Below are 72,089 nucleotides of genomic sequence, written 5' to 3' on the forward strand. Positions count from 1 at the left end.
TAAAGATAGCTTTTAAATAAATTTTAATAAAATAAAAATAATTATTAAGTAAGAAATACTAACTTATTTAACTAATATTTAAGTTTTTATTAACTTTAAGAACTTTTACTACTAATTTATCTATAATTTTTTAAAAATTATTAGACTATTAGTTAACTTAATTAAGAAAAATATTAATTTTAATTAGATATTTACTTATTAAGAAATATTTAAATAATTAAAAGCTATTTTTATAAATATTCTAATATTAAAATCTTTTAACTAGTTAAAAAATATAATTCTAGAAATTAATATCTTTAATTATATATTTACTAGAATATTATTATAATATAATAATAAAAATATATTATATTTTATTATATTTTTCTTTAAAAAATATTTTATAATAAAATATAATTATAAGATTTATAATAAAGAATTATTAATTATTATTTATTATTTTAAAAAATAATACCCTAAATTAAAAAGGACTCTATTACTTATAAAGATTATTATAGATTACTAGAATCTAGAGTATTTTATATTAATTAAACTATTAAATTATTAATAAGCTTACTAGTCTAAATTTCTATTAAAATTTAACTTCTAAATATATTACTATTCTAGGAAGTTAGGTATTAAACCTAATATATTAATTAGAAAGTTAGAGGACCTATTTAAGAAAAGGGATAAATAATTTCTTTACTAGAGTTAGATTATTCTAAAATCTAAAAACTTACTACCTAAGATTACTACTAATTTAAGACTAAATACTAATAATTAATACTAAATATACTTTATTAAATAACCTACTATTAATAAATTAATCTCTCTACTACTAATATTATAATTACTATTTAATAGAGCTTATTTATAAAATAAGAAGTTCTAGTCTATTTTAAATATTTTAAAGAATAATCTATTAAAATACTCTAATATTATACTAGCTAATTATAAATATACTAGTTTATACCTAAAATATTAAGACTAACTTTATATATTTAACTATAATAAGATAAAAGCTAAAATATTAAGACTTTATTATAAAAATCTTACTATTAGATATTCTAGAAAAACTAAGATATATAAATTAATATTATATAAATATTTCTAGCCTAGAATCTATAAATATATTAATTAATAAGTCTAGAATTATTACCTTTATTATTAAATTATTTCTTTTTAAGAAGTAAAGTAAGAAATATTAAGATCTTTACTAATTTCTAAACATGCTTAATAAGATATAAGTATAAACTTTATTATATACTTATTATTAAGTAATAACTATAATATTATTCTAGTTATAATTAATTATTTAATAAAAATAAAGTACTTTCTCTCCTATACTAGAATAATTAATACTAAAGGGGTAATTAATCTATATCTTAAGTATATTTAGAAACTCTATAATATCTCTAAAATAATTATATTAGATTATAAAATCTAGTTTATTACTATTTTTTAAAAATACTTAATATCTTACTTAAAGATTTATAATCTATTATTTATTATTTATTATTCTAAAATTAATAGCTAAATTAAATATATTAATATTATTTTAAAATAATATTTATAAATATATATATTATACCTATAAGATAATTAATTTAAATAACTATTAATAATTAAATTTACTACTAACTCTATTTACTTTAAGTTTATAAGAATATTACTATTTATAGCTAATTATAGATTCTACCTAATATTAAGATTTAAATTAAGCTATCTTACTATCTACCCTATTAAAAAAAATATTAAGAAATTTACTAATACTATATATAAGATTTATAAATTTATTTATATTAAGATTTTATTTACTTAAGCTTATTATAAAATATAAGCTAATTATTAAAGATAACCTATATATTACTATATTATAGAATAAGAAATCTAGCTAGATACTTATAATATCTAAATACTCTACTTATAGAAGAAATTAGATTAAAAGAATTTTAAGTTATATTATATTAAGAGAATTATTAATTTATATATTTATAAATTTAAATTATTTAAAAGTATAAAAATCTATTTTATATTTAATATATTTTTATTCTATCTTATTACTAATAATCCTTTATTTAATTAATACCCTAATTTATTACTACTTATTAAAATAAAAGAATTAGAAAAATAAGAAGTTAAAGAAGTTTTTAATTTTTAATAAATTTATTAAAACTATAATAAATTTAAGCTATAATATATTATTAAATAGATTAGATATAATAAACTAATTAAAGAGCCTGCTAAATATCTAGAAAATACTTACTAACTAATAAATAATTATTACTTTTATTATTCTAAGAAACCCTAGCTAATTTCTCCCTAGTCTTAATAGAACTTAATTCTAAGAAGGGGGGTACTATTATAGTATAAAGCTATAATATTTATTTAGTTAGATTCTACCTTAATTATCTACCTTTATTCCTATATTTAAGCTATATTATCCTTAATCTTATTATAATTCTTCAAGCTATGTCCTATCTATTACCTGATACCTACTATTCTGCTATTCTGTCTGGTTAGCTCCTAGTTAATGAATATCTGAATCCAACTCTGTCCCCTGACAAGTAAATATAGAAATATAGCTAGTTAGTTTTTAATTAGAGTATAAATAGCTACCTACTAGATAGTTAGTACTACTATAATAGTAATATAGGTATTAGATTTAATAATTAAGATAGTAGGTAATAAATAGATCTATTAAATCTTTAGTAAGAGTAATAATAATAATAGGATTAATAGGGCCTATAGGAATTTAGGTAGTAGGAATTAGTTTTAAGATAGATTAAAGAGGCTAGAAACTTTTTATAAATAAGAATAGAATAGTATTTATATAATAATAATAATAATTTTCTAGATTTTATAAATAATTAATAAAATTATAATATTATAATAAGGTCTTAAAATATATTAATATTTCTTAAAATTCTTAACTAATAATCTATTCTAGAATTATAAATAAGATATCTTTATTTATATTCTTTTTTAATATAAGATATTAAAATTTAGTAAAAAAAATACTAAATTTATAATAAATTTATTAAAGGTAGAATAAATTAATATAAATATTAACTTTTAAATTTAAGTTTTTAAAAATTTTCTTTAAGATTTCTAAAATCTTAATATAATTATTTAATTTATAAATTCTATCTTAAATATATAATAAGATTTAAGTATATAAGATTTCTTTAAAGTAACTAATTATATAAATTATTTTATTATTTAGAATTAAAAAATAATTAAGATTTATAATTATTTTCTAGTAAATTTAAAAAGTAAAGTATCTTAAGTTACTTTATTAATTATTAAACTTATTAGGATTAGAAAGTTATTTAAAGATTTAGGTAGTAAAAATAAATATAGTAAAAATAATAATAATAATAAAAAAAGTAGTAATATTAGTATTTTTTTTAAAAAAAAATAATAATTAAGAAAGTATATTATTCTAAATAAGTATTTTAAATAATTTTTATTAAATTTCTTTAACTTATATCTTCTAGTACTTAATTATATTATTTTTTTATTAAATATAATTAAAAAGATTAATAATAATAAAGTATAAAATAAATAATTTATAAAGTTCTTTTATAATAATAGTAGAGAACTAGTATATCTTAATAATATATTATCTTAATTTATTAAGAGTATTATATAGGAGGGTTTCTATATTTTTAGGTAATATAAATAGTAAGATAGGTATAATAGTAATAATTAATTTCTAATAAAGAGGAGCTATATAATATTAGGAGATAAAGTTAGATTTAGATATTTATTAATTAAAAATTAACTAGATAGAATAATAGAATAGTAAGTATTAAGTAATAAATAGGATATAGCTTAAAGAGCTATAATAGGATTAGGAATAATATAGCTTAAATATAGGAATAAGGGTAGATAGTCAAGGCAGAATCTAACTAGATAGGTACTACAGCTTCGCGCTGTGACACTATATATTACTATACTATAGGGCAAGAAGTCTAGCTAGATACTTATAATATTTAAATACTTTACCTATAAAAGAAGTTAGACTAGAAAAATTTTAAGCTATATTATATTAAAAAGATTATTAACTTATATATTTATAAACTTAAATTATTTAAAAATATAAAAATCTATTTTATATTTAATATATTTTTATTCTACCTTATTATTAATAACCCTCTACTTAATTAATATCTTAATTTATTATTATCTATTAAAATTAAAGAATTAAAAGAATAAAAAGTTAAAAAAGTTTTTAATTTCTAATAAATTTATTAAAGCTATAGTAAATCTAAATTATAATATATTATTAAATAAATTAAATATAATAAATTAATTAAAAAGCTTATTAAATATCTAGAGAATATTTATTAACTAATAAATAATTACTATCTCTATTATCTTAAGAAGCCTTAACTACTTCCTTCCTAGTCTTAATAGAGTTTAATCCTAAGGAGGGGGATATTATTATAGTATAAAGCTATAGTATCTATCTAGTTAAATTCTATCTTAATTATCTATTCTTATTTCTATATTTAAGCTATATTATTCTTAATCCTATTATAGCTCTTCAAGCTATATCCTATCTATTACTAGATACTTATTATTCTGTTATTCTGTCTGGTTAGCTCCTAGTCAATAAATAACTGAATCCAACTCTGCACCCTGATATAATCTTTTAATTAAATTATCTAGTTTTACCCTATACTTATCTAAGTAATAATTAATTATAAAGTTAAAGTAAAATATAAATTTAGATTATTAGATTTATCTTTAATTTAATATTTTAATTATTATAAAATACTTTAAATTTTTATAATTAATTATAATCTTAATTAAATACTAGTATCCTTCTAATTTTAAAATTTATTCTTCTAAATAATAAATAATTACTAGTAACTTTTTATTATATATCTTATAATTATACTTAATTAAAATTATTTTCTTTAAATAAAATCTTACTAGATATAGAATCCTATTATTATTATATTATAATAGTACCCTAGTAAATATAAAATTTAAAGTATTAATTTTTAAAATAACTAGTTAATTTTAATTAAAGAATCTTAATATTAATTTCTTAATAAATTCTACTTTTAATATTTTAAAAGTAATCTAGTAAATTAAAATTTATAAAAATAGGGTTTCTTTTTTCTTTAAAATAATAATAGATATAAAGATTTATAAGAATCCTTTAATAAAATATTAATAAAATCTAGTAAATTTTATAAAACTTTTAATATTAATAATTATTTTAAGTAATTTCTAATCTATTATAATCTTAATTTTCTTAAAATTTATATAAATACCTTCTCTTCTAATAATAATATTTAAAAACTTAATTTCTAGCTAGTAGAATTTATATTTAGATATCTTTATATATAAGTTATTATTTTTGTTATAAGGGCGGGCAGGCAGTAGGTATAGCTAATAGCAGGGTGTATATCCAGGCTATCTACATATAGATCTAATAAGTAGGGATTAGGTTAGGATAAGAATATAATTTAAAAAGCTATAATAGGATTAGGAGTAATATAGCTTAAATATAGGAATAAAAATAAATAATTAAGATAGAATCTTAATTAAATAAGTATATAATTATACTATAATAGTATCTCCTTTCTTAAGATTAATATAAATATAAGTAATTAAGATTATTTACTCTTAATTTTTATCTTATAAGTATTACTTAAAGATTCTATTTTTATATTTCTACTTAAAAAAGATCTTAAGACCTTTAATAAGTATTTTAATAAGAAATCTTTTTTTATCTATATTATAAATATTTTTTATATATAACTTATATTTCTCTAATTTCTAATATAATAATTTAAAATATAATATATATTTATATATAGAATTAACTTATTTTTATATAATATTAATAGTAATTATATAAGTTAAAATAAAATTATTTTAATATTACTTTAGAAAGTAACTAGACTAGTATTTTTTAAACTTTTATTTATTTATTTTTTTTATAAAATTATATAATATTTTATAAAATATAAAGAAATCTTATTTAATAAATTTATTAATATATTTTATAAATTCTTTTTTATATTAATTATTAAGAGCTTGCTATTACTTATATTAGTAATTTTTTAAATATAAAATTTTATAATAATACTTTAATAATATTAATTACTTAATATTAAATTATTTTATAATTTTAATATAATCAATTAAAGTACCTAATTCTAAGGAATTAATTATTTTTAATACTACTTTAATTAGAGTTATATTAAATAAAATATATGAAGTTAAAAATTGCTATCTAGAAAGTTAGTAAGGGGCAAAATGTGCATAAGATGGGGCTGTGTATCAGGTGATCACTGACTGTACGTGATTGTGAACAGAATTAGCCATGCAACAAACTAAGGAGCGGCCTGCTGAGTGGGGTTTAATCTACAAGGTTAAACTGATACAAGAAATCTTGTATCTCGAAAGTGTTAATGGGAAGTGAAACCATTAGAGTTCCTTGGAGTTTTAACCCAGACGAGTTCTGAAGGTTGTCGACTTAGGCATCGCAAACATCAGTGGATTATGAACTAAAGTGGCTTCAGCCTGTATTTATCACAAGCTACTGTATGCTGCGAGCAATGAAATGCTCGAGTTTGGCCAGACACTCATGGCCTTTTGAAAGAAAGGAGCATCGTGGGGTGTCCTCAGCATGTTGATACAGCGCAGAAAGCTTTAGAAACTCCTTGCTACAGCTGGGACATCTATATAGCCACCCTCCATCCTCAGAAATTATGTATTTCCGACTCTGATAACATTTGCGGGCTATGTTATCAATCTCCTCCTCAGTAGCCCTTGACGGGCAATTTCCAGACTCCAGATGGATAAGCATTCCAGAGAGGGATTTAAAGGTCTGGTAACAGCCATAGCATTCCATACTTCGGGTTTGGTGTTTCTGCTGGTGCTGAAAAGATTGTACCATTAGCACCAAGTAAGTTAAGCTCTTTAACACTAGTGCTTACCATTCGTAGATTATTGTCATTACCAAAGTAGCCATCGCATCTGACGCAAAGGTAATGCTTCACGACATCATGATCTCGAAGTTCTCCAGCAGAATTATGATACATATTGCAATCGGGGCAAAAGTGATGAGCGTCCACTGAATGATCTTCAAGCTCTTCAGGAGTCTTAAAATCTCTTGATTGAGGACAAGCTGAACAGAAATTATGCCTGCGCGACTCTCGAAGATGGGCATTTTTGGCGGGGTCTGAAATAAACACTCGGCGGCACCTTTCACACCAAGCATGTTCTGAAGTCTGTCTGTTGTTGTTGTTGTTGTATTGCTTAACGCCACGTGGTATCCTCGGGCGTGAGCCCGAGGCTCCTGACCTCCCTAGGGGTATAAGGGCGTGCTAAGCTAGTAGGTATATCTATCTACCTATTTACCTATCTATCTAGGTAAATATAGTATATATTTATACTATTCCAGAAGGTAATTCTAGTATAAATAGGGGCCTCCTCCTTTATATAAGGGGGGGGAAGCTATTATCCCTATATTATCCTAATATATAGCTGCTATTATAGGGATATCTTTATTAGGGACTACTAGAGCTATCCTAGGTTTCTTTAGGCACTAGGCCCTTCTTTATATATAAGAGTATGGGGTAAGACTAGTTAGTTAGGAAAGAAGAACTTAATATAGTAGGAATAAAAGAAAGGATTAAGAAGTATAAATATTAATTTATTATTTATTAAAAAGGGAGAAAAAAGATTATAAGGCTCTAGATCTTATATTTTATTTTATTCTAGATTAATTTCTAGCTTAAGATATCTTAGCTCTAAATTAGTCTAGTATAAATATATATTCTTATAGAATCTTATAGTAACTAGAAATATAATAAAATTTTTAGATATTAATTACTTTAGATACTTAATTATCTTATACTTGATTATTAAGGGCTATAGTAATTATTAAGGTTACTAGGTAAAGAGCTACTTATTATAATAGTAAAGGACTAGATATTTAGGGCTCTTATTCCTATTATAAAAGTATATAAACTAGGTATTCTTATATTAGAAGTATTTATAGTACTAGCTAAAGTTCTTATATAAGAACTTAATTACTAGCTAGTAGTAAAGATCTAGATACTAGAGATATAATTCTAGAGATAGGACTATTTTATATATTTTTATCTTATTTATTAATTATTACTAATACTAGCTTAATAGCTTTAAAAATATCTTTACCTACTAATTAATCTATATTTTTTAGTAAAGTTAGTAACTTATTATTTTAATTTTATTAGTAGTAAGTATAGCCTTTAAGAAGCCCTATTTTAGGCCCCTAGTCTTAAGGAAGGCCCCTTAATTAGCTAGTTAATCTACTCTTTTATTATCTTTAATCTTTTTATAGCCTAGGGCCTAGTAGAGTTCTATCCTATATTTTCTAATTAAATAATATAGTACTTAAAAGATCTAATAAGAGGAGATTATAGCTTCCCCTTTATTATACTATATTATAAAGGTACTATCTATATATAGCTAGTAATAGCTAGTATTAAATAGCTTTTTAATAATTATCTTTAGACTCTAAAAAGTTTCTATAGATTTTATATTAAATATATATAATTATAAGTTAATAACTATTTTATTATAAGTAATCTTTCTATATTTATTATATATTATATATTTATAACTTATATAATATTAGCTCTAGTAACTTTTTTTAAATCTATTACTAAAAATAATTATATCTCTTACTAGTAATATTCCTTATTATATTTTAAAGATTTTTACTACTTTTTTCTTTCCTTTTCCTTCTATAGGATTTATTATATATCCTAGGGTATAATATAACTAATTTAAGATTAGTTAGAAAATAGTTAGGAGGAAGGCCCTTATTATCTAGAGCTTGATTTTTAATTTTTAAAATAAGCCTGCCCTATAATCTCTTTATATATATAGAGGCTTAATCCTCCTAATTAGAAAATTATTCTTATTTATTAATTAGAGATAAAGTATAAAGTATAGGTATACTTTTTTTAGGATTACTATTATAAATAATAAGCTAGTATTTTTAAAAAGAGTTATTATTAGTATAGTTTTATAAATTAGAAGAATTTTCTTAATAATTAGGGTTAAAGTCTTCTCTAATATATTTATATACTAGCTTAAATAAGTACTAATCTTTATATTTTAAGTATATTATCTTAATTTTATATAATCCTTATATTATACTTCTATATTATAAAGTATACTAGATAGAATATAAGTAATAATTACCTTTTATAATAAGGCTACTAGTAAGTTATAAACTATTCTTACTAGGTCTTATATATATTATACTACTACTCTTACCTTAATAGCCCTCTTTACTATATATTTCCTCTAAAAAAGCTACTTATTAAAGTAGACTCCTAGCTATCTAAATATTAATTACTTTTACTCTAGTACCTTTATAATAGATTATATTATTAGATAATTATTAATCTTTAGGATAGGTATCTTCTTATATTATTTCCTTATAATATAGATTATTTCTAGCTTTTCTAGTATAAAAGCTACTTTATTCTAATTATTCTAGGCTAGTATTCTTTAGATATCTACTTCTAGGTACTTATAATTATTCTCTAGTATTTAGATAATATAGCTTAAGTAGAGATTATTAATATATCTAAAGTAAAGAATTATATTTTATAGGAGTAGTTTTACTATATAGAATAAGAAAAAAACTAGAGATAGAAATAAGTTTTATAATATCTTATAAAGTACTAGATCTACTTTTATTAATATTATTTCTAGTCTAATCCTAGTAAGCCTATTAATTAGGAAGCTATTAATAAGAATAATTAGGGCTTAAGATTATTTCTACTTTACTATTTACTTTAGTAACCTATACTATAAAAGAGTATTAAAGGCCCTTAATATATCTATTATAATTATAGTTACTTTCTTATTCTAAATAAAGACTATTTCTATATTATATATATAGGCTATAACTAGATCTATAGTAAAGTACTAGAGAAGTATACTATATTATTATAGATTTAGAATCTTATATATAAGTATTATATATATAATTTTTTAAACTATTATCTTTTCTAGATCTTTATTAATTATTAATAATAGAATAATTAATTTCTAGAATTTAAAGAATATCTTATCTTACTTACTTATTTTAAGAAGTATAACTACCTTTATAATCTTTTATAATATAAGGAAGTAGCTTAATTATAAATATTTATTATATAATCTATATATTATTTTATTTATAAATTTCTAGTAGGCTTTTAAAATCTATATTATAATTATATCTATTCTAGAAAAAATATTACTTACTTTAATTATATTTTTTTTAATCTTCTTTTTTAATATTTTTTCTCCCTAGGAAAGGTACTTATCTCTAGTCTAGTAAGTTTTTATTATAGGATTAAACTCTAGGTTATTTATTAAGTTAAATTATTTAAGAATAGCTTACTAGAGGACTTTAATTTTCTCCTAGATATTTTTAATTATATAACTATTTATCTAAAGGGGTAGTATTTTTATTCTAGATTCTAACTTATATTAGACTATAATCTAGTAGAGCTTCTTATTATTATTAACCTTATTAATAATACCTACCTAATATTAATATTTAGCTTTCTAGACTATATTCTGGAAGTATTTTCTGTTTTTTAGACTTAATTTTACTAGCTACTTATTATAGGAGTCTATATACTTTACTATCTACTAGGGGGTGGTGTCAGGGGACAGAGTCGGATTCAGATATTCATTGACTAGGAGCTAACCAGACAGAACAGCAGAATAGTAGGTGTCAGGTAATAGACAGGATATAGCTTGAAAAGCTATAATAAGATTAAGGATAATATAGCTTAAATATAGGAATAAGAGTAGATAGTTAAGATAGAATCTAACTAAATAAGTATTATAGTTTTATACTATAATAGTACTCCCCTCCTTAAAGTTAAACTCTATTAAGACTAGGAAGGAATTAACTAGGGTTTCTTAGAATAATAGAGATAATAATTATTTACTAGTTAATAAATATTCTCTAGATATTTAATAAATTTTTTAATTAATTTATTATATTTAATTTATTTAATAATATATTATAATTTAAGTTTACTATAGCCTTAATAAACTTATTAAGAATTAAGAATTTCTTTAACTTCTTATTTTTTTAATTCTTCTACTTTAATAAATAGTAGTAGATTAGAATATTAATTAAGTAAAAGATTATTAATAATAAAATAAAATAAAAATATATTAAATATAGAATAAATTTTTATATTTTTAAGTAATTTAAGTTTATAAGTATATAAGCTAATAATTTTTTTAATATAATATAATCTAAAATTTTTTTAATCTAATTTTTTTTATAGATAAAGTATTTAAATATTATAAGTATCTAGCTAGACTTCTTATCCTATAATATAATAATATATAGATTACCTTTAATAATTAGCTTATATTTTATAATAGGCTTAAGTAAATAAAATCTTAATATAAATAAATTTATAAATCTTATATATAATATTAATAAATTTTTTAATATTTTTTTTAATAAAGTAAATAATAAAATAGCTTAATTTAAACTCTAATATTAAATAAAATCTATAATTAACTATAAATAATAATACTCTTATAAATTTAGAGTAAATAAAGTTAGTAATAAATTTAGTTATTAATAATTATTTAGACTAATTATCTTATAGATATAATATATATACTTATAAGTATTATTTTAAAATAGTATTAATATATTTAGTTTAGCTATTAGTCTTAGAATAATAAGTAATAAATAATAAGTTATAAATCTTTAGGTAAGATATTAAATATTTTTAGAAAATAATAATAAACTAGACTCTATAATTTAATATAATTATTTTAAGGATATTATAGAGCTTCTAAATATACTTAAAATATAGATTAGCTATTTCTTTAGTATTAATTATCTTAATATAAGGAAGAAAGTACTTTATCTTTATTAAATAATTAACTATAATTAAAATAATATTATAGCTATTATTTAATAATAAGTATATAATAAAATCTATACTTATATCTTATTAAGTATATTTAGAAATTAGTAAAGATTTTAATATTCTTTATTTTATTTTTTAGAAAGAAATAATTTAATAGTAAAGATAATAATTCTAGACTTATTAATTAATATACTTATAAATCCTAGGCTAGAAATATTTATATAATATTAGTTTATATATCTTAATTCTTTTAAAATATCTAGTAATAGGATTTTTATAATAAAGTCTTAATATTTTAGCTTTTATCTTATTATAATTAGGCATGTAAAGTTAATCTTAATATCTTAAATATAAATTAATATATCTATAATTAGCTAGTATAATATTAGGGTATCTTAATAAATTATTCTTTAGAATATTTAGAATAAATTAAAGCTTCTTATCTTATAAATAAGTTCTATTAAATAATAGTTATAATATTAATAATAAGAAGATTAGTTTATTAGTAATAGGTTATTTAGTAAAGTATACTTAATATTAGTTATTAATATTTAATCTTAAATTAATAGTAATCTTAGGTAGTAGATTTTTAGATTTTAGAATAGTCTAGCTCTAATAAAGAAATTATTTATTCCTTTTCTTAAGTAGGTCCTCTAACCTCCTAGTTAATATATTAGGCTTAGTACCTAATTTTCTAGAATAATAATATATTTAAAAGTTAAATCTTAATAGAAATTTAGACTAATAGGCTTATTAATAATTTAGTAATTTAATTAATATAAAATACTTTAGATTCTAGTAATCTATAATAATCTTTATAAATAATAAAATTTCTTTTAATTTAAAATATTATTTTTTAAAGTAATAAATAATAATTAATAATTCTTTATTATAAATCTTATAATTATATTCTATTATAGAATATTTTTTAAAAAGAAATATAATAAAATATAATATATCTTTATTATTATATTATAATAATACTCTAGTAAATATATAATTAAAGATATTAATTTCTAGAATTATATTTTTTAACTAGTTAAAAAATTTTAATATTAGAATATTTATAAAAATAATTTTTAATTATTTAAATATTTCTTAATAAATAAGTATCTAGTTAAAGTTAATATTTTTCTTAATTAGATTAACTAATAGTCTAATAATTTTTAAAAAATTATAAATAAATTAGTAATAAAAGTTCCTAAAACTAATAAAGGCTTAAATATTAGTTAGATAGGTTAGTATTTCTTATTTAATAATTATTTTTACTTTATTAAAATCTATTTAAAAGCTATCTTTATTTATAATTAGTTCTAGAAACTTTATCTTATATATAAAGAATTTATATTTACTAAATTTAGTATAAAGTCTTACTATTTATAAGTATTCTAATACTTATTAGATATAATAAGTATATTTAGTATAAATTTAACTATAAATTAGAATATTATTTAAATATATAATATAGAAAATATCTAGTGTCATGGGGAGCAGGCGGGCAGTAGGTATAGCTAATGGCAGGGTGTATATTCAGGCTATCTATATACAGGTATAATAGGTAGGGGTTAGGTTAGGATGAGGACATAGCTTAAAGAGCTATAATAAGATTAGGGGTAATATAGCTTAAATATAGGAGTAAAAGTAGATAATTAGGGTAAAATCTAACTAGATAAGTATATAACTATACTATAATAATATCCCCTCTCTTAGGCTAAGCTCTAGTAAAGTATTTCTAGGGTCTAGGCTTTCTAGAGTAGTAGTAATAATAAATAGTAATATACTTAGTAGTATTCTCTAGGTAGCTAGTAAGAACTTTAGTAATAGTAGAGTATCTAATCTACTTAATAGTATACTTTAAATATAGGTAGCTACTTTAACTATAATAATTCTAGTAAGAGTTAATTACTTCCTTAACCTTCTATTTTTTAATACTATTAACTTTAATATATAGGGATTTAGTTTCCTCTTATCTAGATAATAGATCTTTAATAGTTAGGTATAATAATTTAATATAAAATACTAGATATATTTTTATACTTTTAAGTAGGTCTAGTTTATAGGTATAAGAGCTAATAACCCTTCTAATAAGAAAAGGACTTAGATTTTTCTAGTCTAATTTCTTTTAAGGGTATAGGATTATAATATTCTTAATATTTAATTAGATTAATTAGCCCTTAATATAGTATCTAGTAAGGTAGTATTTCTAATTAGTATAATATTTATAGTAGGCTTAAGTAATAACTATAATAATATAATAATATTCCTATATTTATTTTATAGTCAAGATAAATTAGTAAGTATTATAAGTTTATAGATAGTAATTAGGTAGAATAGGCTTAAATCTTATATAGGGGTTAAAATTATATAAAGTAAAGAATAAGGAGTATCTAGTAATTTTAAAATTAATATTATTAGTAGTAAATTCTACTATAGATAATTATTTAATCTAATTATCTTATAAATAATTAATATAAACTTATAGATATTATTCTAAAATAGTATTTATATATTTAGTTTGCCTGTTAATTTTAGGGTAGTAAGTAATAAATAGGAGTAATCTTATTTTTAGAGTATAGTTTAGGTATATTTAAAATACTAATATAAACTAGAATTCTTAATTAAATATAATAGACTTAGAGAATCTATAAAATCTCTAAATATAGTTTTAGAATAAATAGGCAGCTCTCTTAGTATTATAGGTACTATTATAGGGAATATAGTATTAAAATTTTATTAACTAGTTAATTATTATTATAATAATATTAAAGCCTAAGCTTTAGAGTAAATATATAATAAAATTAATAAATATATTTTTCTAGAGATCTTTAAGTATAAGTAAAAAATAAAATACTTCTTAATATTTATTTTAGTAAGATATAAATTATTTATAAGTATAATAATTATAAATCTATTATTTTATAAACTATAATATTCTAGGCTAGTAATATAATTATAATAATAATTTATAAGTCTTTAATCTATCTTAATAACTAGTAATTATACTCTTATAATATTTATATATTAATTCTACTTTTAATTCTTTTATATTAGGGATATATAGTTAATTATAGTAAAATAAGAATCTAGAATAGTAGATATACTTAGATAATATAATTAGTAAATAATAATTATAACTCTTTTCTAGACTTTCTAAAATATTATTAAGAACTAGATCTTATTTATAACCCCTATCTAGGCACTCTCTTAATTATTTAGAGAGCTAGATAATCTCTTCTTCTTTAGACTTAGGTAGCTAGAAGTATACTAACTTTCTTCTAGTAGTAGCTTAAAACTAGATTAATTATAGTATTTACTAGCTTTATAACTTTTTTAAGTATTTAAGTAGAAAGCTTACTAAATTTTCTCTTTTTAATATTATTTAACTCTAGTATAATAAGTATTTATTCCCTTTCTTAGAAAGATTCTATAATCTTCTAGTTAAATTATCTAGTTTTACCCTATACTTGCCTAGGTAATAATTAATTATAAAGTTAAAGTAAGACAGGAATTTAGATTATTAAGCTTATTATTAGTTTAGTATTTTAATTATTATAAAATACTCTAGATTTCTATAATTAGTTATAATTTTAATTAAATACTAGTATTCTTCTAGTTTTAGGGTCTATTTTTTTAAATAATAAATAATTACTAGTAACTCCTTATTATATATTTTATAATTATACTTAATTAGAATTATTTTCTTTAAGTAAAATCCTATTAAGTATAGAATTTTATTATTATTATATTATAATAATATTCTAGTAAATATAAAATCTAAGGTATTAATTTCTAAAATAGCTAGTTAGTCCTAATTAAAGGACCTTAGTATTAGTTTCTTAATAAATTCTACTTTTAGTATTTTAAAAGTAATCTAGTAAGTTAGAGTTTATAAGAATAGGGTTCCTTTCTTCTCTAAGGTAATAACAGGCATGAGGATCTGTAAGAATCCTTTAATAAAATATTAATAAAACCTAGTAAATTCTATAAAACTCTTAATATTAGTAATTATTTTAGGTAGCTTTTAATCTATTATAATCTTGATTTTTTTAAAGTCTATATAAGTACCTTCTCTTCTAATAATAATATCTAGGAATTTAACTTCTAGCTAGTAAAATTTATACTTAAATATCTTTATATATAAGTTATTATTTCTTAAAATTTATAATATTTACCTTAAATATTTAGTATATTTTTTTCTTATATAGCTATAGATTAAGATATTATCTAGAAATATATTATAAAATATATTTATATATTATTATAGGATATTATTTATAAAATATTAGAAAATAGCTAGAATACTAGTCAGGCTAAATAGTATAATTAGAGACTTATATAGCCTAAAATAGGTTTAAAAAGTAATTAAGTACTCTAACCTTTTCTTAATATAGATATTATTAAAGATAGCTACTAGATTAATTTTAGAGAAATACTATATTTTCTATAGGTTATTTAGAGTTTCTTTAATTAGGGGTAATAAGTAATAATTCTTAACTAATATAGTATTTAGTTTTTAATAATCTATATATAGGTAGAGGCTATCTCCAGGTTTATTAATAAATAAGATAGAAGAAATAGCTAGAGATAAACTAGAATATATAAAATCTTTTTTTAGGTTCTTTTCTAACTATTTCTTTAAAATAATTAATTATACTTATAATATTAAGTATAATTTATTAAATAAGGACTATTTTCCTTCTTAGACCTTGATATTATAATTATATAATTAATATAGTAATAGCTTCTTTACTTCTTAGGGATTAAATATATCTTAGAAATCTTATAATTCTAGGGGAAGTATAAGTAGTAATTTAGAATTAGTATTTCTATACTTTAGTTCTTTATTAACTTTATTTAATAAGGTCTAGTATAGTTTCTATACTAAATAATAAATATATATAGCTAGTACTCTTAGGAATATTTAGTATATTTCTATAGATATAAAAGATTTTAATTCTAGTAATTTTTCTTATTAATTTAGTTATTTAGGTTAATTCTTCTAGAGAATATCTATTAGGGCCCTTACTCTTATAAACTTAAGAGGTATATTATAGTATTTATAATAATATTAGTTATTAAATATAGCTATTTAATTAGAGAAATATATTTTTAGGTTATATATAATAAGCTAGGCTAGTCTTAGAATAATTAGGTAGTAGGAGAGATAGATAATATAAAAAATAGATTTCTAGTTATAATAATTATTTAATAATAGGTTAGCTTCTATATAATAAGTTACTATACTTTCTTCTACCTTCTTACTATAGAAACTAGATAAGAATATTAGATAGAAAAGTAAAATAGTCTTTAATTTATATATTTCTATTTATTAGTAATTTATAAAGCTAACTTCTTTAGCTCTAGAATTAGTTATAGTATAAGTTAGTATTTTTAGATTTTTTTAATATAGTTATATTTACTATATTATTAGATTAGCACGCATATAATAGGGATTAGGGGAGTTAGTTAATTTAATAATAATATAAGATAGATAAAGTAATATATCTAGTAATAAGGACTTCTATATATGTTCTAGTACTAGGTAGTAACTATAACTAGGCAGACTCTATTTTTTAAGTTAGGCAGGGTATTAGGGAAGTATAGTTAGTTAGATTTTTCTAAAGTAGTAAAGTAATTATTCTATACTATAATATAGAAAGTAGGTAATATTATAATAAAGATTAGATTAGAATAATATACTAGTATATTTATCTACTCTTAAATTTATATAAGATATTAATTAAGTAAGAAGTAGTTTTTTATATAATATACTCTATTTTTATAGTAAAAATATTTCTTATATTTATATTATCCTCCCCTAGGGGAATATAATATATAGCAGGTATAAAATAGATTTATAGCATCTAAATCTCTTCTAGGTATAAGAGATGTAACTAGGTAACTAGATAAAATAGAACTAGGGAGGTTTCTTAGTACTATCAGGCTAGAGTAGTAGGAACTAGATATTAGGTAAGAATAAGATATTTATAGCTAGTATTAGTAATAGTAGTTTTCTAGTAATTAAAGATAGTTAGTATATTCTTAAAAATCTTAGAATAGGGTAGGATTATAAAGTAATATATCTTAAAATTTAATTAAGATATTTTAAGTTAGAAAAAGTATTAAAGAATTATTAAATATTTTTTTTTCTAGAATAAGATAATAGAACTCTATAAAGTAAATACTAAAATCTAAGTTCCTTTATTTTTAACTATAAAGGTAGTTCTAAGTATTTTAAACTTAATTAAGGTCTCTAAATACTATTTCTAGATAGTTAAGTAAGTTAGGATAGTCTAGAAACTAGGGGATATTAAGTCTTATTTTAAGTAAGATTAATTTATAAGCCTTTCTAATTAGATATCTTATTATATAGGTTAGTCAGGCTTTAGTAGCTAGAAAATAATCTAGGTTAGTATTTATTTTACTATAGATCTATTATATAAAGTAATAAAGATTAGAATAAGTACTATTAAACTCTTATAGATTAGGAAGTTTCTTACTAAGATAGATACTAGAAGAAGGACTAGTAGAAATAGGTATAGATACTCTTATTATATTAGCTACTATAGCTTTAGTAAGGGGGGCATGTTTAATAGGGGTGGGGGCAGTAATAGAAGTAAGTATAGTAGAGGTAGTAGTAACCTATAATATAATAAATATATACTTAGACTTAATTAATTTTTATTAGATTATTTCTAGTTTTTCTTTCTAGTATAGTATTACTTCCTTCTTCTTAGCTAGCTCTAGGCTAGCTTTATTAGCTTAGTTTTAGAGAGTATAAATCTCTTTCTTTAAAGAATTAGTATATCTATTATAGGACCTAAGGTAAATAATCTAGGTAATAAAATTATTAGTAATATAGCTTATAAATTCCTTAACTAAGTCTATAATTAGGGATAGTTTAGGTTATTTTAATATACTAATAGTAGCTATACCTAGGGTAGGAGCTATATAATATTATGGGGAGCAGGTAGGTAGTAGGTATAGCTAATAGCAGGATATATATTCAGGCTATCTGTATATAGGTATAATAGGTAGGGGTTAGGTTAGAATAAGGATATAGTTTGAAGAGCTATAATAGGATCAGGGGTAATATAGCTTAAATATAGGAGTAGAGGCAGATAGTTAGGGCAGAATCTAACCAGATAGGTACACAGCTACACTATGATATCTAGATAATTATATAAAACTTTATTAATAAATTTTTAGAATAATACTAGGACTCTAGTAAACCTAAATAATATTATTAAGAATTTAAATAAGTTTAATTAAGTTTAGAAAGTAATAAGGTATTCTTGTCCTTTCTTAATTTATAAATTATTAAAAGTAAAAATAATATTAATTTTTAAGAAATATTTTATTCTTTTTAGATTATTTAATATCTCTTTTATTAATAATAGCAGGTAATAATCTTTTATAGTAATTATATTTAGGGCTTAATAATCTATATAGAATTATAGGCCTTCTCTAGATTTCTTTATAAATAAAATAGGAGATATAATAAAAGAGAAATTAGAGTAAATAAAATCTTTTTTTAGATTTTTTTTAATCTATTTTTTTAGAACTTTTAGTTTATCTCAAGATATACTATATAGGCTTTTAAAAAATAGAGTTTTTTTAAGTAATAGTTTAATCTTATAATTATTAGATTAATAGAGTAGTAGGTACTTAGCCTCTTTTAATAAGAATATATTATAGAATTTAGTAAATTTAAGAAGTAGTTATTTTTATAGCTTAGATTTAATAATAGTAATAGAATTTAGAGTAGCTTTAATATTAGTAATAATAATAGTAAATATCTAGTATCTATAGCAGGTATATATAGTATAGGTAATAATTAAGACTCTAGTAATATTTTAGTTTTTTAGAGATTTAGAGCAGGGATTAAGATATTAAAAAGAAGTTTTTAATAATATATTATATAATACTAAAATCTTTATAAATTTTAAAAATATATTATAATATTTCTTATAATAAAAACTTTTAAATAAAATAATATAATTAGTAAATTTAATCTAGAGATTATAGATCTTTAATTAAAATAAGTTAAGAATAATAAGAAAGTATATAAATTAAATTATAAGAAAAGTAATATTTTTTTTAATATAATTATAAATTCTTTAGATTAAATAAATAAAATAAGTAATATAACTAGATTTTACTAGAATATTATTAAATTTTTTTAATAAAATAAGGTTTCTTAATAATAGTATCTTTAATTAATTATCTATAATTTAATTATAATTTATAAAATATTTACTTTTAGCTCTAGAGTTAATTATAATAAAGATTAGTAGAGTTTTATTAAGGATTTCTAAGTTAATAAATAAAATTATTAATTTAGATTAATAATTTTCTTTCTTTACTATTATTCTAGCTATTATAGCCTTTAATAGATAGAGAGAGTGCTAGAAGTATCCTTAATTATAATTTAGATTAGGGATACTCTATTTTCTAATTTAGGAAATATAAGGTATTTAGTAGGTAAAATTCTAGTTAATAGGGGATATAAGTCTAGTTTAGTAGTAAATATAAAGATATGGCTAGTTAGTCTTTAGTTAGAGTATAAGTAGCTACCTATTAGGTAATTAGTACTACTATAGTAGTAATATAGGTATTAAATTTAATAATTAAGGTAATAGGTAGTAGATAGATCTATTAAATCTTTAGTAGGAGTAGTAGTAATAATAGGATTAATAGGGATTATAAGAATTTAGGTAGTAGAAGTTAGCTTTAAAATAGGTTAAGAAGGCTAGGAATTCTTTATAGATAAGAGTAGGGTAGTACTTATATAATAATAGTAATAATTTTCTAGATTTTATAAGTAATTAATAAAGTTATAATATTATAATAAGATTTTAAAATATATTAATATTTCTTAAAATTCTTAATTAATAGCTTATTTTAAAATTATAAGTAAGATATCTTTATTTATATTTTTTTTTAATATAAAATATTAAAATTTAGTAAAAAAGATATTAAACTTATAATAAGTTTATTAAAGATAGAATAAATTAATATAAATATTAATTTCTAGATTTAGATTTTTAAAAATTTTTTTTAGAATTTTTAAAATCTTAATATAATTATTTAATTTATAGATTCTATCTTAAATATATAATAAGATTTAAGTATATAAGGTTTCTTTAAAATAATTAATTATATAAGTTATTTTATTATTTAAGGTTAGAAAATAATTAAGATTTATAATTATTTTCTAGTAGATTTAAAAAGTAAAGTATCTTAAGTTACTTTATTAGCTATTAAACTTATTAAGATTAGGAAGTTATTTAGAGATTTAAATAATAAGAATAAATATAGTAAGAATAATAATAATAATAAAAAAAATAGTAATATTAGTATTTTTTTTAAAAAGAGATAGTAATTAAAAAGGTATATTATTTTAAATAAATATTTTAAATAACTTTTATTAGGTTTTTTTAGCTTATATCTTCTAGTACTTAATTATATTATTTTTCTATTAAATATAGTTAAGAAGATTAGTAATAGTAGAATATAAAGTAAATAATTTATAAAGTTTTTTTATAGTAATAATAAAGAATTAGTATATTTTAGTAATATATTATCTTAATTTATTAAGAATATTATATAGGAGAGTTTTTATATCTTTAGGTAATATAGATAGTAAGATAGGTATAATAATAGTAATTAACTCTTAGTAGAGAGGAGCTATATAATATTAGGGAATAAAATTAGATTTAAATATTTATTAACTAGGAGCTAACTAGATAGAATAATAGAATAGTAGGTATTAGGTAATAGATAGGATATAGCTTAAAGAGCTATAATAGGATTAAGGATAACATGGCTTAAATACAGGAATAAGGGCGGACAGTCAAGGCAGAATCTAACTAGATAGGTACTACGGCTTCGCGCTGTGACAGGTGGCCTTCTAGCCTAGATTAGGGAATTTCTTAATTACCTTAATAACTTTCTAGAGTATCTCCTCTAGGTCCTCTATATACTAGTCTAGTACTAGTCTATCTAGTAGATTTTCTAGATCTAGGAGACTTATTATTCTATTCTATACTAGTCCTACTAATTATTATAGGTCCCTATCCAGGACCTAAAGTTATTACCTCTCTAGGGGTGTAGGCTTGTACCCTAGGACTATAATAATCTATATCTAATAGTCTGAGCTATAGTACAGGTCCAGGTAGATCTTTATACATGTAAAGGCTATATTAGAGAAGATTAGGTCTAGAATATATCTTATTATATAGATAATTATTCCTAGCTTCCTTATATATTTTATTCTATTATTAACTATTTATTATATAAGCTCTCCTTTTCTATAAAGATTTTATACCCCTAGCTTAAAGATATTATATATAATATTAAAATTACTCCCTATAATATAATTAAAGATAGAAATTAATATTATTATATAATCTATTATTTTATATATAATAAGTTTCTAATATATATTTAGTATATAGATATTATTTATTATTATCTAGAGTAGGTCCTAGCTTCTAATTAGCTTATATTATTCTACCCCCAGGCCTAGATCCTAATATATATATATAAGTACCCTAGGTTACTTCTTTATTTACTTCTCTAGGTCCCCTTAGCTATTAACTAGAGAATAATAATTAAATATTAGATAGTTTTATATCTTAATCTCTAGGCCTATCTATAGCTCCTATATATAGGTTATAGTATAATCCTACTTATAGGCTAGCTATAAGATTATAGTATAATTTAGTATTAATTTACTAATATTAGTCTAGTAAATTATAAGATCTTACTAATACTAGATCTATTTTATATAGCTCCTACTATATCTTGTCCTAGGTCTTCCTAATATTAAATATTAGGTAATCTATTAATATTAGTCTCTACTCTTAGAGTCTATATACTTACTACTTACTTAGAGCTTAAAAAGATATAGAGGCTCTAGATAGAGAGCTCTTTTAGATTTATATTATTTATATATATAATAGCCTAGGCTAAATATTATTCTATAATTTAGAAGCCCTTTATATCTATATCTAGCTATAGAAGTACTTCTACCATATACTTATAAAAATTTAGAAATTAAGTCCTATCTATCTTTATATATAACTATATTATTACTATTATTTAATTATAAGTATTCTAGAAAGTATATATCTTATAATACCTAATATATACTAGGTCTTATTTAGATAATTTAATAAGAAAGTTATTAATCTTATATAAGGTTATAGGGCAGCTCTTATATCCTGCCTTAAATAATTTAAAGTAATTAGTATAATAAGGAAGATTATTATAATTTAGTTTTATAAGCCTAGTATAGTCCTTAATTAGTATATTATATTAGGAATAGTAGGGCTATCTTATATACTTTAGGAAGTAATAATATCCTTAATATTCTAGATTATATTACTTTATAAGGGCCTACTTTTTAATAAGTTAGGATTACTAGTTATTATTAAATAGGGTAAAGTTCTTGATAGGTATTAGAAAGAAGATTATTTAGGTTATATACTTTATTTATATATCTAGCCTATACTTTAATAAATAGTAATTAACTAGTTTTATACCTATTTATACTAGTATCTTATTTATTATTAGTATACCTATCTTTAGGCATGTATTATTATAGAATACTATTATACTAGATATCCTAAATATTATATAATTATATTACTTTTATAAGATATAAATATTAATTATATCTAGTACTTTTTTTATAATATTTATTACTTTCTTTATTACTAGAAGATTCTAAATAATAAGATTACTTAAAATAATTACTTATCTAGTTCTAGTTAAGTTAATTCTAGGTATTATATTAAGGGTTATAAGCCCTAAAATATACTTTACTAGGGCTTAATATATTATATAGGTCTTAGAATATATAAGAAGGAGCCTTCCTAGTAAAATAATTAAGATTCTATAATTATTTCTAGTATTTATTAATATAGTTAATCTACTCTAGACTAATCTTATTATAATAGTAAGAATAATCCTACCTAAATTAAGTATAAGCTACCTAATATTATATACTTTAGCTAGTATAAGTCCTCTTCTTAAGTTTTTTAAGGTCTATATAGCCCTCTAGACTATAAACTTACTAAAGGTCTTGCCTAAGATTACTAATATTATTATTATAGGCTAATTATATATATATATAGGTATATAATTATTTATAATAATATATTTTTTAATAATAATAAATTAAATAAATCTATTATAAATTATTATTATATAGGCTTTCTTATTCTAACTCTTTTAGATATTAATAAGTTTATTTATTATAGTAGCTAGCTTAATTAGTACTTTATAATATATCTTTATCTAGTATTCTTTCTTATTAAAGTAATCCTAAAGAGTTCTTATAATAGAGCCTAAGTTAATAGTTAAGGTACTAGTACCTTTATAAACTAGAAAAAATATATAATTTAATAAGATATTCTTTCTTTTATATCTTTTAATAGTATATAAGTTTAAGAAGGATAGAAGTTCCTATAATTATATAAAATTAGTTATATTAATACCTCTAGATAGGTAGTTAGGGGTTAGTACCTCTATCTTAGCTTGCCACGCGTTGAAACATAGTTAGAGGAGGGGGGGAGGGGTAGAATATATAATAGTAGGTCAGAAATATATATATTGGTTGGTTTTATAGCAATTTGGGCCCTTATTTAAAGGTATCCCTGGGTTGCTGAGTATTATAAAGGTGTGAAGTCTGTCTGCAATGGGCATAAAGAGCATTATCAGTAATGAAAAATCTTTCATAAAGAGTACATTCATATTCCACTCCATTGTAGGTGAGATACGGGCCCAAGTCCATCTTTAGTTCTGTTAGAATTCGCCAGACGACGATGGTGACAATAGGGAAGTGGGGCGCTCAGAGTGTTGAGCCCAAAGGAAGTGACAGCCAGTAGATCAATGTCCCTTCACGCATTCAAGCCTCACTGGACCAAGATTGGATGACTAGGGGGAAGCCAGTTCGATCACATTATTAGGATGACTCAACTCAGCGTCATGATTGGCGCCTGCAGTTTTGGGATCTGCCTCCACTCCAATGGCTGATTGAAAAATGCCTTGCTCAGTTGGTGCTAAGACGAGGTGGATGAGGTTTTGTATAAAATCTCTCAGCGACAATATACAAGTTGAGATCCATCCCTCGTCTTTTTCCAGCGGTAATCCACACAGCCCTTCTAGCACCTTGGGGTAGAATATTGGGTAATTGTTTCAAGGACCCTTTCTCTCCCAGCCAAATTCTTGTTTTCCATTATGTATTTATACACGCGAACCACTTGTCCTGCAGAAGCTCCCTTGCTGACGGTCTATCCCTTGGATCAAGCTTCATTATTCTTAGAATAAATTCCTTATCCTCCTTAGATATCTCCTGTTCGGAAATCCTTGAAAATGGTTTTTTCTTTTCGGGAGGAATGCTTTTCATGATGTATGCCAGGATATTTAAGGTTTCCGGCGGGCAGATCTCGCGGTATGTCAAAGGGAATGGCCCAAACAACTCACACTGCCTCTGAAGAATCTTTAATTCGTAATCATCATGATCCGCGGGAACATCTGGTTTGAAAAGGAAGAAATTGTCTCCATAGAGCAAGGTTATAAGCTAGATCAAGGTTAGAGCTGTTTAGCAGTGTCGAGAAATTGACATGAACATACTAAGGCGCCAAAAGACCATATGTCTGTTTGTGTGCCCCAGCCAATTCGGAGCTGCGCTTCGGGACTCCTCCAAATAGGTGCTCCAATCAAGTCGCCATCCTTGGCATACGCTGAATCCGCAGGAACCGTACTCCCACAGTCTGCAAGTTGAACATCTGTAAACCGTACATCCCCTTGACCATAGTTTACGAGAATGTTGTCGGGTTTGATATCTTCAAACTGTATAAGATAATGTACTTAATCCAGACAATAACAGCACTTACCAGTATGTACAAAATTATTTTCATGGAGAACCTTTAGCGCCTCTAAAATCCTTCTCGCAACATATTTGACCTCCTGATTTGTAAGTCGTTTAGAGACAGAAGCATTCAAAAGGTGATTGTCTAGATATTTCAAGACTATTGCTGGTGGATCAGACGGCTCGACTATCTCGTCAATTAAAGGACGTATGAAAGGGGTACGACACTGAAAGCGGTTCAGAACATCACGCTCATTCCGAAGGCGAAAATGAGTGACACTTTTCAGGATCACTTGTTGGTTGCTTCCGGTTCTGCTAAAAAGACTATGAGAGGCTGAATCTACCGTTAGATTTGTAATCGTACCTCGCAAGCCAAACCGTCTCCTGCAGTTGCTTGCCAATGGTGTATAATCCATTTTGACCGCGAACGCATTGACCTAACCGGAGGGATGAAGTCATGGCGGGTAGTATGAAATCTGAAAAATGATCTTCTCGCTTGAAGGGAGAGCAAAATTTATGTCAAATTCCGTTTCGTCGGAATCAGACTTATAAGTTGCCGGTGCTTATTGATGGGCCACTACGCTGACTGTGATTCGAACGCCACAGCGATTAAGCGTCTTCCAGTCAATTAATTTACCTGCCCCGGTTTTAGAACAAAAATAAAGACTAAAATAGAAACCCAATAATGGAGCTTCTCCAGGCGCCGGGAAAAATATTTTGTTTTGGGGAGAAATGCTATCCGGCGCCAAGACTAGCTATCACCTCGAAGCGCTGTGACAAGGTCAGTGCTGCATACATCCCTCCATTTTGATGATTGTCACCCACTTATGATAACGTAATTCCTAGGTCATCCAGCCACCACAAGTCATCCAGCTATCTACCAAATTTTCACGCATTTAATTACATATTACTATTTAAACTATTACCATGCCACTAAAAGCATGTTAATTAACTTAAAACTTAGTAGAGTAAGAGGGTAGAATCTAGCTTGCTATTTAAGCCTTTAAAAATAGTAAAATTCTAAGTATTTATTATATAGCTATTATTTATAATATGTCAGGGGGCAGAGTCGGATTCAGATATTTATTGACTAGGAGCTAACTAGACAGAATAGCAGAATAGTAGGTATTAGGTAATAGACAGGATATAGCTTGAAGAGCTATAATAGGATTAAGGATAATATAGTTTAAATATAGGAATAAGAATAAATAATTAAGGTAGAATCTAATTAAATAAGTATTATAATTTTATACTATAATAATACCCCCCTTCTTAAGATTAAACTCTATTAAGACTAGGAAGGAATTAATCAGGACTTCTTAAGATAATAAAGATAGTAATTATTTACTAATTAATAAATATTTTTTAAATATTTAATAAGTTCTTTAATTAACTTATTATATTTAATTTATTTAATAGTATATTATAACTTAAGTTTACTATAATTTTAATAAATTTATTAAAAATTAAAGACTTTCTTAATTTTTTATTTTTTTAATTCTTCTACTTTAATAGGTAATAGTAGATTAAGGTATTAATTAAGTAAAGGATTATTAATAGTAAAATAGAGTAAAAATATATTAAATATAGAATAGATTCTTATATTTTTAAATAATTTAAATTTATAAGTATATAGATTAATAATCCTCTTAATATAGTATAGCCTAAAGTTCTTCTAGTCTAACTTCTTCTACAGGCAGAGTGTTCAGATATTACAGGTGTCTAGCCAGACTTCTTGCCCCACGGTGTAGCAACGTGCGGGTTGTCTTTGGCGGTTGGCTTGGTTTTCGGTCAGGGTGCGGGCAGCTGCCTACTAGGTGGTCAGCGCCGCCGCAGCGGTAACACAGGCGTTGGGTTCGACGATCGAGGCGACAGGCGGCAGACAGGTCCATTGGGTCTTCAGCAGGAGCAGCAGCAATAACAGGATTAATAGGGCCTATAGGAATTTGGGTAGCAGGAGTTAGCTTTAAGATAGATTAAGGAGGCTAGGAATTCTTTATAAATAGGGGTAGAATAGTACTTATATAATAATAGTAGTAATTTTCTAGATTTTATAAATAATTAATAAAATTATAATATTATAATAAGGCTTTAGAATATATTAATATTTTTTAAAATTTTTAGCTAATAGCTTATTTTAGAATTATAAATAAGATATCTTTATTTATATTTTCTTCTAATATAAGGTATTAAAATTTAATAAAAAAAATACTAAACTTATAATAAATTTATTAAAGATAGAATAGATTAATATAAGTATTAACTTTTAAATTTAGATTTTTAAAAGCTTTTTCTAGGATTTCTAAAATCTTAATATAATTATTTAATTTATAGATTCTATTTTAAATATATAATAAGATTTAGATATATAAGATTTTTTTAAAATAATTAATTATATAAGTTATTTTACTATTTAAGATTAGAAAATAATTAAGATTTATAATTATTTTTTAATAAATTTAAGAAATAAAGTATCTTAAATTATTTTATTAGTTATTAAATTTATTAAGATTAGAAAGTTATTAAAAAATTTAAATAATAAGAATAAATATAGTAAGAATAATAATAATAATAAAAAAAATAATAATATTAATATTTTTTCTAAAAAAAAATAGTAATTAAAAAAATATATTATTCTAAATAAGTACTTTAAATAATTCTTATTAAATTTCTTTAACTTATATCTTCTAGTACTTAATTATATTATTTTTTTATTAAATATAATTAAGAAGATTAGTAATAATAAAGTATAAAATAAATAATTTATAAAGTTTTTTTATAATAATAGTAAAGAATTAGTATATCTTAGTAATATATTATTTTAATTTATTAAGAATATTATATAGAAGAGTTTTTATACCTTTAAGTAATATAAGTAGTAAGATAGATATAATAATAATAATTAACTCCTAGTAAAGAGGAACTATATAATATTAGGGAATAAAATTAGATTTAGATATTTATTAACTAGAAGCTAACTAGATAGAATAGTAGAATAGTAAGTATTAGGTAATAGATAGGATGTAGCTTAAAGAGCTATAATAGGATTAAGGATAATATAGCTTAAATATAGGAATAAGAGTGGATAGTCAAGGCAGAATCTAACTAGATAGGTACTACAGTTTCATGCCATGACATAATATACCTTAATCTACCCTAACTAATTATTTATATAATTACTAATATTAAGTAGAACTCTATAATTATAATCTCTAGCTATTTAAAATTTAGGAGAATATTCTATTAAAATAGATTATATCTAGAGATAAGTATAGAGTTACTCCTAAACTAATATATATAATAAAAATAACTTATATCTTACTTTAATTAGGTAGTTTAATTACTTAATTACTAATTAAAAAAAATTAGGTAATAAATTTTATTATATACTATAATTTAATTAAAAATTAATTTATAAGAAAATATAATTACTAATAAATTAAATATAAAAATCTAAAAATATTAAATTAATAATTTAATTAATTATAAGTTATCTAATTATAATATAATATTACTAATAAAATATTTATAATTTTAATAAAACTAGCTTTATAATAAATCTAATAATAACTACTAGAGTAGTTACTAGATTTAATATGCCTGGAAAACCTTATCTTATCTAACTAGATAATTAAGAATAAGTTACTACTATTAAATATATTAATACAAGAGATTAGAGTTTACCTTTATATATTATTTTTAAAGGAAAATACTATATTAAAGGATAGTTTAAAGAAAACCTTTTACTATTAGATTAGAGAATTAAAGTCAGTACTAATAGCTAGACTCTAGATAAAATAGGTCTTTTGTCAGGGTGCAGAGTCAGATTTAGATATTCATTAACTAGGAGCTAACCAGACAGAATAGTAGAATAGTAAGTATTAGGTAATAGATAGGATATAGCTTAAAGAGCTATAATAAGATTAGGAGTAATATAGTTTAAATATAGGAATAAAAATAAATAATTAGAATAGAATCTAACTAAATAGATATTATAATTTTATATTATAATAATACCCCTCTCTTTAGGATTAAATTTTATTAAAATTTAGAAAAAAAGTAGCTAGGGCTTGTTAAGATAATAAAGGTAATAATTATTTATTAATTAATAAATATTTTCTAAATATTTAATAAGCTCTTAATAAATTTATTAGAAATTAAGAATTGTTATGGAGGGCAGGCAGGCAGTAGGTGTAGCTAATAGCAGGGTGTATATTCAGGCTATGTCAGGGGGCAGAGTCGGATTCAGATATTCATTGACTAGGAGCTAACCAGACAGAACAGCAGAATAGTAGGTATTAGGTAATAGATAGGATGTAGCTTGAAGAGCTATAATAGGATTAAGGGTAATATAGCTTAAATATAGGAATAAGAATAGATAGTTAAGGCAGAATCTAACTAGATAAGTATTATAGCTTTATACTATAATAGTACCCCCCTCTTTAGGATTAAGCTCTATTAAGACTAGGGAGGAATTAGCTAGGGTTTCTTAAGATAATAAAGGTAATAATTATTTACTAGTTAGTAAATATTTTCTAGATATTTAATAGGCTCTTTAATTAATTTATTATATTTAATTTATTTAATAATATATTATAGTTTAGGTTTATTATAGTCTTAATAAACTTATTAAAAATTAAGAATTTTCTTAACTTTTTATTTTTCTAATCTTTTTACTTTAATAAGTAGTAATAGATTAGAATATTAATTAAATAAAGGATTATTAATAATAAAATAGAATAAAAATATATTAAATATAAGATAGATTTTTATACTTTTAAGTAATTTAAATTTATAAGTATATAGACTAATAATTTTCTTAATATAATATAGCCTAAAGTTCTTCTAGTTTAACTTCTTTTATAGATAAAGTATTTAAATATTATAAGTATCTAGCTAGACTTCTTATCTTATAATATAGTAATATATAGGTTACCTTTAATAATTAGCTTATATTTTATAATAAGTTTAAATAAATAAGATCTTAATATAAATAAACTTATAAATCTTATATATAATATTAATAAATTTCTTAGTATTTTTTTTAGTAAAGTAGATAGTAAGATAGTTTAATTTAAATTTTAATATTAAGTAAAATCTATAATTAGCTATAAATAATAATACTCTTATAGACTTGGAGTAAATAGAGTTAGTAGTAAATTTAATTATTAATAATTATTTAAATTAATTATCTTATAAGTATAATATATATACTTATAAGTATTATCTTAAAATAATATTAATATATTTAGTTTAGCTATTAATCTTAAGATAATAAATAATAGATAATAGGTTATAGATCTTTAAATAAAATATTAGGTATTTCTAAAAGATAGTAATAAACTAGACTTTATAATCTAATATAATTATTTTAGGAATACTATAGAGTTTCTAGATATACTTAAGATATAGGTTAACTATCTTTTTAGTATTAATTATTCTAGTATAAGAAAGAAAGTATTTTATCTTTATTAAATAATTAATTATAACTAGAATAGTATTATAGTTATTATTTAGTAATAAATATATAATAAAGTCTATACTTATATCTTATTAAGTATATTTAAGAATTAATAGAAGCCTTAATACTTCTTATTTTATTTCTTAAAAAGGGATAATTTAGTAATAGAGATAATAATTTTAGACTTATTAATTAATATATTTATAAATCTTAAGTTAGAAATATTTATATAATATTAGTTTATATATCTTAGTTTTTTTAGAATATCTAGTAGCAAGATTTTTATAATAAAGTTTTAATATTTTAGCTTTTATCTTATTATAGTTAGGTATATAAAATTAATCTTAGTATCTTAAGTATAGACTAGTATATCTATAGTTAGCTAGTATAATATTAGGATATCTTAGTAGATTATTCTTTAGAATATTTAGAATAGACTAAAACTTCTTATCTTATAGATAAGCTCTATTAAATAGTAATTATAGTATTAGTAGTAGGGAGATTAGTTTATTAATAGTAGGTTATTTAATAAAGTATACTTAATATTAGTTATTAATATTTAATTTTAGATTAGCTATAGTCTTAGGTAGTAGGTTTTTAGATTTTAAGATAGTCTAGTTCTAGTAAAGGAGTTATTTATCTTCTTTCTTAAGTAGGTTCTCTAATCTCCTAGTTAATATATTAGGTTTAGTACTTAACTTTTTAGGGCAGTAATATATTTAGAAGTTAAATTTTAATAAAAATTTAGATTAGTAGGCTTATTAATAATTTAGTAGTTTAATTAATATAAAATACTCTAGATTCTAGTAGTTTATAATAATCTTTATAAGTAATAGAGTTTCTTCTAGTTTAGAGTATTATTTTTTAAAATAATAAATAATAGCTAATAATTCTTTATTATAAATCTTATAATTATATTTTATTATAGAATATTTTTTAGAGAAAAATATAATAAAATATAATATATTTTTATTATTATATTATAATAATACTCTAGTAAATATATAATTAGAGATATTAATTTCTAGAATTATATTTTTTAACTAGTTAAAAGATTTTAATATTAAGGTATTTATAAAAGTAGCTTTTAATTATTTAAATATTTTTTAATAGATAAGTATTTAGTTAAAGTTAATATTTTTCTTAATTAGATTAATTAATAGTCTAATAATTTTTAAAAAATTATAAATAAATTAGTAATAAAAGTTCCTAAAGTTAATAAAGGCTTAAATATTAATTAGATAGGTTAATATTTCTTATTTAATAATTATTTTTACTTTATTAAGGTTTATTTAGAAGCTATTTCTACTTATAATTAGTTCTAGGAACTTTATTTTATATATAAAAAATTTATATTTACTAAATTTAGTATAAAGTCTTATTATTTATAGGTATTCTAATACTTATTAGATATAATAAGTATATTTAATATAAGTTTAGCTATAAATTAGAATATTATCTAGATATATAGTATAAAAAATATCTAGATAATTATATAAGACTTTATTAATAAATCTCTAGAATAATATTAGAGCTCTAGTAAATCTAAATAATATTATTAAGGATTTAAATAAGTCTAATTAAGTTTAGAAAATAATAAGATATTCTTATCCTTTTTTAATTTATAGATTATTAAAAGTAAAGATAATATTAATTTTTAAAAAATATTTTATTTTTTTTAGATTATTTAGTATCTCTTTTATTAATAATAATAAGTAATAATCTTTTATAGTAATTATATTTAGGGCTTAATAATCTATATAGAATTATAAGCCTTCTCTAGGTTTTTTTATAAATAAGATAAAGAATATAGTAAAGAAGAAATTAAAATAAATAAAATCTTTTTTTAAATTCTCTTTAATCTATTTCTTTAGAATTTTTAATTTATTTTAAGATATATTATATAGGCTCTTAAAAAATAGAGTTTTTCTAGATAGTAATTTAATCTTATAATTATTAGATTAGTAAGATAGTAAGTACTTGGCCTTCTTTAGTAAGAATATATTATAGAATTTAATAAATTTAGGGAGTAGTTATTCTTATAGTTTAGATTTAATAATAGTAATAAGATTTAAAGTAGCTTTAATATTAATAATAATAGTAATAAATATCTAGTATTTATAGTAGGTATATATAGTATAGGTAGTAATTAAAACTCTAGTAATATCTTAGTTCTTTAGAGATTTAGAGTAGGAGTTAAGATATTAGAGAGAAGCTTTTAATAATATATTATATAATATTAAAATCTTTATAAGCTTTAGAAATATATTATAGTATTTCTTATAATAAGGATTTTTAAATAAAATAGTATAATTAGTAAATCTAATTTAGAGGTTATAAGTCTTTAATTAAGGTAAGCTAAGAATAATAGGAAAGTATATAAATTAGATTATAAGGAAAATAATATTTTTTTTAATATAATTATAAATTCTTTAGATTAAATAAATAAAATAAATAATATTATTAAACTTTATTAAAGTATTATTAAATTCTTTTAATAAGATAGGATTCCTTAATAATAGTATCTCTAGTTAATTATTTATAGCTTAATTATAATTTATAAAATATTTATTCTTAGCTTTAGAGTTAATTATAGTAAAGATTAGTAGAGTTTTATTAAAGATTTCTAGGTTAATAAGTAGAATTATTAATTTAGATTAATAACTTTTCTTCTTTACTATTATTCTAGTTATTACAGCCTTTAATAGGTAGAGGGAGTGTTAGGGGTATCCTTAATTATAACTTAGATTAGGGATACTTTATTTTCTAATTTAAGAGATATAGGGCATTTAATAAGTAGGATTCTAGTTAATAAGGGGTATAGGTCTAGTTTAGTAGTAGATATAAAGGTATGGCTAGTTAGTCTTTAGTTAGGATATAGGTAGCTACCTACTAGGTAGTTAGTACTGCTATAGCAGTAATATAGGTATTAGGTTTGATAATTAAGATAATAAGTAATAAAGAAGTCTATTAGATCTTTAGTAGGAGTAGTAATAATAATAAGATTAATAAGAACTATAAAAATTTAGATAGTAAGAGTTAGCTTTAAAATAGATTAAGAAGGCTAGGAATTTTTTATAAATAGGGATAGAGTAGTACTTATATAATAATAGTAATAATTTTTTAAATTTTATAGGTAATTAATAAAGTTATAATATTATAATAAGATTTTAAAGTATATTAATATTTCTTAAAGTTCTTAATTAATAATTTATTTTAAAATTATAAATAAAATATCTTTATTTATATTTTCTTCTAATACAAGATATTAAAATTTAGTAAAAAAAATATTAAACTTATAATAAGTTTATTAAAGATAGAATAGGTTAATATAAGTATTAACTTCTAAATTTAGGTCTCTAAAAACTTTCTTTAGGATTTTTAAAATCTTAATATAATTATTTAATTTATAGATTCTATTTTAAATATATAGTAAGATTTAAATATATAAGGTTCCTTTAAGGTAACTAGTTATATAAATTATTTTACTATTTAAGGTTAGAAAATAATTAAGATTTATAATTATTTTCTAGTAGATTTAAAAAGTAAAGTATCTTAAATTACTTTATTAATTATTAAACTTATTAGAGTTAAAAAGTTATTTAGAGATTTAAATAATAGAAATAGATATAGTAAGAGTAATAATAGTAATAAAAAGAATAGTAATATTAGTATCTTTTTTAGAAGAAAATAATAATTAAAAAAATATATTATTTTAAGTAAGTATTTTAAATAGCTCTTATTAAATTTTTTTAACTTATATTTTCTAGTACTTAATTATATTATCTTTTTATTAAATATAATTAAGAAAGTTAATAATAATAGAGTATAAAATAAATAATTTATAAAATTTTTCTATAATAGTAATAAAAAATTAGTATATCTTAGTAATATATTATCTTAATTTATTAGAAATATTATATAGGAGGGTTTTTATATCTTTAGGTAGTATAAATAATAAAATAGGTATAATAGTAATAATTAATTCCTAGTAAAGAGGAGCTATATAATATTAGGAAATAAAGTTAGATTTAGATATTTATTAATTAGGAGCTAACTAGATAGAATAGTAGAATAGTAGATATTAGGTAATAGATAGGATATAGCTTAAAGAGCTATAATAGGATCAAGGGCAACATAGCTTAAATATAGGAATAAGGGCGGACAGTTAAGGCAGAATCTAACTAGATAGGTACTACGGCTTCGCGCCGTGACAGGCTATCTACATATAGGTATAATAGGTAGGGATTAGGTTAAGATAAGGATATAGCTTAAAAAGTTATAATAAGATTAGGAGTAATATAGTTTAAATATAGAAATAAAGATAAATAATTAGAGTAGAATCTAATTAAATAAATATATAATTATATTATAATAGTATTCCCTCTCTTAAGTTAAGCTCTAGTAAAGTATTCTTAAAATTCAGGCTTTTTAAGGTAGTAATAATAAAAAATAGTAATATATTTAATAATATTCTTTAAGTAGTTAATAAGAATTTTAATAATAATAAGATATCTAATTTATTTAATAATATATTTTAAATATAAGTAGCTATTTTAGTTATAATAATTCTAGTAAGAGTTAATTACTTTCTTAATCTTTTATTTCTTAATATTATTAATTTTAATATATAGGGATTTAATTTCCTCTTATTTAAGTAATAAGTCTTTAATAATTAGATATAATAATTTAATATAAAATACTAAATATATTTTTATATTTTTAAGTAAATTTAATTTATAAATATAAAAATTAATAATCTTTTTAATAAAAAAAAAATCTAGATTTTTCTAGTCTAATTTCTTTCAAAGGTATAGGATTATAATATTTTTAGTATTTAATTAAATTAATTAGCCCTTAATATAATATCTAGTAGAATAATATTTTTAGTTAGTATAATATTTATAATAAATTTAAATACTAATTATAATAATATAATAATATTCTTATATTTATTTTATAATTAAGGTAAACTAGTAAATATTATAAGTTTATAAGTAGTAATTAAATAAAATAGGCTTAAATCTTATATAAGAGTTAAAATTATATAAGGTAAAGAATAAGGAGTATCTAGTAATCTTAAAACTAGTATTATTAGTAATAAATTCTATTATAAGTAGCTATTTAGTCTAATTATCTTATAAATAATTAATATAAATTTATAGATATTATTTTAAAATAATATTTATATATTTAGTTTACTTATTAGTCTTAGTATCATGGTGCGAAGCCGTAGTACCTATCTAGTTAGATTCTGCCTTAACTATCCACCCTTATTCCTATATTTAAGCTATATTATCCTTAATCTTATTATAGCTCTTCAAGCTATATCCTATCTATTATCTAATACTTATTATTCTACTATTCTATCTAGTTAGTTCCTAGTTAATAAATATCTAAATCTAACTTTACTCCCTAATATTATATAGCTCCTCTCTACTAGAAGTTAATTACTATTATCATGCCTGCCTTATTACTTATACTACCTAAAGGTATGGAAACCCTCCTATATAATATCTCTAATAAATTAAGATAATATATTACTAAAATATATTAATTCTTTACTACTATTATAAAAGAATTCTATAAATTATTTATTCTATATTCTATTATTACTAACTTTTTTAACTATATTTAATAAAAAGATAGTATAATTAAGTACTAGAAGATATAAGTTAAAGAAATCTAATAAAAGTTATTTAAAGTATTTACTTAGAATAGCATGCTTTCTTAATTATTATTTTTTTTTAAAAAAGATATTAATATTACTATTTTTCTTACTACTACTACTACTCTTACTATATTTATTTCTACTACCTAAATCTTTAAATAACTTCCTAACCTTAATAAGTTTAATAATTAATAAAGTAACTTAAGATATTTTACTTTTTAAATTTACTAAAAAATAATTATAAATCTTAATTATTTTCTAACCCTAAATAATAGAATAATTTATATAACTAGTTATTTTAAAGAAACTTTATATACCTAAATCTTATTATATATTTAAGATAGAATCTATAAATTAAGTAATTATACTAAAATTTTAGAAATTTTAAAAAAAATTTTTAAAAATCTAAATCTAGAAATTAATACTTATACTAACCTATTTTACCTCTAATAAACTTATTATAAGTTTAGTATTTTTTTTATTAAATTCTAATATCTTATATTAGAAAGAAATATAAATAAAGATATCTTATTTATAATTCTAGAATAAGTTATTAGCTAAGAATTTTAAAAAATATTAATATATTTTAAAGCCCTATTATAATACTATAATTTTATTAATTACTTATAAAATCTAAAAAATTACTATTATTATTATATAAATATTATCTTACTCCTATCTATAAAGAATTTCTAGCCTCTCTAACTTATCTTAAAGCTAACTCCTACTACCTAAATTCCTATAATCTCTATTAATCCTATTATTATTATTACTCCTATTAAAAACTTAATAGACTTATCTACTATCTATTACCTTAATTATCAAACCCAATACCTATATTACTACTACAGCAGCACTAACTACCTAGTAGGCAGCTACCTATACCTTAATTAAAGACTAACCAGCTATACCTCTATATCTACTATTAAACTAGACCTGTACCCTCTATTAACTAGAACCCTACTTACTAAATACTTTATATCCCCTAAATTAGAAAATAGAATATCCCTAACCTAAATTATAATTAGAAATACCTCTAGCACTCCCTCTACCTATTAAAGGTTACAATAGCTAGAATAATAGTAAAGGAAGAAAGTTACTAATCTAAATTAATAATCCTGCTTATTAATCTAGAAATCCCTAATAAGACTCTACTAATCTTTACTATAATTAATTCTAGAGTCAAGAATAAATATTTTATAGATTATAATTAGGCTATAGATAATTAATTAAAGATATTATTATTAAGGGATCCTATCCTATTAAAGAGATTTAATAATATTCTAGTAAAGTTTAATTATATTACTTATTTTATTTATTTAATTTAAAGAATTTATAACTATATTAAAAAGAATACTATTTTTTTTATAATTTAATTTATATACTTTCTTATTATTCTTAACTTATCTTAATTAAAGACCTATAATCTCTAAATTAGATTTACTAATTATACTATTCTATTTAAAAGTCTCTATTATAAAAAGTACTATAATATACTTCTAAAACCTATAAAGATTTTAGTATTATATAATATACTACTAAAAGCTTCTTCCTAATATCTTAATTCCTACCCTAAATCTCTAAAGAACCAAGATATTACTAGAGTCTTAATTACTACCTATATTATATATACTTACTATAAATACTAAATATTTATTACTATTATTACTAATATTAAAGTTATTTTAAACCTTATTACTATTACTAAATCTAAACTATAAGAGTAACTACCTCTTAAATTTACTAAATTCTATAATATATTCTTACTAAAGGAGGTCAAGTACCTGTTACCTTACTAACCTAATAATTATAAGATTAAATTACTACCTAGAAAAATCCTATTCTTTAGGAGCCTGTATAGCATGTCCTGAGATAAATTAAAAGTTTTAAAGAAATAAATTAAAAAGAATTTAAAAAAAGATTTTATTTACTCTAATTTTTTTCCTACTATATTTCCTATCTTATTTATAAAGAAATCTAGAGAAGATTTATAATTCTATATAAATTATCAAGCCCTAAATATAATTATTATAAAAGATTATTACTTATTACTACTAATAAAAGAGATACTAAATAACTTAAAAGAGATAAAATATTTCTTAAAAATTAATATTATCTTTACTTTTAATAATTTATAAATTAAAAAAGGATAAGAATATCTTACTACTTTTTAAACTTAGTTAAGCTTATTTAAATTCTTAATAATATTATTTAGACTTACTAGAGCCCTAGTATTATTTTAAAGATTTATTAATAAAGTCCTATATAATTATCTAGATATCTTTTATACTATATATTTAGATAATATTCTAATTTATAGCTAAACTTATACTAAATATATTTATTATATTTAATAAGTATTAAAATACCTATAAATAATAGAACTTTATATTAAATTTAATAAATATAAATTCTTTATACATGAGATAAAGTTCCTAAAACTAATTATAGGTAGAAATAGCTTTTAAATAAATCCTAATAAAGTAAAAATAATTATTAAGTAAAAAATATTAATCTATTTAATTAATATTTAAGCCTTTATTAACTTTAGAAACTTTTATTACTAATTTATTTATAATTTTTTAAAAATTATTAGACTATTAATTAACCTAATTAAGAAAGATATTAACTTTAACTAGATACTTACTTACTAAGAAATATTTAAATAATTAAAAGCTACTTTTATAAATATTCTAATATTAAAATCTTTTAACTAGTTAAAAAATATAATTCTAGAAATTAATATCTTTAATTATATATTTACTAGAGTATTATTATAATATAATAATAAAAATATATTATATTTTATTATATTTTTTTCTAAGAAATATTCTATAATAGAATATAATTATAAGATTTATAATAAAGAACTATTAATTATTATTTATTACTTTAAAGAATAATATCCTAAACTAGAAGAGACTCTATTATTTATAAAGATTATTATAGATTACTAGAATTTAAAGTATTTTATATTAATTAAGCTATTAAACTATTAATAAGCCTATTAATTTAAATTTTTATTAAGATTTAACTTTTAAATATATTATTATTCCAGGAAGTTAGGTACTAAGCCTAATATACTAATTAGGAGGTTAGAGAACCTATCTAAGGAGGGGGATAAATAACTCCTTTACTAGAGCTAGATTATTCTAAAATCTAAAAATTTATTACCTAAGATTACTACTAATTTAAAACTAAATATTAATAGCTAATACTAAGTATACTTTATTAAATAACCTGCTACTAATAAACTAATCTCCCTGCTATTAATATTATAACCACTATTTAATAAAGCTTATTTATAAGATAAGAAGCTCTAGTCTATTTTAAATATTCTAAAGAATAGTCTACTAAGATATCTTAATATTATACTAGCTAATTATAGATATACTAGTCTATACTTAAGATATTAAGACTAACTTTATATATCTAATTATAATAAAATAAAAATTAAAATATTAAGACTTTATTATAAAAATCTTATTACTAGATATTCTAGAAGAACTAAAATATATAAATTAATATTATATAAATACTTCTAGCCTAGGATTTATAAGTATATTAATTAATAAATCTAGAATTATTACTTCTATTACTAAATTATCCCTTCCTAAGAAGTAAAATAAGGAATATTAAGGCCTTTATTAATTCCTAAATATATCTAGTAAGATATAAGCATGGACTTTATTATATACTTATTATTAAGTAATAGCTATAATATTATTCTAGTTATAGTTAATTATTTAATAAAGATAAAGTACTTCTTCCCCTATACTAGAATAATTAATACTAAAGAGGTAGCTAACTTATACTTTAAGTATATTTAGAAACTTTATAATATCTTTAAAATAATTATATTAGATTATAGAGTCTAATTTATTACTATTTTCTAGAAATACCTAATATCCTGCCTGAAAATCTATAATCTACTATTTATTACTTATTATCCTAAGATTAATAGCTAAATTAAATATATTAATATTATTTTAGGATAATACTTATAAGTATATATATTATATTTATAAGATAATTAATTTAAATAATTATTAATAATTAAATTTATTACTAATTCTATTTACTCTAAATTTATAGGAGTATTATTATTTATAGCTAATTATAGATTTTATTTAATATTAGGGTTTAAATTAAGCTACTCTATTATTTACTTTATTAAGAAAAATACTAAGAAATTTACTAATATTATATATAAGATTTATAAGTTTATCTATACTAAAATTTTATTTACTTAAGCTTATTATAAAGTATAAGCTAATTATTAAAGATAACCTATATATTATTATATTATAGGGTAAGAAATCTAGTTAAATACCTATAATATTTAAATACTCTACTTATAAAAGAAATTAGACTAGAAGAATTTTAGACTATATTATATTAAAAGAATTATTAGCTTATATACTTATAAATTTAAATTATCTAAAAGTATAAAAATCTATTTTATATTTAATATATTTTTACTCTACCTTACTATTAATAATTCTTTATCTAGTTAATATCCTAATTTACTACTATTTATTAAAGTAGAAGAATTAAAAGAATAAGAAGTTAAAGAAGTCCTTAATTTTTAATAAGTTTATTAAGGTTATAGTAAACTTAAGCTATAATATATTATTAAATAAATTAAATATAATAAATTAATTAAAGAGCCTATTAAGTATCTAGAGAATACTTACTAACTAGTAAATAATTACTATCTCTATTATTCTAAGAAACCCTAGCTAATTCCTTCCTAGTCTTAATAGAGCTTAACTCTAAGAAGGGGGGTACTATTATAGTATAAAGCTATAGTACCTATCTAGTTAGATTCTACCTTAACTATCTACTTTTATTCCTGTATTTAAGCTATATTATCCTTGATCCTATTATAGCTCTTTAAGCTACATCCTGTCTATTACCTAATACCTACTATTCTGCTGTTCTGTCTAGTTAGCTCCTAGTCAATGAATATCTGAATCCGACTCTGCCCCCTGACACTTTTCTTCTTTACTATTATTCTAGCTATCGCAGCCTTTAATAGGTAGAGGGAGTACTAGGGATATCCCTAATTACAGCTTAGGTCAGGGACACTCTATTTTCTGATTTAGAGGATATAAGGTATTTGGCAGGCAGGGTTCTAGTTAATAGGAGGTATGGGTCTAGTTTGGTAGTAAATATAGAAATATGGCTAGTTAATTTTTAGTTAGGATATAAATAGCTATCTACTAGATAATTAGTATTATTACAGTAGTAATACAGGTATTAGATTTAATAATTAAGGTAATAAATAGTAAATAGGTCTATTAGGTTTTTAATAGGAGTAGCAGTAATAATAAGATTAATAAGGATTATAGGAATTTAGGTAGTAGGAGTTAGCTTTAAGATAGGTTAAAGAGGCTAGGAATTCTTTATAAATAGAGGTAGGATAGTACTTATATAATAATAATAATAATTTTTTAGATTTTATAAGTAATTAGTAAAATTATAGTATTATAATAGGGCCTTAAAGTATATTAATATCTCTTAAAATTCTTAATTAATAGCCTATTTTAAAATTATAGGTAAGATATCTTTATTTATATTCTTTTTTAATACAAGGTATTAGAATTTAGTAAAAAAGATACTAAACTTATAATAAATTTATTAGAGATAGAATAAATTAATATAAGTATTAATTTTTAAATTTAAATCTTTAAAAACTTTCTCTAGGATTTTTAAAATCTTAATATAATTATTTAATTTATAAATTCTATTTTAAATATATAATAAGATTTAGGTATATAAGGTTTCTTTAAGATAACTAGTTATATAAGCTATTCTATTATTTAAGGTTAGAAAATAGTTAAGATTTATAATTATTTTCTAGTAAATTTAAGAAGTAAAGTATCTTAGATTATTTTATTAATTATTAAATTTATTAGGGTTAGGAAGTTATTTAGAGGTTTAAGTAATAAAAATAAATATAATAAGAATAATAATAATAGTAAGAAAGATAGTAATATTAATATCTTTTTTAGAAGAAAATAGTAATTAAGAAAATATATTATTTTAAATAAGTACTTTAAATAATTCTTATTAGGTTTTTTTAGCTTATATCTTCTAGTACTTAATTATACTATTTTTCTATTAAATATAGTTAAAAAAATTAGTAATAATAAAGTATAAGGTAAATAATTTATAAAATTCTTTTATAGTAATAGTAGAGAATTAGTATATTTTAGTAATATATTATCTTAATTTATTAGGAATATTATATAGGAAGATTTCTATATCTTTAGATAATATAGGTAGCAAGGTAGGTATAATAGTAATAATTAACTTCTAGTAGAGAGGAGCTATATAATATTAGGGGGTAGAGTTAGATTTAGATATTTATTAATTAGGAGCTAACTAGATAGAATAGCAGAATAGTAAGTATTAGGTAATAGACAGGATATAGCTTGAAGAGCTATAATAGGATTAAGGGCAACATGGCTTAAATATAGGAATAAGGGTGGATAGTCAAGGTAGAATCTAACTAGATAGGTACTACAGCTTCGCGCCGTGACAAGAATATTACTTTCTTTATAACCTAATTTATATACTTTTCTATTATTCTTAGCTTATCTTAGTTAAAGACTTATAATTCTTAGATTAGATTTACTAATTATTATCACAGTGCGAAGCCATAGTACCTATCTAGTTAGATTCTGCCTTAACTATCCACCCTTATTCCTATATTTAAGCTATATTATCCTTAATCCTATTATAGCTCTTCAAGCTATATCCTATCTATTACTTAATACTTGCTATTTTACTATTCTATCTAGTTAGTTCTTAGTTAATAAATATCTAAATCTAACTTTATTCCCTGATATTACATAGCTTCTCTCTACTAGGAGTTAATTACTACTATTATACCTGCCTTACTATTTATACTACTTAAAAATATAGAAACCTTCTTATATAATACCTCTAATAAATTAAGATAATATATTATTAAGATATACTAGTTCTTTATTATTATTATAAAAGAACTTTATAAATTATTTACTTTATATTCTATTATTATTAATCTTCTTAATTATATTTAATAGAAAGATAATATAATTAAGTACTAGAAAATATAAGTTAAAAAAATTTAATAAGAATTATTTAAAGTACTTATTTAAAATAATATATTTTTTTAATTACTATCTTTTTTTAAAAGAGATACTAATATTACTATCTTTCTTACTATTATTATTATTCTTACTATATTTATTTTTATTACTTAAATCTTTAAATAACTTTTTAATCCTAATAAATTTAATAATTAATAAAGTAACTTAAGATACTTTATTTTTTAAATTTATTAAAAAATAATTATAAATCTTGATTATTTCTTAATTTTAAATAATAAAATAACTTATATAATTAATTATTTTAAAAAAATCTTATATACTTAAATCTTATTATATATTTAAAATAAAATCTATAAATTAAATAATTATATTAAAATTTTAAAAATCTTAAAGAAAGTTTTTAGAAACTTAAATTTAGAAATTAATATTTATATTAATTTATTCTACCTCTAATAAATTTATTATAAATTTAGTATTTTTTTTACTAAATTTTAATACCTTATATTAGAAAAAAATATAAATAAAAATATCTTATTTATAATTCTAAAATAGATTATTAACTAAAAATTTTAAAAAATATTAATATACTTTAAAGCCTTATTATAATATTATAACTTTATTAATTACTTATAAAATCTAAAAAATTACTATTATTATTATATAAGTATTATCCTATTCTTATTTATAAAGAATTTTTAGCCTCCTTAACTTATTTTAAAGCTAATTCCTACTACTTAAATTCCTATAGTTCCTATTAATCTTATTATTATTATTATTTTTACTAAAGATTTAATAAACTTATTTATTATTTATTATCTTAATTATTAAATTTAATACCTATATTATTACTATAGTAGTATTAATTATCTAGTAGGTAGCTACTTATACCCTAACTAAAGATTAACTAGTCATATCTTTATATTTACTACTAAACTAGACCTATACTTTTTATTAACTAGAATCCTGCCTACTAAATACCTTATATCCCTTAAATTAGAAAATAGAGTATTCCTAATCTAAATTATAATTAAGGATACCCCTAGTACTCTCTCTATCTATTAAAGGCTGTGATAGCTAAAATAATAGTAGAGAAAAAAAGTTACTAATTTAAATTAATAATTTTATTTATTAACCTAGAAATTCCTAATAAGATTCTACTAATCTTTACTATAATTAATTCTAGAACTAAGAATAAATATTTTATAGATTATAATTAGATTATAGATAATTAATTAGAAATATTATTATTAAAGAATCCTATTTTACTAAAAAGATTTAATAATACTTTAATAAAGTCTAATTATATTATTTATTTTATTTATTTAATTTAAAAAATTTATAATTATATTAAAAAAAATATTACTTTTCTTATAATTTAATTTATATACTTTCTTATTATTCTTAATTTATTTTAATTAAAGATTTATAATCTTTAAATTAGATTTATTAATTATACTATTTTATTTAAAAGCTTTTATTATAAGAAGTATTATAATATATTTTTAAAATTTATAAAGATTTTAATATTATATAATATATTATTAAAAATTTCTTTCTAATATCTTAATCTCTACCCTAAATTTTTAAAGAATTAAGATATTATTAGAATCTTAATTACTACTTATACTATATATACCTGCTATAAATACTAAATATTTACTATTATTATTACTAATATTAAAGCTACTCTAAATCCTATTATTATTATTAAATCTAAATTATAAGAGTAACTACTCCTTAAGTTTATTAAATTTTATAATATATTCTTACTAAAGAAGGCTAAGTACCTGCTATCTTATTAATCTAATAATTATAAGATTAAATTACTACTTAGAAAAACTCTATATTTTAGAAGCCTATATAATATATCCTAAGATAAACTAAAAGTTCTAAAAGAATAGATTAAAAAGAATCTAAAGAAAGATTTTATTTATTCTAGTTTTTTTCTTACTATATTCTTTATTTTATTTATAAAGAAATCTAGAGAAGGCTTATAATTCTATATAGATTATTAAGTCCTAAATATAATTATTATAAAAGATTATTATTTATTATTACTAATAAAAGAGATACTAAATAATTTAAAAAAAATAAGATATTTCTTAAAAATTAATATTATTTCTACTTTTAATAATCTATAGATTAAAAAAGGATAAGAATATCTTACTATTTTCTAAACTTAATTAAATTTATTTAAATTTTTAATAATATTATTCAGGCTTATTAAAATCCTAGTATTATTCTAGAGATTTATTAATAAAGTCTTATATAATTATTTAGATATTTTCTATATTATATATTTAAATAATATTCTAATTTATAGCTAAATCTATACTAAATATATTTATTATATTTAATAAGTATTAGAATATCTATAAATAATAAGACTTTATATTAAATTTAGTAAATATAAATTCTTTATATATAAGATAAAGTTCCTAAAACTAATTATAAGTAAAGATAGCTTCTAAATAAATCTTAATAAAGTAAAAATAATTATTAAGTAAAAAATATTAACTTATTTAATTAATATTTAAGTTTTTATTAATTTTAGGAATTTTTACTATTAATTTATTTATAATTTTTTAAAAATTATTAGATTATTAGTTAATTTAATTAAGAAGAATATTAACTTTAACTAAATATTTACTTACTAAGAAATATTTAAATAATTAAAAGCTACTTTTATAAATATTCTAATATTAAAATCTTTTAACTAGTTAAAAAATATAATTCTAGAAATTAATATCTTTATGTCACGGCATAGCCATGTACCTATCTGGTTAGATTCTGCCCTAACTATTCACCTCTACTCCTATATTTAAGCTATATTATCTCTAATCCTGTTATAGCTCTTTAAATTATATCCTTGTCCTAATCTAACTCCTACCTGTTATACCTATATATAGATAGCCTGAATATATACCCTACTATTAGCTATATTTATTACCTACCTACTTCCTGTAATATTATATAGCTCTTACTCTAGGTATAGCTATTACTAGCATGTTAAAATAACCTGAACTACCCCTAATTATAAACTTAGTTAAGAAATTTATAAGCTATATTACTAATAATCTTACTATCTAGATTATTTACTTTAAATCTTATAATAGATATACTAATTCCCTAAAAAAGGAGATTCATACCTTCTAAAATTAAGCTAATAAAGCTAGCCTAGAGCTAGTTAAGAAAAAGGGAGTAGTACTATACTAGAAGGAAGAATTAGAAATAATTTAATAAAAATTAATTAAGTCTAAATATATATTTATTATACTATAGATTATTACTATTTTTACTATATTTATTTTTATTACTACTCCTACCCTTACTAAATATACCCCCCTTACTAAAATTATAATAACTAATATAATAAGAATATTTATACTTATTTCTACTAGCCTTTTTTCTAATACTTATCTTAATAAGAAACTCCCTAACTTATAAGAGTTTAATAGTACTTATTTTAATTTTTACTACTTTATATAATAAATTTATAATAAAATAAATACTAATCTAGATTATTTTCTAGCTATTAAAGCTTAATTAATTTATATAGTAGGATATCTAATTAGAAAGGCTTATAAACTAATCCTACTTAAAATAAGATTTAGTATTTTCTAGTTCCTAGACTATTTTAACTTACTTAATTATTTAGAAATAGTATTTAGAGATCCTAATTAAGTTTAAAATATTTAAAACTACCTCTATAGTTAGAAATAGAGAAACTTAGACTTTAGTACTTATTTTATAAAGTTTTATTATCTTATTTTAGAAAAAGAAATACTTAATAACTCTTTAATATTCTTCCTAATCTAAAATATTTTAGTTAAATTTTAAAATATATTATTTTATAATCCTGCCTTATCTTAAGATTTCCAAGAATATACTAACTATTTCTAGTTACTAGAAAATTATTATTATTAATATTAGTTATAAATATTTTATTCTTGCCTGATATTTAGTTCTTACTACTCTAGTCTAGTAATACTAAAGAACCTCTCTAGTTCTATTCTATCTAGTTATCTAGTTACACCCCCCATGCCTAGAAGAGATTTAAATATTATAAATCTATCTTATACCTGCCATGTATTATACTCCTCTAGGGGAGGATAATATAAGTATAAGGAATATTTCTACTATAGAAATAGAATATATTATATAAAGGACTATTTCTTACTTAATTAATACTTTATATAAATCTAAGAGTAAATAAATATACTAGTATATTATTCTAGCCTAACCTTTATTATAATATCACCTGCTTCTTATACTATAATATAGAATAACTACCTTACTATTTTAAAGGAATCTAACTAATTATACTCCCCTAATATCCTGCCTAACTTAAAAAATAGAGTTTGCCTAGCTATAGTTACTATCTAATACTAGAATATATGTAGAAGCCCTTGCTACTAAATATATTATTCTACTTATTTTATATTATTATTAAATTAACTAACTTCCCTTATCCCTATTATATATATGCTAACTTAATAGTATGGCAGGTATAACTATATTAAAAAAACCTAAAAATATTAATTTATACTATAACTAATTCTAGAGCTAAAAAAGTTAGTTTTATAGATTATTAATAAGTAAAAATATATAGATTAAAGATTATTTTACTTTCCTATCTAATATTCTTATTTAATTTTTATAATAAGAAAGTAAAAGAAGGTATAGTAACTTATTATATAAAGGCTAATTTATTATTAAATAATTATTATAACTAGAAATCTATTTTCTATATTACCTATTTCTCCTACTACCTAATTATTCTAGGACTAGTCTAGCTTATTATATATAACTTAAAGATATATTTCTCTAATTAAATAATTATATTTAATAGTTAATATTATTATAAATACTATAATATATCTCTTAAGTCTATAAGAATAAGGGCTCTAATAGATATTCTCTAGAAGGATTAATCTAAGTAACTAAATTAATAAAAAAAACTACTAAAGTTAAAACTCTTTATATTTATAGAAATATACTAAATATTCCTAAAAGTACTAGCTATATATATCTACTATTTAGTATAAAAACTATACTAGATTTTATTAAATAAAGTTAATAAAAAATTAAAATATAGAGATACTAATTCTAAATTATTACTTATATTTTTTCTAGAATTATAAGATTTCTAAGATATATTTAATCCTTAAGAAGTAGAGAAGCTACTACTATATTAATTATATAATTATAATATTAAGATTTAAGAAGGAAAATAGCCCTTATTTAGTAAATTATACTTAATATTATAAGTATAATTAATTATTCTAAAGAAATAGCTAGAAGAGAACTTAAAGAAAGATTTTATATATTCTAGCTTATTTCTAGCTATTTTTCCTATTCTATTTATTAATAAATCTAGAGATAGCCTCTACTTATATATAGATTACTAAGGACTAAATATTATATTAATTAAGAACTATTATTTATTACTCCTAATTAAAGAAATTCTAAATAATCTATAAGAAATATAATACTTTTCTAAGATTAATCTAATAACTACTTTTAATAATATTTATATTAAGAAGGGGTTAGAGTACTTAACTATTTTTTAAATTTATTTTAGGCTATATAAGTCTCTAGTTATACTATTTAATTTAACTAGTACCTTAGCTATTTTCTAATATTTTATAAATAATATCCTATAATAATATATAAATATATTCTATAATATATTCTTAAATAATATCCTAATCTATAGCTATATAAGAAAAAAATATACTAAATATTTAAGATAAATATTATAAATCTTAAGAAATAATAATCTATATATAAAAATATTTAAGTATAAATTTTACTAGCTAAAAGTTAAGTTTTTAAATATTATTATTAGAAGAGAAGGTATCTATATAGATCTTAAGAAAATTAAGACTATAATAGATTAAAAGTTACTTAAGATAGTTACTAATATTAAGAGTTTTATAAAATTTACTAGATTTTACTAATACTTTATTAAAGGATTCTTATAGATTCTCGTACTTATTATTATCTTAAAGAAGAAAGGAACCCTATTCTTATAGATTTTAATCTACTAGACTACTTTTAAAATACTAAAAGTAGAATTTATTAAGGAACTAATACTAAGGTCCTTTAATTAGGACTAACTAGCTATTTTAAAAATTAATATTTTAGATTTTATATTTACTAGAGTATTATTATAATATAATAATAATAAAATTCTATATTTAGTAAGATTTTACTTAAAAAAAATAACTCTAACTAAGTATAATTATAAGATATATAATAAGGAGTTACTAGTAATTATTTATTATTTAGAAAAATAAATCTTAGAATTAGAAAGATACTAGTATTTAATTAAGATTATAATTAATTATAAAAATCTAGAGTATTTTATAATAATTAAGATATTAAATTAATAATAAATCTAATAATTTAAATTCTTATCTTACTTTAACTTTATAATTAATTATTACCTAAATAAGTATAGGATAAAACTAGATAATTTAACTAGAAGGTTATAAAATCTTTTTAAGAAAGAGGATAAATACTTATTATACTAGAATTAAATAATATTAAAAAAAGAAAATTTAGTAAGCTTCTTATCTAAATATTTAGAGAAATTATAGAGTTAGTAAATATTATAATTAATCTAGTTTTAAGTTATTACTAGAAGAAAATTAGTATGCTTCTAGCTACCTAAGCCTAAAGAAGAAGAGACTATCTAGCTCCCTAAATAACTAAGAGAGTGCCTAAATAAGAGTTATAAATAAGATCTAGCTCCTAATAATATTTTAGAAAGCCTAAAAAAGGACTATAATTATTATTTATTAATTATATTATTTAAATATATTTATTATTCTAGACTTTTATTTTATTATAATTAATTATATATCCCTAATATAGAAGAATTAAAGATAGAATTAATATATAAATATTATAAAAGTATAGTTACTAGTTATTAAAGTAGATTAAAAATTTATAAATTATTATTATAATTATATTACTAGCCTAGAATATTATAATTTATAGAGTAATAAATTTATAATTATTATATTTATAAATAATTTATATCTTACTAAAATAAATATTAAGAAGTATTTTATTTCTTATTTATATTTAAGGATTTCTAAAGAAATATATTTATTAATTTTATTATATATTTACCCTAAAGCTTAGGCTTTAATATTATTATAGTAGTAATTAATTAGTTAATAAAATTTTAATATTATATTTCCTATAATAATATTTATAATATTAAGGAAGCTACTTACTTATTCTAAAATTATATTTAAAGATTTTATAGATTTTCTAAATTTATTATATTTAATTAAGAATCCTAGTTTATATTAATATTCTAAATATATCTAAATTATACCCTAAAGATAAGATTACTCCTATTTATTACTTACTATTCTAAGACTAATAAGTAAATTAAATATATAAATACTATTTTAGAATAATATCTATAAGTTTATATTAATTATTTATAAGATAATTAGGCTAAATAGTTATTTATAGTAAAATTTACTATTAATAATATTAATTTTAAAATTACTAGATATTCTCTATTCTTTACTCTATATAGTTTTAACCCTTATATAAGATTTAAGCTTATCCTGCCTAATTACTACTTATAAACTTATAATACTTACTAATTTACTCTAATTATAAAGTAAATATAGGAATATTATTATATTATTATAGTTATTACTCAAGCTTATTATAAATATTATATTAATTAGAAATACTACCCTATTAGATACTATATTAAGGGCTAATTAGTCTAATTAAATATTAAGAATATTATGATTCTATATTCTTAAAAGAAATTAGATTAGAAAAATCTAGGCCCCTTTCTTATTAGAAAGATTATTAATCCTTATACTTATAAATTAGACCTACTTAAGAGTATAAAAATATATCTAGTATTTTATATTAAATTATTATACTTAATTATTAAAGATTTATTACTTAAATAAGAGGAAATTAAATCTCTATATATTAAAATTAATAATATTAAGAAATAAGAGATTAAGGAAGTAGTTAACTCTTATTAGAATTATTATAATTAAGATAGCTACTTATATTTAAAGTATATTATTAAATAGATTAAATATCTTATTATTATTAAAGTTCCTGCTAGCTACTTAAAGAATATTACTAAATATATTATTACTTATTATTATTACTACCCTAAAAAGCCTGGACCCTAGAAATACTTTACTAGAGCTTAGCCTAAGAAAGGGAATACTATTATAGTATAATTATATACTTATCTAGTTAGATTCTATCCTAATTATCTACCTCTACTCCTATATTTAAGCTATATTACCCCTAATCCTGTTATAACTCTTTAAGCTATATCCTTGTCCTAACCTAACTCCTACCTATTGTACCTATATGTAGATAGCCTGAATATACACCCTGCCATTAGCTACACCTACTGCCTGCCTGCTCCCCATGACACTTTAATTATATATTTACTAGAGTACTATTATAATATAATAATAAAAATATATTATATTTTATTATATTTTTTTCTAAAAAATATTCTATAATAGAATATAATTATAAGATTTATAATAAAGAATTATTAATTATTATTTATTATTTTAAAGAATAATATCTTAAACTAGAAAAAATTTTATTACTTATAAAGATTATTATAGATTACTAGAATCTAGAGTATTTTATATTAATTAAGTTATTAAATTATTAATAAGCCTGCTAGTTTAAATTTTTATTAAGATTTAACTTCTAAATATATTACTACTCTAGGAAGTTAGGTACTAAGCCTAATATACTAATTAGGAGATTAGAGAACCTGCCTAAGAAGGAAGATAAATAACTTCTTTACTAGAGCTAGACTATTCTAAAATCTAAAAATCTATTACCTAAGACTATTACTAATTTAAGACTAAATATTAATAATTAATATTAAGTATATTTTATTAAATAATTTATTACTAATAAACTAATCTCCCTACTATTAATATTATAATTATTATTTAATAAAGCTTATCTATAAGATAAGAAGCTCTAATCTATTCTAAATATTTTAAAAAATAGTCTACTAAGATATCCTAATATTATATTAGCTAATTATAAATATACTAGTCTATACTTAAGATATTAAGACTAACTTTATATGCTTAATTATAATAAGATAAAAATTAAAATATTAAGACTTTATTATAAAAATCCTATTATTAGATATTCTAGAAAAACTAAGATATATAAACTAATATTATATAAATACTTCTAGTCTAGGATTTATAAGTATATTAACTAATAAATCTAGAATTATTATCTTTATTACTAAATTACTCTTTCTTAAGAAGTAAAGTAAGAAGTATTAAGACCTTTATTAATTTTTAAATATACCTGATAAGATATAAGTATAGACTTTATTATATATTTATTACTAAATAATAGTTATAATACTATTTTAATTATAATTAATTATTTAATAAAGATAAAGTACTTCCTCCTTTATATTAGAATAATTAATATTAAAGGAGTAACTAATTTATATCTTAAATATATCTAGAAGCTCTATAATATCCTTAAAATAATTATATTAAATTATAAAGTCTAATTTATTATTATCTTCTAAAAATACTTAATATCCTGCCTAAAAATCTATAACTTATTATTTACTATTTATTATTCTAAGACTAATAATTAAATTAAATATATTAATACTATCTTAAAATAATATTTATAAGTATATATATTATATTTATAAAATAATTAATTTAAATAGCTATTAATAATTAAGTTTATTATTAACTTTATTTACTCTAAGTTTATAAGAGTATTATTATTTATAGCTAATTATAGATTTTATCTAATATTAAGATTTAAATTAAGTTACTTTACTATTTATCTTATTAAAAAAAATATTAAGAAATTTACTAATATTATATATAAAATTTATAAGTTTATTTATATTAAGATTTTATTTACTTAAATTTATTATAAAATATAAGCTAATTATTAAAGATAATTTATATATTATTATACTATAGAATAAGAAATCTAGCTAGATATTTATAATATCTAAATATTTTACTTATAGATAAAATTAGATTAAAAGAATTTTAGGCTATATTATATTAAAAAAATTATTAGCCTATATATTTATAAATTTAAATTACTTAAAACTATAAAAATCTATTTTATATTTAATATATTTTTACTTTACTTTATTATTAATAATTCTTTATCTAGTTAATATCCTAATCTATTACTACTTATTAAAGTAAAAAAATTAAAAAAATAAGAAGTTAAGAAAGTCTTTAATTTTTAATAAGTTTATTAAAATTATAGTAAATTTAAGTTATAATATATTATTAAATAAATTAAATATAATAAGCTAACTAAAGAGCTTATTAAATATTTAAAAAATATTTATTAATTAGTAAATAATTATTATTTTTATTATTCTAAGAAATCCTAGCTAATTCCTTCCTAGTCTTAATAGAGCTTAACCCTAAGGAGGAGGGTACTATTATAGTGTGAAGCTATAGTACCTATCTAGTTAAATTCTATCTTAATTATCTACTTTTATTCCTATATTTAAGTTATATTATTCTTAATCTTATTATAGCTCTTCAAGCTATATCCTATCTATTACCTAATACCTACTATTCTGCTATTCTATCTAGTTAGCTCCTAGTCAATGAATATCTGAATCCGACTCTATCCCCTAATAATAGTAAAGATTAATAAAATCTTATTAAAAATTTTTAAGTTAATAAGTAAGATTATTAATTTAAATTAATAATTTTTTTTCTTTATTATTATTCTAGCTATTATAGCCTTTAATAGGTAGAGGGAGCACTAGGGGTATTCCTAATTATAATTTAGGTTAGAGATATTCTATTTTTTAATTTAAGGGATAAGAGGTATTTAATAAGCAGGATTCTAGTTAATAAAAGATATAGGTCTAATTTAGTAATAGATATAGAGATATAGCTAGTTAATCTTTAATTAAAGTATAGGTAGCTACCTATTAGATAATTAGTACTACTATAGTAGTAATACAAGTATTAAGTTTAATAATTAAGATAATAGATAATAAATAAGTCTATTAGATTTGTAATAGAAGTAATCATAATAATAAAATTAATAGGGCTTAAAAAAATTTAAGTAGTAAGAATTAGTTTTAAAATAAATTAGAGAGACTAGAAATTTTTTATAAATAAGAATAAGATAATACTTATATAATAATAATAATAATTTTTTAGATTTTATAAATAATTAATAAAAATATAATATTATAATAAAGTCTTAAAATATATTAATATTTCTTAAAATTTTTAACTAATAACTTATTTTCAGATTATAAGTAAGATATCTTTATTTATATTTTTTTCTAATATAAAATATTAAAATTTATCTATAAATTATTTATCTTATACTCTATTATTACTAATCTTCTTAATTATATTTAATAAAAAATAGTATAATTAAGTACTAGAAAATATAAACTAAAAAAATCTAATAAAAGTTATTTAAAATACTTATTTAGAATAATATACTTTCTTAATTATTATTTTTTTTAGAAGAGATACTAATATTACTATTTTTTTTATTATTATTATTACTCTTATTATATTTATTTTTATTATTTAAATTTTTAAATAACTTTCTAATCCTAATAAATTTAATAATTAATAAAGTAACTTAAGATACTTTATTTCTTAAATTTATTAAAAAATAATTATAAACCTTAATTATTTCTTAATCTTAAATAATAAAATAGTTTATATAACTAGTTATTTTAAAAGAATCTTATATATTTAAATCTTATTATATATTTAAAATAAAATTTATAAATTAAATAATTATATTAAAATTTTAGAAATCTTAAAAAAAACTTTTAAAAATCTAAATCTAGAAATTAATATTTATATTAACTTATTTTACTTCTAATAAATTTATTATAAGTTTAATATCTTTTTTACTAAATTTTAATATCTTATATTAGAAAAAAATATAAATAAAAATATTTTATTTATAATTTTAGAATAAATTATTAGTTAAAAATTTTAAAAAATATTAATATATTTTAAAGTCTTATTATAATATTATAATTTTATTAATTACTTATAAAATCTAAAAAATTATTATTATTATTATATAAGTACTACTCTATTCCTATTTATAAAAAATTCCTAGCCTTTCTAATTTATTTTAAAATTAATTTTTACTACTTAAATTCCTATAAACCTTATTAATCTTATTATTACTATTACTCCTATTAAAGACTTAATAGACCTATCTATTACCTATTACTTTAATTATTAAACCTAATACCTATATTACTACTATAGTAGTACTAACTATCTAGTAAGTAGCTATCTATACCCTAATTAAAGACTAACTAGCTATATCTCTATATCTACTACTAAATTAGATCTATATTCCCTATTAACTAGAATCCTGCCTATTAAATACCTTATATCCCCTAAATCAGAAAATAGAGTATCCCTAACCTAAGTTATAATTAAGAATACCTCTAGTACTTCCTCTACCTATTAAAGGCTGCAATAACTAGAATAATAGTAAAGAAGAAAAATTACTAATCTAAATTAATAATCTTACTTATTAATCTAGAAATCTTTAATAAGACTTTACTAATCTTTATTATAATTAATTTTAGAACTAAAAATAAATATTTTATAAATTATAATTAAATTATAAATAACTAATTAAAGATATTATTATTAAAAAATTCTATTTTATTAAGGAGATTTAATAATATTCTAGTAAAATTTAATTATATTACTTATTTTATTTATTTAATTTAAAGAATTTATAATTATACTAAAAAAAATATTATTTTCTTTATAATTTAATTTATATACTTTCTGTCACGGCGACCACGTGACATGCAACCACATGCCGAATCACATGCTGAACCACATACCTAGTAACCAAGGGTAATCAGGAGAATAGTAATATTTAAGTTATCTATACCATACTAGTAACTTAACTAAGTAATATAAATAGTAATATAATAATCTCTAAAATATTAAGAGGCAAGTACTTTATTTTATTACTTCTAATATCTTCCTACTATCTTTATACTTTATATAGCTTTACTTCCTTTACTAATACTACCTATACTTAAGTACCTTACTAGTAAGATACTTATAATTTAAAGTACTTTCTTAACTAAGTAAAGTAATATAATAAATATAAGAAAGACTACTTACTCTTTTTTTTAAGAAATAATAGATCTAAACTTTATAAAATTTATAACTATAGTTCTAGAAATTATTATTAAGAAAGATTTAATAGTACTAGTAACTTTCTAGTACTAATCTATTAAGTTAATAAAAAATAATAAACTATAATATATAATCTAATATATAATATAAGCTATATAAATAAGTAGAAAGAAAGTACCTAAACTTAAGTTCTTTAAAATATAAAATCTAAAGAAACTTAATATCTTTCTAGAAAATTTTTAAAATTATTTTAGATTATAAGGGAAACTCTATAAGAGTAATATAATTAAAGTCTATTATACTATAGATTACCTAAAAAATAATATAAAGTAAGTATAGTACTCTAAGTATAAAATAAATTCTAAAAAACTTATTTATATAAAGTTTACTAAATTCCTATAAAATTTTCTAGAACTAGAGAAAAATTATAAATAAATAGTAGCTTACTAGTTCCTATATATAAGATAAGAATTATAATAGAGTATATAAATCCTAATAATCTAGATAAAAAAGTTTATTCTAATAATTAAAGCTAATCTTAAAAAATTCTTCTACTAGCTAGCTATCTAAATAGCCTAGTCTAAATTATATAAGAAAATCTAGCAGGATATAATAATATTATAAAGTCTAGCTAAAGTTATTAAACTAGGAGTAAGGTATAAGAAACTTTAGAAATAAGAAAAGTAGAAAAAGTTAAATAAAATATAATTAAACTAATCTTTAGAGTCTTATATATTAAAGAATAACTTAAGGAAAAAAAAAAAAAATAATAATAAAATAATAAATCTCTAATTAAATAAATTCTAGTAAAAAAAATTAAAGAAAGAATAGTAAAATTATTAAAATTAATAAAAAGAAGGCTAATATTACTAGTATAATTAAATTAATTATATTATAAGGAAATACCCCTAGTATAAAGAAGATATTAAGGGGGCAGGAGAATTAAAGAACTAGAATTAATAATAATTAAATATTTTAAAATCTCTAATACTCTAATAAAATAAAAAGGTACTAGCAGGACCCCTTCTAGCTACTATAGCTATCTTAATAAGTAAGAAATAGGTTATAATAAGGGTATTTATAGATATTAGAGTAAATAAGGACTTTATTTCTTATTATTTCTTAATTAAAGAAGGAATAAATTTTAATAAGATAAAGATAAAATAACTTATATATTTTATTAATAGCTTAATAGTATTATATTATATAAGATTCTAGGTAAAGAGCTAAATTATAAATAGCCTTAATAAAATTAGAAAATTTAATATAAAATATTATATAGTAAATTTAGAAAAAAAAGAATATTAATTAATTCTAAAATATAACTAACTAAACCTAATTAACTCTAATATTTTCTTAGTAATAAATACCTAGTACTACCAAGAAAAAAAATTAAAGATTAAAATTAAATTATTTAAGTAATTTAAAAGTATAATAAAGTAAGAATTTATTATACTAATTTTAAGTTAATTATATAATAATAATAGTATAATAAAAATTCTTCCTAAATATTATAAAGAATAAAAATTAGTATTTTTAGAGAAAGAAATAGAAATACTCTTCTTTAAAAAAGCTAATTATAATATATTATTAATTACTAGTATAATATTATTAATAGGCTAGCTATATAATATATTAAGGATAGAGTTAGTAATTTTAAAGGAGTATATTAATTAAATATTAAAAAAAAAATAAATCTAGCCCTTAATAAGTATAGCAGGCACGCTAGTATTTTTTATATAAAAGACTAATAAGTTACTATAGCTCTATATAAATTATAAGGGCCTAAATATAATTATTATTAAGAATTAATATTCCTTCCTATAAATTAATAAACTAATAAACTAACTAGTTAGAGCTAAATAATTTATTAAACTAGATCTATAAGATACCTATTACTAGATTTATATTTATTAAGGTAATAAGTAAAAAATAGTATTTTATATAAGGTATAAATATTATAAATATCTAGTTATATCTTTTAAATTATATAATATTCTAGCTACCTTTTAAATATATATTAATAAAGTAATAAAAAGAATTCTAGATAAATTTTATATAATATATTTAGATAATATCTTAATTTACTTATAAATAAAGAAAGAGTATAAATATTATATTAATAAAGTATTATTATATCTTTAAAAATATAATCTTTATATAAATTTTTAAAGTATAGCTTTTATTAGAAGAAAGTATATTTCCTTAACTTTATTATAAGAATTAAAGAAATCTAAATAGATTTTAAATAAATATATATTATAGGTAACTAGCTAGAACTATATTTATTCTATAATATTTAAATATTCTTAAGATTTATAGGATATTTTTAAAGATTTATTTACTAGTACTTTAAGATTACTACCTTATTAAGTAATATACTAAAAGAAATAATAAAGGGGAGAAAGAGTAGCCCCTTTAAAATAATAAAGAATAATTAAAGTATCTTTAAGATACTAAAATAGATATTCTCTAGACCTTTAGTATTATAGTATTTTAACCTAGAATAAGAGATATTCCTAGTAACTAATATATTAGATTTTATAATTATAGGAATCCTAATATAATATAATAATATCTAGTTTATAAAGATATAGTATATTATTTAGTAATTTATAGTCTTTTACTTAAGAAAGTTAATTAAGATAGAGAGGAGGTATAAAACTTATAATTAAGAATTATTAGTTATAGTAAAATACTTTAAAATATAATATTATTATTTTAAAAATAACTTATATATAATATATATATAAATAAATTATATAAATTTAAAATATTTCTATATTACTAAGATTTTAAATTAATACTAGATTAGATAGGTTAAGTTTCTAGTAATATATAATTTCTAGATTAAATATTAGCCTAGTAGCCTTAATCTAACTAATATACTTTTAAGGTAAAAGAATTATAAACCTACTTAATAAGATATAGTTAAGGAATTCTTACCTATATTTTAGGTAAAGCTAGAAAATTTATAGAATAATTAAAATAGAAATAAAATAGTAGCTTCCTAAAAAACCCTAATTATATAGTTAAAAGATTTAGAACTTTTAATTTAAAGAATACTAGTATAAAAAGTAGCTAGTAATAAATAAGCTTATAAGATATTATTAACTATTTTATAAGACTTATTTTAAGAAATATAATATAAGAATACCTATATAAGTTAAATTTAGAGTAATATTAGTAAGAAATACCTAGTATACTAGAGATATACTTAAATAATAAGGAAATTATCTAAATAAGAAGTAATAAAGTAGCTTAGAAATAATATTAAATAAAAGTAAATTTATAAGAATAAATAATATATTAATAATAATAGGCTAGTATAATATAATAAGACTATTTATATTTCTTTTAATTAAGTAATATACTAAAAATTATTAAGAATATATTATAATAATCTATATATAGGCTACTTTAGTTAAGAGAAGATATTAAATTTTATTAAATAAAAGTTTTACTAAAATAATCTATAATATAATATTAAAAAGTATATAAAAAATTATTTAATTTACTAGAAAATAAAGATACTTAGATAACTTCTACTAGACTAGCTTATAAAGCTCCTAGTACTAGAATATCTTTAATAAGATCTAACTCTAGACTTTATTATAAATTTATTATTATTAATATAAAAAAGGTATATATATAATACTATCTTAATAATTATAGATTAATATACTAAGGAAGCTAAATACTTTCTAATAATAGGGAATATTAATATTAAGGAGCTAGCTAATATATTTATAAAAGAGATTATACTTAAAATAGGAGTATTAAAGAGTCTAGTAAGTAATTATAACTTGCTCTTTACTAGTAAATATTAGATCTAGCTATATTAAGGGTGTTAAATTAAAGAATAACTAAGTATTATATTCTATCTATAGATAAATAATTAAATAAAATATTAGAACTAGATATTAGAGATTTATCTAAAAACTTATATTAATTATTAATAAATTAATTAAATAAATTAGCTAGATATAATAAAATTTATATATAATAATATAAAAAATATATTATTAAAAATATCTTCTTATAAGGTATAGTATAGTTACTAGCTAGTATTATTTAAGCTTACTAATATTAAGGACTTTAATATAGTTATAATAATAGGAGAATAACTTAACTAATTATAAGTAAAATATTATTAGCTAGAAAAGAACCTATACCATGCTACTAAATAATAAGTAAGGAGCGATAATAGAAGGTATTACCTAATTAAATACTATATAGGCTAATAGATGCTACTATTTATAAAGAATATTTATATATAGAGGTCTAGTAAGAAGCTAGATATTAAATATAAAGGATTATTTAAAATAATTAAGATAATAAATTAATAAATATATTACTTATAATTATCTAAATTATATAAGAAAATCTATCTAGTCTTTTATATATTATTCCTTAAGAAATAAAATATAAGAGATAGTAATTTACTAGTATTATTCTAGCTAGTTATTATTAAGGGGACTGTTAACACCACACCCTGTATCGATCCAACCACACCCCTTCCTGATCATGCCACACCCCCTAACCTAATAATGCCACACCCATTCATTACATGATGAAAATATTATACATAGAGTTAGATATTTATATTTAAATCTATTAAAATAAGTACCTATAAAAGTAATAAAATATATATTATTTAAGTAATTCTAATCATATAAATTATCAGCTAATCAGAAGCTAGTATTTAAAATTTATTTCTATATAATAGCACATCCTTTATACCTCTAGTTACCTCCCTATTTTCCATGTCTTCCACCATATCTTCCGCGCTGCGAGATTACTGGCTCAGTTACTAGATTAGTGGCCTGTAAGGTTGCTAGCTTGGTTGCTAGCTTAGTTGCTAGATTAGTGGCCTGCGAGGTTACTAGCTTGGTTGCTAGATTAGTTGCTAGATTAATAGCCTGCGAGGTTACTAATTATAAGTCTGTTAAATATTATCACCCTAATTAAGAAGAAGAATACTAACTATTCTATTCTCTATAGGTTAATAACCTTTCCTACCTTCTCTACCTCTTCTGCCTCCTCTACCTCTCCTATGTCCCCTGCAAGGCGTCAAATTCTCCTATGCTAGGACATATTTATAATAAGATGGCTCTCTTTAGGTAGACCTATCCATGTCGCCCTGGCTCGCTAGCTAGCTTGCTATTAGGATATTTATTAAGCCTCTTGGACAGCCACAGGTCCTACAGACTGCAGGATTAAGGACTAATAGCCATGGATTAATAGGAGGTAATAAGTTAATATCTGTATAAAGCTACTAGTATTAATAAAAATAATAAATCTATAAAGGCTTATTATAATTAATATATTTCTTAATAATATAAATATAAGAGATCCCTATTATTCTCTTTATATTCCTATTATAGTCTAGATTATATAGAGTTTTATTAGGCCCTAGAAAGTATTTTTTAATCTCTATAATATAGCTAAGCATAAATAAAGAGATCTAATTTAGTATAACTTAGAATAAAGGATCTCTTATAAATTATAATAGGCACTTTACTTTATTATTATTATAAATTTATTATATTTTAATATATTATTTTACTATAATATATTTAAAGGATTACTATACTTTTAAGAAGTTATTTATAGAGATCTAAAGCTCTTACTTAAGTATTTAATAACCTAACTTATTATAAGAAATTATTATCTATATAAGGTATATATAATCTATAAAATAATAGAATAAAAAATAATATTAAATCTTATTATTTAGCTATTTATTAATAATATATTCTATAGATTCTTACTAGATCTTATTATTATATATAGTTTTAAAGTTACTAATTATTAAGTCTCTTTTCTCCTTAGTTTTTATATATATAATTATATTAAATAATACCTAGAAGGCTTTTTATTACTAGTTAATATAATTCTTATATTTCTTATTATTCTTTCTTACCTCTACTATATTATTACTATAGATTTCCTATATAACTTAACTAGCAAGGATAGGTTACATCTCTATAAGGATATTCTAATAAATATATTATATATAGATTAAGTTATATATAAATAGAAAGACCTTATAAATTATATTTATTAAGGCGCCTTCCTTATTAGTAATAATAGTTATAGGAGGGGCAATATCTACCTATTAAAGGACTTTAGATAGATAATTTAAAAGGTATTTATAACTCTTCTATTTCTTATTAAAGATAAATCCAAACCTAGTATAAAAAGTCTTATTACAGGCAGTTAATCTAATAATATCTAATAATAGTATCTTATATTAATTTATATAATATATATAATTTATAAATAAAATTATTAAATAATATTATAGGAGTTATAGGAAAGTCTTATAAATATAGAATATTACTATTATAATATTTAATTTATTTATTTTATATATTACTATCTAGTTACTAATTTCTAGAATAATAAAAAGAAGTGCCTAGATAAAGATTTTACTATTAAGAAACTTATTTTATAACTTTTACTTCTAATTATAGATATTATAATCTTTTATAATATAATTAGGGTTATCTTTATATAGTATAGAAAGGATTTTACCTATTAATAAGCTAATATTAAGATAAGACTTAATATTAGCTTCTTTTTTTATTATTTTATAATAGTAAAGCTTTACATATATTAAATAAGGAGTAGGATTATAATTATATAAAGTATTCTTAATCTTAAGATATTATATTTTATTATTAAATCTAAGCTTTAAATATACTTTATATAGGTACTTTATAAATTAAGTCTTTCTTTTTTAAAAGTACTCTTCTTTATTAATTTAACTCTAGTATTTCTCCCTATAGCTATAATATAGATAGACTAAGTATATCTTTTTCTTCCTGTTAATTTTGCATTATTTTAATTACTTAGTAGTTAAGATATATTCTTGCTATATAGTAAATAAATTAAGAAACTTTATAGCTACTAGTTAGGATAGGAAGGTCTAGTTAGTTAGTGGAGGAAGTAGCTGAGGCCTGACCTCACCAGCATCCTTGCCATTGTCTGAGCTCTCATATCCAACAAGATTGGGCGGCATTTTGGTGGTCTGCGTGGTCTATATATATTTAGTGTAGTTATTAATACTATAATACGCGTAATAATAGTAATGCCTTATAAAATTACCCTAATACTAAACCATATATAGCAAGAAAAAAAATCATGTGATAAATAGGTGTGGCATTATCAGGTCAGGGGGTGTGGCATGATCAGGAAGGGGTGTGGTTGGATCAATACAGGGTGTGGCGTTAACAGTCCCCATTATTAATAATAAGAAAAAATAGAAGGTAAAATAAATTATTATATAATAAAAGTTATATAGTAAAGATCAATACCTAGTTAAATAAAAAGAATAACTAATATATAAGAATATTTAATAATTAGTAAAAAATTTAAAAAATATATAAAATATTTTAAATAAATTTTATTATATAAATAAAATATAAATAAGGTACTAGTAAAATATTATAAAATAATAAAATATAAAAATAATAAATTAATAAAGTTAAGAAATTAAAAAAATTATAAAAATATATTAATAGTATTATTCTTTTTTTTTTTTTTATTAAATTTTAAGATTTAATAGAAATATATTATAGGTATTAAAAAATTTTAAGAAAATAATTTAATTTTATTATATAAAAATAAAAATAATAAAATATTTATATTATAATATTAGTAAATTTCTAATTATTATAATTATTTTAAATCTTCTTATTATTATTATTTAACTTTATTATATTACCCCTAATATACTATATATTAAGCAGGTAAAATATATTATAATTAATAAATTAAAATAATCTCTCTATCTAGTCCTTAGTTTTAAGATAATAAATAAAAATCTTAATAATATAAGCTTATTAGGTACAGGCTATTATATTTACTACCTTACTAGATATTACTTAAATTTCTCTAAGACTAACTTATATAAGTAGGATAATAAAAAAATATTTTTTATATAAGTAAGTATATTAAGTATACTACTATTCTAGATTTAGGTATATATAGGAATAGGCTTCTATAGGATTATTATTTATATATTACTAAGACTTAGTATAATATAGGTAATATAGTATCTATATAATAGTAGCTAGGCTAGTAAAGGTAACTAGAATAGTTAGAATAGTCAGGGCTATAATAATAGCAAGAATAATAGGAGCTAGTATAATAATAAGAGTTAGTATAATAATAGGAGCTAGTATAATAATAATAGTAGGAGTAGCTAGAGTTACTATAGTAAAAAAAGTAGAAGAAGAAGTAATAAAAGTTATTATAATATTAAGAATAGTTATAAAGGATAAGGAGAATATAATCTTACTAGATAATAAAATAATAATAATAAGAATTATAAAAAATATACTAGTAATAATAAAAGTTATAAATACTATAATTAATATAAATATAAAGAAGTTTATTATAGGAACTTATAAATAATTAATATAATAGACTTATATTACTAGAATAAAGATACTTATAAAAAAAAAATAATAATAATTAAATAAGCTTTCTTTTATAGAGATATAACTAGTATAGTACTAGATAAAAAATACTTTAAGAAAGCTATAAGATTTATAATATAATTAATTATTATTATAATACTTAAATAATAATAATCTACCTAGTATAATATATTAATCTATTAAAAGGGACTTTTTAAAATATAGATTAAATTAAAAAGAATATATATAAAAGAATATTTTCTTATAATATTTATATTATAATAATATCTTTATTTATTATTAGTATATCTAATAAATTACTTACTTTTATTTATTATCTTATTTAAAGTAAAATATAATACTATTTATATTTTATTTAATAAAGTATAATTAATAAAAATAATATTATATATATTATTATTATCTCTAATATTAAATAAAAAAGTAGATTATATTATACTAACTAGGACTAGCTCCTCCTTAGTAAAGTACCAAGCTAGATTAGATATAGTATATATAGCATGCGGACATGCTATTAAGAGAAAAAAAAATAATTATTATAATAATTATATAATATATAATTATATACTAAATTATATACTAAATTATATATCTAATAATTAAGAGTAATTAAGAAAATAATAATATTTAAGTTATTTATACTATACTAGTAACTTGACTAGGTAATATAAATAATAATATAATAACCCCTAAAATACTAAGAGGCAAGTACTTTATTTTATTACTTCTAATACCTTCCTACTATCCTCATACTCCATGTAGCTTTGCTTCCTTTACTAACACTACCCATACCCAAGTGCCTCGCCAGTAAGACACTTACACTTTCTTATTATTCTTAACTTACTTTAGTTAAAGATCTATAATTCTTAGATTAGATTTATTAATTATATTATTTTATTTAAAAGCTTTTATTATAAGAAGTACTATAATATATCTCTAAAATTTATAAAAATTTTAATATTATATAATATATTATTAAAAGCTTCTCTTTAATACCTTAATCCCTGCCCTAAATCTTTAAAGAATTAAGATATTACTAAAATCTTAATTACTACTTATATTATATATACTTATTATAGATACTAGATATTTACTATTATTATTATAAATATTAAAGTTACTTTAAATTTTATTATTATTATTAAATCTAAATTATAAAAATAACTACTTCCTAAGTTTATTAAATTCTATAATATATTCTTACTAAAAGAGGCTAAGTGCCTGCTACCTTACTAATCTAATAATTATAAGATTAAATTACTATTTAGAAAAACTTTACTTTTTAAGAGCCTGTATAATATATCTTAAGATAAACTAAAAATTCTAAAGAAATAGATTAAAAAGATTTTAAAAAAAGATTTTATTTACTTTAATTTTTTTCTTATTATATTTCTTATTTTATTTATAAAAAAACTTAAAGAAGGCTTATAATTTTATATAGATTATTAAGTCTTAAATATAATTATTATAAAAGATTATTATTTATTATTATTAATAAAAGAGATATTAAATAACTTAAAAAAAATAAGATATTTTTTAAAAATTAATATTATTTTTACTTTTAATAATCTATAGATTAAAAAAAAATAAAAATATCTTATTACTTTCTAAACTTAATTAAATTTATTTAAATCCTTAATAATATTATTCAGGCTTACTAGAGCCCTAATATTATTCTAGAGATTTATTAATAAAGTCTTATATAATTATCTAGATATCTTTTATATTATATATTTAGATAATATTCTAATTTCTAATTAAATTTATACTAAATATACTTATTATATTTAATAAATATTAGAATATTTATAAGTAATAAGACTTTATACTAAATTAAGTAAATATAAATTCTTTATATATAAGGTTAATTCCTAAAACTAATTATAAATAAAGATAGCTTTTAAATAAATCTTAATAAGATAAAAATAATTACTAAATAAGAAATATTAATCTATTTAATTAATATTTAAGCCTTTATTAATTTTAAAAACTTTTATTATTAATTTATCTATAATTTTTTAAAAATTATTAGACTATTAATTAATTTAATTAAAAAAATATTAACTTTAATTAGATATTTATTTATTAAAAAATATTTAAATAATTAAAAACTATTTTTATAAATATTTTAATATTAAAACTTTTTAATTAATTAAAAAATATAATTCTAGAAATTAATACTTTTAATTATATATTTACTAGAATATTATTATAATATAATAATAAAAATATATTATACTTTATTATATTTTTCTCTAAAAAATATTTTATAATATAATATAATTATAAGATTTATAATAAAGAATTACTAGTTATTATTTATTATTTTAAAGAATAATATTTTAAATTAAAAAAGACTTTATTACTTATAAAGATTATTATAAATTACTAGAATCTAAAGTATTTTATATTAATTAAATTATTAAATTATTAATAAACCTATTAATTTAAATTTCTATTAAGATTTAACTTCTAAATATATTATTATTCTAGAAAGTTAGGTATTAAGTCTAATATATTAATTAGGAGGTTAAAGAACCTACTTAAAGAGAGGAATAAATAATTTCTTTACTAGAATTAAACTATTTTAAAATCTAAAAACCTATTATCTAAGACTACTACTAATCTAAAACTAAATATTAATAATTAATATTAAATATACTTTACTAAATAACCTATTACTAATAAATTAATCTCCTTATTACTAATATTATAATTATTATTTAATAGAGCTTATTCCTAAAATAAGAAGCTCTAGTTTATTTTAAATATTCTAAAGAATAATTTACTAAAATATCTTAATATTATACTAGCTAACTATAGATATACTAGACTATATTTAAAATACTAAAATTAATTTTATATACTTAATTATAATAAAATAAAAGTTAAAATATTAAGATTTTATTATAAAAATTCTATTACTAGATATTTTAGAAGAATTAAAATATATAAACTAATATTATATAAATATTTCTAGCTTAAGATTTATAAATATATAAATTAATAAGTCTAGAATTATTATTTTTATTACTAAATTATTTTTTTTAAAAAAAATAAAGTAAAGAGTACTAAGACTTTTACTAATTTTTAAATATATTTAATAAGATATAAGTATAAACTTTATTATATACTTATTATTAAATAATAATTATAATATTATTCTAGTTATAATTAATTATTTAATAAAGATAAAGTACTTTCTTCCTTATATTAGAATAATTAATATTAAAAAAGTAGCTAATCTATATTTTAAGTATATTTAGAAATTTTATAATATTCTTAAAATAATTATATTAAATTATAAAGTTTAATTTATTATTATTTTCTAGAAATACTTAATATCTTACTTAAAAATTTATAATTTATTATTTATTATTTATTACTTTAAAATTAATAATTAAATTAAATATACTAATATTATTTTAAGATACTATTTATAAGTATATATATTATATCTATAAAATAATTAATTTAAATAATTATTAATAATTAAATTTATTACTAACTTTATTTATTCTAAATTTATAAAAATATTATTATTTATAGCTAATTATAAATTTTACTTAATATTAAGATTTAAGCTAAGTTATTTTATTATTTATTTTATTAAAAAAAAATAGTAAAAGATTTATTAATATTATATATAAAATTTATAAATTTATTTATATTAAAATTTTATTTACTTAAGCTTATTATAAAATATAAGCTAATTATTAAAAATAACTTATATATTACTATATTATAAAGTAAGAAGTCTAACTAGATACCTATAATATTTAAATATTTTACTTATAAAAGAAATTAAACTAAAAATATTTTAAATTATATTATATTAAGAAGATTATTAGTCTATATATTTATAAATTTAAATTACTTAAAAATATAAGAATCTATTCTATATTTAATATATTTTTATTTTATCCTACTACTAATAATTCTCTACCTAGTTAATATTCTAATTTACTACTACTTATTAAAGTTAAAGAATTAGAAAAATAAGAAGTTAAGGAAGTCTTTAACTTTTAATAAATTTATTAAAATTATAATAAATCTAAGCTATAATATATTATTAAGTAAATTAAATATAATAAGCTAATTAAAGAACTTACTAAATATTTAAAGAATACTTACTAACTAATAAATAATTATTATCTCTATTATTTTAAGAAGCACTGGCTACTTCTTTTCTAGATTTTAATAAAGCTTAATTGTCACGGCGCGAAGCTGTAGTACCTATCTAGTTAGATTCTGCCTTGACTATCTGCCCTTATTCCTGTATTTAAGCTATATTATTCCTAATCCTATTATAGCTCTTTAAGCTATATCCTATCTATTATTTAATATCTACTATTCTATTATTTTATCTAGTTAGTTCCTAGTTAATAAATATCTAAATCTAATTCTATATCCTAATATTATATAGCTCCTCTTTACTAGGAATTAATTACTATTATTATACCTATCTTGTTATCTATATTATTTAAAGATATAGAAACCCTTCTATATAATACTCTTAATAAATTAAAATAATATATTATTAAGATATACTAGTTTTTTATTATTATTATAAAAAAATTTTATAAATTATTTATTTTATATTTTATTATTATTAATCTTTTTAATTATATTTAATAAAAAAATAATATAATTAAGTACTAGAAAATATAAGCTAAAGAAATTTAATAAAAGCTATTTAAAGTACTTACTTAAAATAATATATTTTTTTAATTATTATCTTTTTCTAGAAAAGATATTAATATTACTATTTTTTCTATTATTATTACTATTCTTATTATATCTATTCTTATTATCTAAATCTTTAAATAACTTCTTAATCTTAACAAGTTTAATAATTAATAAAGTAACTTAAGATACTTTACTTCTTAAATTTATTAAAAAATAACTATAAATCTTAACTATTTTTTAATATTAAATAGTAAAATAATTTATATAATTAATTATTTTAAAGAAATCTTATATATCTAAATCTTATTATATATTTAAAATAGAATTTATAAATTAAATAATTATATTAAGATTTTAAAAGTCTTAGAAAAAGCTTTTAAAAACCTAAATCTAGAAGTTAATACTTATATTAATTTATTCTATCTTTAATAAACTTATTATAAGTTTAGTATTTTTTTTACTAAATTTTAATACCTTATATTAGAAGAGAATATAAATAAAGATATCTTATTTATAATTCTAGAATAGGCTATTAACTAAAGATTTTAAGAATTATTAATATATTTTAAGACTTTATTATAAAATTATTATATTTTTATTAATTATTTATAAAATTTAAAAAATTACTATTATTATTATATAAATATTACTCTATCCCTATCTATAAAGAATTCCTAGCCTTCTTAATCTATTTTAAAGCTAATTCCTACTATCTAAATTCTTATAGGCCTTATTTGTCACGGCATAGCTGTGTACCTATCTAGTTAGATTCTGCCCTAACTATCTGCCTCTATTTCTATATTTAAGCCATATTGCTCCTAATCCTGTTATAGCTCTTTAAGCTATATCCTTATCCTAACCTAACCCCTACCTATTATATCTATATATAGATAGCCTAAATATATACCCTATTATTAGCTATATTTACTATCTACCTACTTTCTATAATATTATATAACTCCTACCTTAGGTATAGCTATTACTAGTATATTAAAATAATCTAAACTATTCCTAATTATAAACTTAATTAAAGAATTTATAAACTATATTATTAATAATTTTATTATTTAAATTATTTATTTTAGATCCTATAATAAATATACTAATTCCCTAGAAAAGGAGATTTATATTCTCTAAAACTAAATTAATAAAGCTAGCCTAGAGCTAGCTAAGAAAAAGAAAGTAGTACTATACTAGAAAAAAGAACTAGAAATAATTTAATAGAAATTAATTAAGTCTAAATATATATTTATTATATTATAAATTATTATTATTTTTATTATATTTATTTCTATTATTATCTTTACTTTTATTAAATACACCCCCCTTACTAAAGCTATAGTAACTAATATAATAAAAGTATTTATACTTATTTCTACTAGTTCTTTTTCTAGTACTTATCTTAGTAAGAAATTCTTTAATTTATAAAAGTTTAATAATACTTATTCTAATCTTTATTACTTTATATAATAAATTTATAGTAAAATAGATACTAATCTAGATTATTTTTTAACTATTAAAACCTGACTAACCTATATAATAAAATATTTAATTAAAAAGGCTTATAAATTAATTTTATTTAAAATAAGATTTAATATTTCCTAGTTTCTAGATTATTTTAACTTACTTAATTATCTAAAAATAGTATTTAAAGACCCTAATTAAATTTAAAATACTTAAAATTACTTCTATAATTAAAAATAG

General features: G+C 19.3%; 3 protein-coding genes across 3 annotated transcripts; 1 reads left to right on the forward strand and 2 right to left on the reverse strand.

Annotated features, from left to right (window-relative positions):
- Positions 1 to 6,350: 6,350 nt before the first annotated feature.
- Positions 6,351 to 15,840, reverse strand: P175DRAFT_0554817 (putative C2H2 finger domain protein; the record flags this gene model as incomplete). Its single annotated transcript, XM_040900585.1, has 4 exons — positions 6,351 to 6,480; positions 6,549 to 6,886; positions 6,945 to 7,238; positions 15,835 to 15,840. 4 exons carry the CDS (start codon positions 15,838 to 15,840, stop codon positions 6,414 to 6,416), a joined length of 705 nt encoding a protein of 234 aa, XP_040756978.1. The 3' UTR covers positions 6,351 to 6,413.
- Positions 15,841 to 25,155: 9,315 nt separating this feature from the next.
- Positions 25,156 to 26,250, reverse strand: P175DRAFT_0430052 (putative serine/threonine protein kinase; the record flags this gene model as incomplete). The annotated part of the gene is made up of 4 exons (XM_040893402.1): positions 25,156 to 25,500; positions 25,554 to 25,765; positions 25,817 to 26,094; positions 26,117 to 26,250. The coding sequence occupies 4 exons, from the start codon at positions 26,248 to 26,250 to the stop codon at positions 25,156 to 25,158; spliced, it is 969 nt and encodes a 322-aa protein (XP_040756979.1).
- A 14,347-nt stretch (positions 26,251 to 40,597) lies between these two features.
- Positions 40,598 to 40,753, forward strand: P175DRAFT_0426579 (uncharacterized protein; the record flags this gene model as incomplete). The annotated part of the gene is made up of 1 exon (XM_040893181.1): positions 40,598 to 40,753. A coding segment is annotated over one exon (156 nt), but the record flags the coding sequence as incomplete, so codon positions are not given.
- Positions 40,754 to 72,089: the final 31,336 nt, after the last annotated feature.

The sequence above is a fragment of the Aspergillus ochraceoroseus genome (assembly GCF_002846915.1).
Source record: "Aspergillus ochraceoroseus IBT 24754 chromosome Unknown P175scaffold_1, whole genome shotgun sequence".
NCBI lineage: Eukaryota > Fungi > Ascomycota > Eurotiomycetes > Eurotiales > Aspergillaceae > Aspergillus > Aspergillus ochraceoroseus.